At 40.2% G+C, this 72089-nt stretch overlaps 1 protein-coding gene across 2 annotated transcripts; it reads left to right on the top strand.

The window, feature by feature from the left end:
- Positions 1–38494: 38494 nt before the first annotated feature.
- Positions 38495–69453, top strand: sema4c.L (semaphorin 4C L homeolog). 2 transcript variants are annotated; one of them, XM_018250825.2, is made up of 16 exons: positions 38495–38839; positions 40761–40862; positions 57565–57697; positions 59656–59807; positions 60343–60405; positions 61436–61534; positions 62242–62338; positions 62468–62584; positions 62764–62915; positions 63269–63444; positions 63573–63717; positions 64263–64485; positions 65091–65206; positions 65496–65653; positions 65934–66001; positions 67140–69453. In XM_018250825.2, exons 3-16 carry the CDS (start codon positions 57604–57606, stop codon positions 67982–67984), a joined length of 2505 nt encoding a protein of 834 aa, XP_018106314.1. In that variant the 5' UTR covers positions 38495–38839; positions 40761–40862; positions 57565–57603; the 3' UTR covers positions 67985–69453.
- The last annotated feature ends 2636 nt before the right edge of the window (positions 69454–72089 follow it).

The raw sequence follows: 72089 nt of genomic DNA, 5'->3' as shown, positions 1-72089 counted from the left end.
AGATGGTGCCTATAGTAACAGTGGGATAATAGTCTCTGGGAAGGGAGTGTGACTGTGGGATAGCAGGTATAGTAGGGAGAGATGGTGCCTATAGTAACAGTGGGATAATAGTCTCTGGGGAGGGTATAGACATGATGGCTATATCAGCATTTTATGTTTAAAATCATGGCATGTTGTGTCCCTTTGAACACTGGGTATTGGATTTAGAAAACTGCTGATCCTGCATTGTATGTATCGTTTGTTTAAATTAAGCAACAGATCCTGGAAGTGGAATGGGCTTTGGCTTTGAGCCATACTTAGACACTGCCTAAGAAATTGATTGTAAAAGACTGGGAAGGGCACTTGACGATGTGCTCAGTATAATAAAGAAACCTTGCCTCTGTGAACATCAGCATTTATCTTGCTAAAAGGAACTGTTCCTTTCCCCATGCACACAGTTTCATCTATCACTACTACATTTTACCTGAGCACATCAGGTTGAACAAGGACACAGTTCTATCCAAGGGAAACATTCATACTAGCTAATACTAGTGAAATAGTTTTTGTATGGCATTACCCAGCCATTGACAATGCCAGCAGTAGTATAACTAGATTTCTGTGGACCCCACAACAAAATTACTAAATCATTTTACAGTCTTTTAGTTTGATGAACGTTTAACAATTTAAATCAGTTAGGGCACCTTGCTCTCCATACTTTTGCACCCCATACAAAAAAGTAACAACTAACAGGTTCCTAATTTTGGGACTAGTGGGTGCACTTGGGGTTCAGAGAAATACTGCCCTACTGATTTGGCAATTGAAGTTAGTTTATCAGGGGTATATTCTTTGTTGGAATTGGTACGCCCACCTGAGATTGGGGGAATATGTAGATCAGATACAGTATCTCCTACTTACAGTCCTTGGGGCAAATTTACTAAGTGGCGAAAATTTCGCCAGACGAATATTCTCACACACACTGCTAATTCACTAACATGCGAAGTTGCATCCAATGCGCCGAATGCTGGCAAAGTTGTGCTAGCATTAATTTGGCAAGCAGAGCGAAGTTGCACTAGCGTTGGCTAATTTGCATACGGCGGGAAGTTAAAGTTGAATGGATGTATAAGTTGCAGCAAATACATTACACTACTCAAGCCCGGGAAACCTTAATAAAAGAAAATAGAGTAGTTATATTGCCCTACACATGAGCCAGTGTATAGTTTATGTGCCATATGTTAGGAAATGTAGGGGGGAAGCGGGTTGTCCCAAAAAAATTTACACTCTTTTGCAGCCTATCACCCTGCAAAAAGGAAAAGACGCCAGCATTTTTTGGGACTTTTTCAACTAAATTTTGAGGAACTCCTATCTACTCTATTGAACTTCGCCTGGTCTGAGATGACGAAGGCAAGTCTGGCGCAAGAGCTAACGTTCAGTAAAATCCGCATCTTAGTGAATTTGCGCAGTTACATCGGAGCACAACTTCGCCTGGCGATTGAGTGTGAATGAACGCCAGCGTCAGTCTGTTTCTCTATCAAAGTTATGCCTGTGCCCATTAGTAAATTGGCAAAGTACCGAAATTACGTCACACTGGCGAAATTTTCGCCAGTGTTAGTCACTTCGTCCTTTAGTAAATTTGCCCCCTTGGCTTATTGATGGACTGTAACCCAACACCAGCCTTCAGCTACCTTTACAAATGATCATATATTTTAGCTCTACCTTTATAGTTATGACCCAGTCTCTGATGATGATGATGATGAGGGCCAGAACAGTTCCCTTCCTGCTCTATTAAAGAGTAGGGCCTAAAACCATCCTCTCTGGGAGTATTTTTGCTACCTAAGGGCCTGTGTTTGTGAAGGACTGCCCTGAATGCCAAGTCATGGGAATGTATAACAGGTTCAGCCACATCTCTCCACCACTCAGGTTCGTCCAGTCCCAGATACTTCAAAGCAACATACGTGGCCGCCTCCTCCGTCATGAAAATATCAATTATTATCTTTCATTTAAAACAACAAAGGCCCCACACTAAAGATAAAAAAAATCATCTAGATGTAATAAATAACTTGTATTTAGGCTTCTGATTAAAAGCAGCTGACAACCATTAAAATGTGAGATACAAGGATACCACTGTGGTCACATCTGGTCACAACGGTGCCATCCCTGAGCTGATAACGAGACGGAAGATTGGAAAATCTTGTCTGCATGCCCCCCATGTGACCAAATTTGAGCAAAGACCAATTCCTTTGCTATCCTCCCTTAACATAGCAAAGACATGTAATAATAACTATTAATGACAGTTATTTTTATGCATTAAAATTTTTGCATTGTTATTCTGCTTAAAGGAATAGTTCACCTTTGAGGTCACTTTTAGTATGATGTAGAGAGTGATATTCTAAGACAATTTGCAATTGGTTTTCATTTTTTATTATTTTTGGTTTTTGAGTAATTTTGCTTTTTATGCAGCAGCTCTCCAGTTTGCAATTTTAGCAATCAGGTTGCTAGGCTTCAAATTCCCCTAGCAACCATGCATTATTTGAATAAGAGACTGGAATATGAATAGGAGAGGGCCAGAATAAAAAGATGAGTAATAAAGCCTCTGTAGCCTTACAGAGCATTTGTTTTTTTAGATGGTGTCACTGACTCCCATTTGAAAGCTATTTTAAAAAAAAACAAATAAAGACCAATTGAGAGGTTGCTTAGAATTGGCCATTCTATAACATACTAAAAGTTAATTCAAGGGTGAATCACCCCTTTAAAGGAAAACTATACCCCCAAAATTAACGCACAAGCAACAGATAGTTTACATCATATTAAGTTGCATATTAAAGAATCTTACCAAACTGGTGTATACTGTATATATTTAAGTAAATATTGTCCTTTTACATCTCTTGCCTTGAACCACCATTTTGTGATGGTCTGTGTGCTGCGTCAGAGATCACCTGACCAGAAATACTACAGCTCTAACTGTAACAGGAAGAAGTCTGGAAGCAAAAGACACAACTCTGTCTGTTAATTGGCTCATGTGACCTAACATGTATGGTTTGTTTGTGTGCACCATGAATCCTACAATCCCAGGGGGTGGCCCTTATTTTTTTAAAATGGCAATTTTCTATTTATGATTACCCAATGGCACATACTACTAGAAAAGTATATTATTATGAAAATGGTTTGTTTACATGAAGCAGGTTTTTTACATATGAGCTGTTTTATGCAATATCTTTTTATAAAGACCTACATTGTTTGGGGGGTATAGTTTTCCTTTAAGGTATGAAAACACAACAAACCGTCTGCCATCATTCCTCTCAATTGATAACAATGAGATTTGGTAAAAATGCCAATATGTGTGACAGGGGATGGGAGAGACTTCCAATAAGACCATTTTCCTGGGAAAGCTTGTAACATATATACAGTATACTTTTATGGCAGTTGGTGTCCTTTTGGGGTGGTTAGCCTACTTCATTCTCCAACTATGGGTTTCCTATTTCCATGGAAATTGCACTCACCAAGACACCACTACTCACTCCTTGTTGAGGTCAGAGGGAATCACAATAATATATAGGCATGGGGATTTGCACACAAGTGGATTTTCAGGTGACAATTGCATGAAATTTGCAAATGCCAGTGCTATTCCCTTCAGTTACAGTAGTTAGTGGCATTTTGATGCCACATTTTGAAGGTGGAACAGTCCAGCCGGGAAAACTGACCTGTGAATTCTCCCAGTTGTTTCAGGAGTCGTCTGTATTTATTTGTGGTGGAGGTGTAACAGAGCATGGTCGTCCTGTAAGAGGGTGATACAATTATTTCTTTCCCTCGCTCAACTTTTTTTCCATCCTCTCCTTTGCTACGCCATGTTCATGACAACCTTTCTGTAGCAGAATGAAGCACCCAGAATCCCTGGCATGATACCATCCAGGATATCACAGGCAATAATGTCAAACGGTTGGGATGCATAGCCATCTTTTCACATTCCGTGTGCCTTGAGTTTTTTGTATAAATAGCTCTGATATATGTCTTGGATAGTTTCTAACTCAACTGTGTGTTTCCTTTGCAATAAATCTTGATAATTTGAATGTGTAAATGTGAAATGCTTGATATGCTGGGTTAAATGAGATCTGTTACAGTTCTGACAGTGCAGCCTGCTAAATGGTGCCTTGAAGCATATATCATTACCCCAGTTACTTGAATAACAGTCATCCATTCTGTGCCCTTGAAGGCCAGTGAGAGATAAATTGCATTTTAGCTTCCTGTACTTACAAAAAGCTATCTGGCTCTAGATAATTATATATTAGTCACTTCCCCAGAGACAATGATGTCTGTAACTTGGGACACATTAACCAGTGGGCCTTTCGGTCTTATAGATATGTATTAGTCATTGGGGTGTAGGAATTTCACAGAGAAGGGCCACATAGGTCTTTGTATTACACATCAAACATTAAGATTTGTGTAGAAATATAAGAGAATGAGGTTTTGTAATTGGCTAAGAGCAGCCGGGTGACAGTTTGTGGAGACAGACGGCATAAAAGTGCCACAATACACTAACAAATCATTGTATCTCTCTAAATAAGCTATAAACAAACATATGTCTGTATAATTGCAATACCAGTGATTTTCAACCAGCCACACAACCACATCCATTGACTGTTGAACCCCCAACACCCCACTCTTGGCTCCTTGCAAGTTAAAAATAAAAATAAAGGAGAGGAACAGGAGAAATAAAGGAATGTTGTGGCAAGACAGACAGTAAACAATGATCATTTAAGCTTGAAGTTTGAAGACTAGTTCTAAGAGACCCAGTTTACTGGAAATTGTAGCTGAAACATTGTGGCCTCCATATTTATACAACATTATCCTTCAGGCATGTGTTTCATGTTGTAGCTTGGCGACATTTTCACAATACATTGGAGTCTATGGGTGTTTTTTCACTCTGAACCAGGATTGGTACAAATCTCCTTGTTTTTTTAACTGACAGCAGAGTTTTTACCAGGATTCCAGAGTAATAACAACTGGAGCCCTCAAAATCACATGTACCAAAACTTGCCCATGATTTCCAGATTCAGGCACAAATTAGCATTGCTTTTTGTTAATCACTGGGAAAGTTGAGGCTGTGTTCCGTGTGGAGGAGCAGCTCACTGAGGGAATCCTTAAAGTGACACCACCTCAAGGAAGGTGGTAGTTCCATGGTTCCTTTGTCTTTGGGCCCTGTAATTTGCATATGGTATACATATGGTAGACAACCGGATGCAATTTATTAAAAAAGACTGAATTGGAACATTGGTGCAAGGCAAGGCCCCAGGTTCTATTGTCTATGGTGCTAGGCAGGCATTTAAAATAGTACATAAGGGTGCAAGTATCTTTGTGCACAAGACAGCACAATTTTTCAATCTGCACTTTTGTAAAATAGACAAAAAAATATACAAGGGATCATTTGCAATCTCCAAGGCAAAGCCCCTAGGCATCTCTCCACCCATCACCCATCAGACATGTGGGTTAGAGAGCAGCAGAGGCAATGGCCCCTGTCTTTGACAAGCAGTAAGTATAAGGCTGCCTTGCTCCTGCCAGTGCTGCCCCCTGGTCCTTGCTCACAACCCAAAATCTTCTGTTTTCTTGGCCTCTGTTTTGGGAGTCTTATCTGGATCTGCACTGGATCCCCAATTTGAAAAATTAATAGCTTTTCAACAGAAATGAAATATTGGGATATCTGTTGTAATCAGGTTTAAAGTAAGTGTGGGTGGGTGTAACTGGAAAGGAAATTGGCTGGTAGAAGGCAAGCATTAGTGTTAGAGTTGAGATTATGCTAAGAGGTCACAGGTTATATCTCCAGAGAGGAGTCCAGCTGTACTTTCCATCTGTAGCTAGGTCAGACTGGACAGCAAGGATCCAGCATTTCTGGTAATACAGGTCATAAGCATTATGGTGCATCTCCTATATTAGCTCTTGTTATTCTGAAATCATGCCTTTCAGAGACCTTACTGTTTAGGACTCTCTGTCCCAAAGATTCAGGCTATGAAACAATACAATCAGAAATCAATAATAATTTAATAATTTATAAAGTGCTCTTTTGTAATTCTAACCTTTCTTGGTTACATCTCTCTCATCAGATTTTGATTACCCAGATACCTCTTGCCATTTTATTACTGAAATTGATATCTCTGAAGCTGGAGTAAGAGTCTTCCTTTCTCAGAGTTTAGAATTCCGGGGGCCCTACACAAAGAAAGAAAGTATGATACTGGTAAAGAAAACCTGTTGGCATCAAACTTGCCCTTGAAGAATGCCTTTTGCATTTTAAGTTTGGGTATTCATCAAGAATATCAAACGTCACCAACTGTTTCTTACGGTAGAGATTTGTTATATTTGTGATATGTTATTGTTTTCTCCTCCTAAACACTACCTACTACCTACACTACTACTATTAGCAAAATACTGTCTCTTCTTCTGGTATTTGGCTTTCTGCTTTGGATAATGGGCATAAAGAAATTGAGGTTCAAGATATCAAGGATAATCACTGCATCAAATGGAGAGGTTTTGGTTCTGAAGAAGATCTTGGGTTGATGCCAAAGATTTGCATGCTCCTAGCAATGTCATCTGCTGCTACAAACAGCTACTTTCCTCTGAAGCTTTGGAGTATTTAGAAAAAGGGTGCACTGCTACTGTTAATATTGACCACTTGTGCAGATGAGGATGGTACTGCCCACGTTTTTTTTTAGGGGTTCTCCCGTACTCAACAGTGGGACACTCTCCTTTAGACCCATCTGTGCCTGCACTCCTACCTAGCAGCCACCACAGAACTGAACATCAGGCCATATTGGATTTAGAATAGGGTCTGTAATTTCAAGTACACAAATACATAGATTGCCAGTCTGGGCCTTCTTAACTTGAAGGGCTCATTCTAACCATGTAGAACACAGGATACAGAAACAACTTAAAGAGCTGTGCAGTTGTGGAACCGGAAGCAGGTGTGCTTACAGGTTCAGTAGATACAGTCAGGGATGGACTGGGCAGGTGGGACACCAGGAAAAATCTTGGTAGGCCCCAACCCAGACCCACACCTTCTGAAGCCCTAGTTGCAGCCACATGACTTCCTCCAGGACCTGATCGCGGCCACAAAAATAGAGACCAGGGTACACCCTGGGAGAGGGTGGAGGGGGGCCACAATGCTGGAAAGACCTCAATGCTAGGGTCTGGGGGTGCGTGTGTGGGAGCCACTAAGGTGGCAGTAGTTCCGGACCCAGTCCAACACTGGATACAGAAGTTTAAAAAAGAGGATGGATGACTTTTTGGCAAGCATGAAAATGGAATATTTTTCTCCTCCCTTACACCTTGATCTTCACCAGCTAGAAATAAGACAAGGTTTACCTCACCAACATTTTGAACTTAATGGAAATGTGCCCTTTTAAACCTCATCTGATATGCAACGATAAACATTTTACTTATTAGAAAAAAGAAAATAGTTCTTTAGACAGTGAATCACAAGAAGGGCAGTCTAAATCCTAGGACCCATCTGGAGGTCCACAGGGACTCTAGACTGTCAGTCCAAGCCTGAATATGAACTATTCCAAGTCATCATTTGGAGGCCAAAAACAGCTAAAAGCACATCTGTGTGGAAGTGTTGAAATTAATAGGATAGGCCTTGAATGGCAACCAATGATTGAGTGGAGCCCTTTGTAGGCAACACTGTCAGTTCCAAGCTGTGAAGGCCATTTTCTCTCTCAGCTGCACACGCCGTGGGTCATTCACCTATCTGTAGGCTCTGTGGGTTACTTGAAGCCCTTTTGTATTCTCAAGAGCCGCAGAGTGGAGGCCTTTCTTGAAGGAACAATGCCGTGTTATGTCAAACAGCTTCCTGTTCTTAATCAGAAAACTTTGTTCTAATAAACACTGCTAATATTTCCTTGCTGTCCTCTAATATGTTTGATGCCACCATGACCTTCATTTATAAAATATCCGTATTTGTAACTGATTAGAATCTCCCAGCCTGTTTCTCATACTCCCAGCTTCTGGCTTTTCCTTCCTGTTTCAACTTATCGCAGGGGCTTTGGGAAAAGCAATATGATGTTGTGGTTCAGATATCCTGACAAGTTAAGTCAGGACACAGCTGGCTTTCTATGGAGCACTTTCACGTGAACCTCCAGGTCTCTCTACTGTTAGGGCTAAAGCTTGGAACCTACAAAAGATGATGATCATAAAGTGTAGTCATCTAATACAGTCATTTATTATTGACTGAAAGCAGTATGTAATACTATGTAAAATTATTTTTTTTGGGGGGGAAGGGCAGTGGACTAAAACTTGCTTGCATTACGGCATGCCTCTTCTGGTTGCTCATAGTCATATCATGGAATAAAGATGAGCGTTATGAGTACTGTATATATAAAATCTTTATCAAATCAACAAGTTCACAAAATAAATGGTGAGATAAGTGTTCCTATGTCTTAAAGGGGTTGTTCACTTTTGAGATAACTTTTAATATGCTGCAGAGAGCAATATTCTGAGAAAATTTGCAATCGGTATTGATTTTTTTTATTTGTTTTTTTTTTTAGTTATTTAGCTTTCTATTCAGCAGTGATTCAATCATTTTTAAGCAATTTGCTTGCTAGGGTCCAAATTACCTTAGCAACCATGCATCAATCTGAATAAGACACAGGAATATAAATAGGAGAGGGCCTGAATAGAAAGATGAGTAATAAAAATTAGCAATAACGATAAATGTGTAGCCTTACAGAGCATTTGCTTTTTAGATGGGGTCAGTGACCCCCTTTTGAAAGGTGCAAAGAGTCAGAAGAAAAAGGCAAATAACTATAAACCTATTTTTGCATAACAAAATAACCTAGCATTGCCATAGGGCTGGTGGTAAGTACAGGGCCCTTTTACACCCTGTGCCCACAATTGCTCCCTAACTTGCATGACCAGGACCGCCATCGCAGGGCCCCATACGACAAAATTTCCTGGGCCCCTTGGGCTCCACCCACCGCAAGCCCCACCTACAGGTCCGCCCCCCACCACACAGCAAAAAAACAGAAAAAATATTGGTGGCTAGGGTTCCCACATGTTAATAAAAATAAAAAGATATTGGTAGTCAGGACCCCCCATAAAAAAACATTTGTGGCCAGGCCCCCTCCCCATTAAAAATATTGGTGGCTAGGACCCCTTAGAGAAAATTGGTAGCCAGGGCCCCTTAAACGTCCATGCCTTCCCGAAGTCAGCAGCTCTCAGAAAGATGGGGGGCCCGGCTAATCAAGTAAGTGTGGCGTGGCCAGGCCCCCCCTTACCCTCGGGCCCCCTACAACTCTCCCCCCTGTCCCCCCCTGATGGCTGACCTGTGCATGACTACCAGCAGGGCAGGGTGCAAAGTACAAAAAACCTCGTGGCTTGACACTTTACACCCAATGGCATAGTTAAGAGAGTTATGAGACACAGTTAGGGTAGGGGCACACGGCGCGATTTCGCCGCGATTCTGCGCTAAGCGAGTTGTCGCTGCGTTTTTTAAGCCGAAATAGCTTTGCTAACTTTGGCGCTGGCGTCAATGCAAATCGGGACGAAATCGCTGCGCTAATTCACACGCGGCGATTCGTTTTCTATTGTCGTCCGAAGTTGCCTCGCTGGGCGTTTCCGGGCGACAGTAGAAAAAGAATCGCTGCGTGTGAATTAGCGCAGCGATTTCGCCGCGATTTGCATTGACGCCAGCGCCAAAGTTAGCAAAGCTATTTCGGCTTAAAAAACGCAGCGACAACTCGCCCAGCGCAGAATCGCGGCGAAATCGCGCCGTGTGCCCCTAGCCTTAGAATGGCAGCTTCTCTATAGTTACAATGGAACCAAGACAAACAAATGCCTTTGTTTAAATCACTGGGGGAGTGCCAATGGTTAGGCAACCGCTGGTGATTATAACACTTATCTTATACCCTGGGTGAGTGCTCCTGTTAGCAGAAAATCTGCCCAGGGTATTTTTCAGTGAGTAGCAGGGACTTTTCCTCTTCCTCTGCCACTTATTTTAATATTTTAATGAATCAATTCCCTGTACTGGTCACACCTCTGGGCTTCTGGATGCAAGTCCAACAGACCCTTTAGAAGTTTAGAACAGTGGTCCCCAACCAGTGGATCGCGGTTAAGGCACGGCCAGTCCACATAGGTACTACCAAATAGCCACAGCATTATTTGGCACCCCAAGGAATTTTTTCATGCTTATGTTGCTCCCCAACTCTTTTTACATTTGAATGTGGTTCATGGGTAAAAGAGGTTGGGGATCCCTGCTTTAGAACATTTCTATTATGGACTGAAACATTAGTCACTGCTGCAGAAATTGCAGAAAGTGATACTGACACTAAAATTTTCTTTTCAAAATATTAATCTACATTAAAAGTTACATATAGGTCATGTTGACCTTTTTTGGCTGATAGGGCTGCTTTTGTAAGTAATTATTACTTGAAGTTCCTAAACCTGACTGTCCCAACTCAGTCTGTCAGTTAGAGTTTCCAATGCTAACCGACTACTGCTGCACAAATATGGCAGCCCCCTCATACAGGAACATGGGGGCAAGAAAGGTAATGTAAAAAAGCATCGGGCAAATACTTTTATTATATTATAATAATATATTATATTATTATATTTATTATAAATAGCATTCAAAGATAATGTTTTGATAATAAAAAAGTTATTTTCTGCTGTCAGTATTTATTTAAATACACAATTGTATCATGTAATAATGAAAAGTTCCAATTACTAATTCTATATTTTTTTTTTAAGAACTAGCATTTTAAAGAACTAGCACCCTTAGTAAAGTTCTAGGTTTGATTCCAGACAAGGCAAGAAGTTTGTATGTCCTTCCCATGTCTGTGTTGGTTCACTCCAGGTACCCCAGTTTCCTCCCACCCTCCAAATACCCTCCAAATACTAATTACAAAAACTGATCATAGTATTTGTGAATGTAATAGGGACCTTGGATTGTAAGCTGGGGCAGGGTCTGATGGGAATGATGTAAAACACTTATGTGTCAATGATATATTAATAAAGGCTATTAATAATTGTTACATATTGTTGTTCAAATTAAATATCTTACTCATATCTTGAGTAACTAATGACAATGGAGGCAGGGATGGTTCTTCCACAGATTCACTGGCAGTATCACTGGAACAATCATATGACACAGATGCTTTTAGCACTAATTAAATTGAAATTCAAGCTAATCGAATGATTAACAGGAACAGTTCCAAACTAGCAGAAAGCAAATCTATAAGAAGATCTGGATCATCACATAGAACACATTTCCAAGCAGCAAGCAGAATTCAATAGAGCAACTGCCAATAACAGACTGTCAAGGATTCTAAGCATTAGTAATATAGCCGTAGCAACAGGATGGACATATCCGTAATAATATTGTAACATAAACCATTACAAAAAAATATGCAGAGAACAATAATCTTGTATGGCCCACTAACCAAGCCTCAATCTTCGGTGACGGTTTAATATAAATAAATGAAATGAGAAAGGTGTGTATAAACGGTATATTTCCCCTTTAAAGGGGTGGTTCATTTTTAAAAGAACAGTAATACCAAAAAATTTAAAGTGTTTTAAAGGAATGACAATATAAAGCTGTTGCCCTGCACTGGTACAACTGCTGTGTTTTCTTCAGAGACACTACTATAGTTTATATAAACAAGCTGCTGTGTAGTCATGGGGGCAGCCATTTAAACACAGGATACATAATAGATAACAGATACATTCTGAAGAATCCCATTGTATACTACAGAGCGTATCTGTTATCTGCTATAAATCCTGTGCATTTTCTCCTTTTTCGGCTTTGAATGGCTGCCCCCATTGCTACACAGCAGCTGGTTTATATAAACTATAGTAGTCTTTCTGATACAAACACACCAGTTTTACCAGTGCAGGGCAACAGTACATTATATTTTATATTTGATATATTAATTACTTTAATACACTTTAATTTTTTGGTGTTATTGTTCCTTTAAGTTAACGTTGAGTGTGTTATAGAAAGGTCAATTCTTCTCAACCTTTCAATTGGTCCTCATTATTTTATTTATTTATTATAGTTTTTTATTTGCCTTTTTCTTATCTCTCTTTACAGCTTTCAAATGGGGGTCACTGACCCCCCCCTCTAAAAAGACAAATGCTCTGTTAAGCTACAAATGTATTGTTATTGCTACTTTTTATTACTCGTCTTTCTATTCCTATTCAGGTCCTCTCCTATTTGTCAAATCAATGCATGGTTGTTAGGGTAATTTGAACTCTAGCAGCCATATTGCTGAAATTGCAAACTGGAGAGCTGCAGGATAAAAAGCGAAATAGCTCAAAAACCGCAAATAGTAAAAAATGAAAACCAATTGCTAATTGTCTCAGAATATCATTCTCTACATCATACTAAAAGTTGACTCAAAGATAAACAATCCCTTTAAAAGGCCAACTTCTTCAGCATAATGGCTAACATGATCTTTGCAACAATGAGAGGAGTGTGTAGGCTGCGCCTCTGTGTAGGAGAAAGAGGCTGCCAAGCAAGCAGTCTGTCAGCCACAGCACTAATGATCCCTCTAGACATGCACGGGACCGCTTGCTGTTTAATTAATAACACTAATTAGACTATTTCCATTCATTAGTTTTGCTTTCGCTTAGCAGCTCCTTTGTATTGCATCTCTCTGGTGTCTGAGTTGTCAGTGTGCGTGGCAGGTGGTCCCTCGTACGTAACCAAGTCTCTGGCACAGGACTCCCTCGGAGGGGCTACTATGATCTGCAGAGTCACTAACAGTTCTAAGGTTTCATTGAGCAAAACTACTGCAGGGAAAAGGGGAATTATTCTGCTTGGGTTTCCGGATATGGAGCATTAGCTGGAATTGTATTCAGAACGTCTGCAGAGACATGGGCGTTTTATGGAGCAGTATTTTATACAAAATGAGAGTGCTACGGGGGTTCTAGGCAGGAGTAAGGCCCAAAGTACAATTCATGAGAGATGCCCAGTTTCTGAAAGTCAAAATTAGAGTCCCCAACTACAATTTATAAGGCATGGATTCCTACATGTTGTTACCAGTTGTTGGTGGACCCTGCCTACCAGTGTTGGACTGGGGTGTGTGGGGCCTACTGGGGCTGCCACCTTAAGGCCCCCCCACCCATCTCGGGCAACTCTACCCTTCATGAGCCCCCCACCTTTTTTGTGCCCCCCCCACCCCAGACACAAGCTCTGATGAAATCAACCGGTCTCACCTTCCCAAGTGCATGTCTATGAGCTGTTCTGCTTTACCTTGCTGCGTTCAGGAGTGGGGTCCACAATATCCTGCAGGGAGTGGACCTGGGTCAGCAGGCCCCTGAGTGCCAGACCCCATCAGGTTTTTTCCAGGTGTCCCACTGGCCCAGTCCAACCCTACTTCTCACAGCTGAAAGCAGTCAGGAACGGGGGGTACTAGAGCTTGCAATTACAGTTAAGCTGAATATCCCCAGTATAAGTCACCTTGGAATCCTACACCCTGTTAGAAAGACTGAGGCCCTAGACCAACAGGTTATCCAACTTCAAATACAGATACTTGTAAATACTTTTCTTACAGTGACCTGTATAAAGCCACTTGACCTGTTGTCTCAGTGACATCTGACAATGGACCAGGTTCAATTCATTAAGAACAAGGGTTATCATGTGAAAAGTCATGGATGAGATTCAATTTGAGGTGAAATTCATTTCAGAAAAAAAATTATCTTACAGTTTATCATGTGAAAACTCTATTGAAGTAAATGGGGAAAAACTGGAACTGAATTTGGAGAAAAGTTTTTTTCTCCTCGAATTGAATCTTGTCCATGAGTTTTCACGTGATAAACCATGAGTTAACTTTTTTTCTCACTGGATTGAATCTGGCCCAATGTTGGCTGGAAACTATGGTATTCACGTATGTATTTCTTTTGTTATATAAACTCAACAAATTGACTGTCTTATCCTAAAATTGACTGATAAGAAATATTTGGAGTAAAAGCAGATGATCCTCCTATAATTTGTGATGTGTTGCAGGTGGCTGCCATATAAAATGGACATGTTCAACCAGTATGAACTGTCTGTGGGCACCACACTGAACATGGACAAGAGAAAGGAAAGCAGAGATCTGCTTGAAAAGGTGGTAATAAAAATTTTAAGAGAGCACAGAGAGTTTGGGGATAATGTCACGGTAAAGCAAACCCTTTAGATGTGGACTCAAGAACAAAACTGACCAAATATTGTATATATGGTGATGATAGAACCTTAAGAACTTCCAGACACAACAAATTAGAAAGCATAACTGGAAAACTAGGTGCCTTGAGTCTGTGTATGGCATCATGAAATCACAGGGATTACCAAGGTATTTTTGAGCATAGTATTCATCCCAATGTCAGAAAGCTGGATTTCCATCACAGATCATGGGTCTTTAAACAGCCTCCAGACAGGAATGGTCACAAACAAGACCCTTGACTGTTCTGAAGTGGCCACAAATGAGTCCGGATCAATATCCCATTGAGCAATCACGAAGAGATCGGAAAATTGGAGTTGGGAGAAGACATTCTTCAAATGTGGGAGTAGTTTCCAAACTGTCAGCAGACAGAAGCAGAAGAAACACCTGGTTTCAGTTATTCTTTCCAAAGGGTGTGCTACCAATGGTATATATCTATATATATATATATATATATATATATATATATATATATATATATATATATATATATATATATATATATAGATATATATATATATATAGATATATATATATATATATTAAAGTTTTGTATGGAATAACAAAGTTCTGGAATCTTAATAATGAAAGAAGGAATCTGTTTTTGTCATTTTGCTGTAGATCAATCAGATTATTTTAGTGTAATTAGCGGAAAGGTGTCCATATTTTTGGACTTGACATATAAGCACAAGTGGTGCTCCCAGGGGTGTAAATACAAAGGAATCAGACCCTGGGTTTGTGAGGGAAGGGCAGGGGTGTAGAGGTCCCAGTAAGGGTTTAATTAATAAACAATGTGAATATATATTGGTAGAATATGTTCATTTATGAATGTTTTTAGGCCTGAAATTGAGTTTTCTGTGGGGCCCTAAATTCTAGTTACAATATTCAGGGTTCGACTGGGCTTGTAGCCCTTGTCGGCCTTGACGCTCTCCCCATGGAGGGGGTGAAGCGGAAGTGGGTTGCGGCTGGGGCGGGGGGTCCGTGGGGGTGGCTGACAGGGGCGTAGTACTGCAGGCCCAGTGGGCCCAAACCCTCCAGTCCAATTCTGACACCGCTGGCTGCTCCCATGCACATAGGTAAGAAATCACTGGCACTCAAATGGCAGGTGCAAGCAGGGACAATCCCTTGCGTTTATTAGCAGAAAATGCAACATTTCTGGGTCAGGCCCCTTTATCAAGCCTGACCAAGAAACGTTGCATTTTCTGCTAAGAAACGCAAGGGATTGTCCCTGCTTGCACCTGCCCTTTGAGTGCCAGTGATTTCTTACCTACTTGCTGTTGGCGGGTGCCGACCCCTTCGTCACTGTGCAGCGGGCAATCAACACGTAGGCCAGGGAGTGCGAGAGGAGCTTCTATCTGCTCCCATGCACACACACATACGCAGGAACTAAATTTGTTTGCTGAAAAATCATTAATAATATAAACAGAGCCACCAAGAATACAATGAAGAGCAGGAGCAACAGGGCCTGCAGCAATCTCATATAATAAAGCATTGAGCTCACAAGAGACAAGAGATGCTGATTCATAGAGACTCTGCAGCATATGCAGAATATGACCTACATCGATTGCCGCCAGCACTGGGCGCAGGGGATTGCAGTTCATCTGAACATGACAATGCTCTTTTAGCTATTCCTTGCAAGATGGGTGCACAGACAGTAAAGAATGCATTTCATAACAAGGCAGAGTTGCTCTGACTGAAGTGCCAACCTGCAGCTTTGTTGCCCATACGTTCACTCATCTCATCTACCCACAGTTCTGCTGAAGCACATGCAGATATTGCACCTTCTTTTTAAATTACGTTTAAAGAGAACTAAAGTCTAACTAAAGAAGTAGCTAGATATGTTATACATTATGTTTTGGGCTTCTGTACCAGCCCAAGGCAACCACAGCCCTTTAGCAGTAAAGATCTGTGTCTCCAAAGATGCCCCAGTAGCTCCCCATCTTCTTTTCTGCTGATTCACTGCACATGCTCTGTGCTGCTGTCACTTACTGAACTTAGGGACCCACTCACAATATACAGTACACATAGAATAGAAATGTCACAATATAAGGCTGATTAGTAATTAATACAGATAATTACTACATGGCAGCACAGAAACCAGTGCAATTAGCATCAGAATTTAATAATCAGCCCTGTAGCATCAGCTTATATTACAGACCAACCTCATTTTCTGCTTGATAATTAGTGACGACCCCTAAGCTTAGCTTCTCAACAGCTGCTCAGAGCCCACTGAGCATGTGAGTGTCACAGACACTTTCCAAGATGGTGACCCCCTGTAACAGGTTTAAAGTCCTGGATCATTGCTGCTATTGACAAGCTGAAACTTTAGGCTGGTGCAATAAGTTCAGCAAATTAAATATGGCATTTTAATCCACATTCATTTTTGGGGTTTAGTTCTTCTTTCATACAAGCCAAATTGCTGAGCTCTATGGGTCATGGATAAAATTATTGGGCTGACCAAACGCACCAGTATTTGGATTGCCGTACTAGGCCCCGCAGAAAAACATTTTAGGGACCACCACTAGGCAAATTACATTTGTTTGCAGTCAGATACAGAAATTGCTCATTAGGGATGAATGCTCTATTGCTTTTGGCAGGCTTCTGTTCTTACTGGTGATGAGGTTGAATGGAGTACTCCCATAAAATTAGTGAAGGACATGAGACCAACAATGATGTTTGCCAGCCAAAATCATAGATGGGGCACTGTTGGCTAGCAGCGCATGGACAAACTCAGCCTGCTGTACTGCAATTCAGAGCAAGAAATGAAACGGCCAATACCTTACTTCAACTGAAAAAACCTTTCCAATGAAACATCCCATAGCCCTGGCAGCTCTCCGAAAGTTTTCCACCACGTATGTGTAAACTACAAGAATCACTTGGAACAATAACACTGGCACAGTTAACTCTGGAGGCTGCACAAAGCAATTATGAGGTAATGTTAAATAGCATTTTGCTTTTTTCTTCTACTTTTAATTATCTTTTCAGGACAAACTTAAGCAACGATAAAAGCATTGGTTGGTGCCGGCATTACAGCGAGTAACAAATTAACACCGACAAACCTGAATGACCTGAATGTGTCTTGTAAACACCAATTTAAACATCCCAAAAGGAATCCCTTGTAGGGTTTTAGCACAAACAAGTTGGTCCCATTACTTACAGGCATCTCTTTTAATCCCTTTGCCCTTTCCTGCCTTATTGCAGGCTGAAGGTGTATGGCAGCCACTGTTGGCCTATGATAGAACAGAATTTCATTGAGCCCTTAGTAATAAAAAAGGCTCCAACCAATGCAAGAAATGTGATGGAATGGGTCCACCTACTGTAACAGGAAGAGCTTTGCCTCTGTAAGGAAAATGGAAGCTGCTTTTCCCTGGGAGACAAAAAGCCGACGGCAATACAAGAACTTGAAAAAGTGGTGAAGAAATTGGGCAGTCTGCCACTAGTACTTTTAATTTTCATAGTGACAAATTCACCACTACATTTAGGAGGTTATTTACTAAACTCCGGTTGTGCTTTTTTGGGGCAAAACTCAAATTTTTCAGGTGTTTTTTAAAAACTCAAATTTTTCTATATTTATTAAAGCACAATGCAGCAAAAAGCCTGAATCTGAAAATCCACCATTTCAAACCTGCCATTGTATTAGTCAATGGGAGAGGTCCCTATCTTATTTTAAAAGTTTTGTGGTCTGCGCTAAATTAGCCAGAAAATCAGACATTTTCAGCCTTTTTGGCCAATAATCTGAAAAATTCAGGCTTTTCGGGATACAAAAATGGTATGATTCGGGTTTTCCACTCAGTTTTCACTCGGTTTCACTTGATTTACCCAAACCAGTTAAATTGAGCTTTTTTTTAAAATAATAAATAAGGTCAAATTGAGTTTGGTTGTGGTTTTTTTATTTAAAAAATTAGATAAATTCGGATTTTAGTAAATAACCCTCTAACTGTCTAGTACCATGTATGTGGCATTGTATTGAAAGTCCAAACTGAGATCCAAAAAAAGGCCCTGGAAATTCAAGTACACAGTGGCCCAAATGGCCCCTGAAGGCCTAATAAATAATGTCTATGGCATCTAACTGCAGCCCCTCTGACATTTACCAGAATCCACAGATGGACAGTTTGGGCCAAACAGAAGAAAATCAGATGTACTTCAACCCCACTTGCCACGTTCTACTCATTTAAGTATATATTGACCAGAACGCTCTATCCTCCACGTGGCCAATGTGCGTTTCACCTTGAATGGCTGTTTTATTATTACAGAGAAAAAGGAAATCATTTTTAAAAATCTGGATTATTTCAGTATAATGGAGTCTGTGGGAGAAGGCCATTCTGTAATTCGGAGCTTTCTGGGTAACAGGTTTCCGGATAACGGATCCCATACCTGTATAGAGCCATCATACCACCCATGCACGTTTGTTTTTCTGGCACATTGAAGAAAGTGGCTACCTACCCCTGTGCTCTGAAATGGTTCTAGAACTACTAACCTCGAATCTGACAGACAGAGGAGCAATTGCAATAGGTACTGCCAGAATTTAATTGCAAGAGGTACACCATCTAAAGATGTCTGATACATCATACATTATGGGGGTTATTTACTAAACCTCAAATTTATCTGCTCAGGCTTTTTGTTCAAACATTTTTTGAGATTTATTATACCCTGATGCTGCAAAAAATCTAAATCTCAGACCTGTCGAGGTCCTGTATAAGTCAACGAGAGAGGCACCTATCCCAATTTGAAGGTATCATGGTCTGCTCTGGGTTTAGCCCGAAAATCCTACTTTTTCGGGTTTTCAGGGAAAAACTCTAAAAAATCGAGTGATTCTGGAAAGAAGCCTGAAAAATTTGATTGATTCGGGTATTCGCTCCATTTTATCAAGTTTTCAGCAATCCAATTAATTTTGGTTATTTAATTAATAAATAAGGTCAAATCCAGCATGGGAGTTTGGCCGTGGTTTTTAAATAAAATATGAGATAAATTCCGATTTTAGTAAATAACCCTCAAAATGTAGTCAACTAAAGCCGCATAATGGAAATTATTAAGATATTAATCTACCAAAGTGCTGGAATTCTGCTGTATGGCAAACCAAATCCCAGATATCCCCCAGCTCCAAAACCCAACTGAAGTTGGGAACTTACTAATACTGTTCTATAAATCCCAGCGGGTGATTACACATTATCAGAAATTCCAGGAAAATTTAAAACTTTGCAATGCATTGACCATTACTTCCAAAAAGACTACAAGTCATGAATCCAGTTCTGCATACAGTATGTTCTTACATATCATTCTGGAATAATGGTGTATAAAATGCGCTTATATTTAGGGGCAAATGTATCAAGGGTCGAATATCGAGGGTTAATTAATCCTCAATATTCGACTGGGGAATTAGAATTCTTCGACTTCGAATATAGAAGTCAAAGGATTTTGCGCAAATAGTTCGATCGAACAGTACTTCGATTATCGAATGGTCGAATAGTCGATTTTTAGTTCGAATCGTTCGATTCGAAGTTGTAGTCGAAGGTCGAAGAAGCCCATTCGATGGTCGAAGTAGCCAAAAAAACACTTCGAAATTCGAAGTATTTTTTCTTCTATTCCTTCACTTGAACTTAATGAATGGGCCCCTTAATGTTCCTCATGCCGTGACTGTGATGTCCTTCCAGCTTTTCATAGACTGATGAGACATGTCACTTTTACATGTGTTTGCTGAGAGTCAGGCCCCATTTATATTGGTAAATATATTTTATTTGATTTTACATAAACAAGAAAAATTAATATGACAGCATAAATTAGCAGACTTAGAGAGTATGCTGCAAAAAGAAAGTACAGTGGCATTACATTTTCAAAGATTGATAACAACAATAGTAAAATAAAGAAAAATAAAAATATTAACTAAACCAGTGGATGTAAAGACAAATAAAAAGAAAAGAAAGAAAGAAAAATCCCATTGTTTCAGGAGAATAAAATTATACAGTTACCTAATTAGATTTGGAGAAACCTTAAAACTTGGTCTTTGGTATTGGAAGTACACGTCTCAAAATAAGGAGACCATATATGTTTAAAGGATTCTTTAGAGCTTTTACCATTCGATTTTGCTTTTAAAGCTTCTTGCCAACTAAGTTGGTTCATGTAAGAGATGGCATCTGACAAAGAGGGACACTCTTTTTGTAACCAGAAATTTAATAAGGCTTTTTTGGCAGAAGCCAAAAATAAACTTGTCAGAGTCTTTTTTTCATGAGATATAAATTTTTGTTTGGAAGATAAGGAAAGACCATCACTCTCCAAATTTAATAGAGCAAAACACGGAGATAGTTGTAGCTTAATTTTCAATCTATTGTTCATAAAATGAGTGATCTCCCTCCAAAATAATCTAACTTTAGGACAGGACCACAAATTGTGGAAAAGAGAAACATTAGTATCATTACATTTTGGACAAACCGGGACAGGTTTGGAAGAAGTATCTTTAGAAAAAATTTTCCCGTAACCTAAATGTACTAGTTTGAAGTGTTGTAACCGCCAATGTTCTGCCAAAATTAATTTATTATAATTACTGAGAGACTTCACCAAATCAGATGGGGATATTCGGCATTGTAAATACTCGGACCATTTTAAAGAAACTTCTAGTAATGGATGTGGGCCTGACCCATAGTTATTCCAAAATTTTTGAGATATAGAATCGATTGAGATCAATGAACGAAGTTCAATAAATTCAGACAAATCTTCAGCAAGTTTGTGATCCAACAATAATAGATTATTCTTATTCTGTATCAAAGAGAGGCCACAATGAAAGGCACGATAATAATATCTGTCAGATTCAAGGAGACTATATTTTTCTTTGAGATCTAACCATGATAGTGGTGATCTTTTAAGTGGGTTGAATAAATCTTTTATTAAGACTAATTGTTTTTCCTTCATGGAAAATAAAAAGGTATCCTGTTTAAGAAAATCTGAAGGTTTAAGCAAAAGCTTAGCCGGCATAAAAGGAGTTTGGGTATAGCTGTAGCAATGACGAGAAAATAAATGTTTCCACGCAAAAATAGAGTCTCGAAATAGAGGATTCTTTTTAAAATCACAGGGGACATTACACCATTTGCTATGTAGTACAGATAAGATGTCTGAACGGGATTCATGAAAAATTTCAATATCAGGATTAGTAAATTTATTACCCTGGGAGATCCATTCAATAAGATATCTGGTGAGGGCTGATAAATTAAAAGCTCTAAAATTTGGAAGTTTTAGACCACCAAATTTAACTGGAGCTCTCAACTTATGAAGGGCAATCTTTGCTTTTTTGCCATTCCATACAAAATTAATTAAAGCAGAATCGAGCTTTTTAATATCAGAATGTTTAATAAGCAAAGGAAGGTTAATTAATGGATATACCAGCTTAGGGAATATCAAAGACTTAAAGAAAAGCACTCGTCCCTTAAGATTAAGAGGAAAATTAGCCCATTTTGTACACATGGAAAAAACTTTCTGACATGCTGGAGTAATATTCAGTGCATAGAAATTATTAAGATCCAAAGGAATTATTAAACCTAAGTACTTTATCTGAGTTTTTGGGGATTTAAGATGAAATTTCTTAAGTATTGAGTTTGAAAGAGAACCATGTATATTCATTACTTCAGATTTTTCTACATTAACTTTATATCCAGAAAATGACTGGAAGTCCTGTAGCAAATCAAAAACAGTTTTGAGAGAAGACTCTGGATTTTTTAAAATTAGCAACAAGTCATCTGCAAAGGCTAATACTTTAAATTGCTTATTGTTAATAGTGATGCCCTTAATCAACTTAGAGGAATCAAGAAAGCAAATTAGTGGTTCTAAAGCAATATTAAATAAAAGAGGTGATAAAGGACAGCCTTGCCTTGTACCTTTAAATATTTCAAAACTAGATGACTTAGCTCCCCCAAAAATTATTTGGGTTTTTGGACACTTATACAGATATTTAATATACTGGGAGAAAGGGCCAGAAATACCAAATTTACTTAAGCAGAAAAATAGATGTTCCCATGTAATATTATCAAATGCCTTTTCAGCATCAATATTGAATATAGAGCTAGGAATTTTATGTTTTTTGGCATAAAATAAAATATGAATCAAAGCCCTAATATTTTTGATTCCTGATCTATTTTTAATAAACCCATTTTGGGCCCCAGAAATTACAGAAGGAAGAATTAAAGAAAGTCTCTCAGCCAGGGCTTTGGATAGTATCTTAATATCTTGATTTAATAAAGAAATTGGTCTAAAGGAGGAGGGAAGAGATAAATCTTTGTCTTTTTTTGGGATGACTCTAAGGTTTGAGAGTTCACTTGAAGGTAATCTTTTATCAAAAAATAAAATGTCATTAAATAAATTAGTTAGAAAAGGTGATATTTTGTTTATCATAATTTTATAGAAAGAAGGAGTTAAACCATCAGGGCCACCTGCTTTAGAAGTTTTCAGGTTCTTAATAATATTAGACACTTCTTCAATGGAGATTGGACTATTTAGACTTTCCAATTGCTCCTTTGAAATTTGTGGGATTTTACAACTCTCAAAAAATGTTTTCATTTTTTCCAAGTTTATAGTAGGATCAGAGTACAATTCTTTATAATAACTTCTAAAGATATCAACTATTTTATTAGGATCGTTTGTTAGCTGGTTAAGAGAGTCTTTAATCTTGATAAGTTTTGCATGTTTATTTTCTGCCTTACTCAGATTAAAAAGTAAATGATTGGCTTTATTACTTAAATTATTGAGTCTGGCTTGTGAGTAAGATGCAAAAAAGGTTTGTCTAATCTTAATCCAATTTTTAAATTCATCCAAAATTTTCTTATATTTTTGAGCATTATCGAATGAGGGGTTTTGTTTAAATTTAAGATACAAGGCACTCTGTTTTTTACTTAACTCGAGAAAGTTTGTGTGAACTTTTCCAAAATAGTGGGACTTAAATGAAGATATCTCTCCTCTGATTACCGCCTTCCAGGTTTCCCAAATTAAGGATGGGTCATTTAAATGTTCTTTGTTTTCATCAAGAAATAAATCCCATCTGTGATGAATCATCTCAATAAAATCAGGGTTTTCTCTAAGCAAATCAGGAAAGGTCCAAGAAACATAGTTTTTTGGGGTAGGAGACTTGGAAACTAGGATTGATATTGGAGCATGGTCAGATATATCAATGTTTCCAATATCAGTCCCTATTGTTCTATGAAGTAAATTGTTGGAAACTAAAATAAAATCAATTCTCGTTCCTACGTTATGGGCTGATGAAAAAAAGGTGAAATCCTTCTCAGCAGGGTGAAAAAGTCGCCAACATCATTAAGACTTGTGTCTATGCAAAAACTATGGAGAAGATTGGATTTCTTAATCGGGCTGTTTAATTTCCAATCAGATCTATCAAGTGAGCTGATAAAGGATTCATTAAAATCCCCTGCCAGAATAATATTGTTGGAAGGAAACAAAGAAATTTGTTGTTTAAGCCAATTGAAAAAATCTTTTTTAGAACTATTCGGAGCATAAACTGAACATAAGTACCATGTAACATCATTAATAAGTACTTCCGTACATATAAATCTACCAGACTCATCTTTGATCGACTTGATGATTGCAACATTTAATTTGCGATTAAACAAAATAGCAACCCCACATTTTTTGTTAACAGCAGGGGAGAAGGTTAATTCACCTACCCAGCCTTTTTTTAGCCATACGTTTTCTGAGACATTAAGATGAGTCTCTTGTAAAAAGGCAATATCACATTTTGTACTTTTTAATCTTCTAAGTATACTACTTCTCTTGGAGTAATGATTTAAACCATTCACATTCCAAGAAACAAGGGATAATGTTCCAATTTTATGTGAGAATTTCAGCATCAAAAGTGAGTATGTGTAGATTCAGAAAAGACATCATAATAATAATATCATCCACTGGCGTAAACAAAACTATACTAATAATAAACCAGGTTGTTAACATTTAGAAACAGTAAATTATGAAACTACAATAGTAGATCAAATTTAACAAATAAGGAAGACACTTCCTTTTTTCCTTAAAGATGGAGGTCAAATAAACTCTCTCAATGAGAGGAGTTAAACAGAGCACGTATCACCCGCTACAGGGTCATAAAGGATTAAGTGAGATCAAATAACTTTAAATGTCAAGTGTCAGAGATCAAGTCCTCTGCACTGGAATGAGAAAGACTATTAGCTCTAGTAGGACGTGGAGATCTGGATCTGGACCTAGAATTAGCTGGACGTTGTGAAAATTTTGCATCCCTGGCAACCCTAGATTGACGAGTGTTTTCATATCTTCGAATTCTTTGATCCTTAGCAAAAGGACCATCTTTTAAACTGGATGAAGAATCTAAAGCAAAGTTACCATGAGATTTCTTTTCCAGGAGCAAGACAAATGCATATGCTTCTTTTGGATCACTAAAAATTCTGGCTCCAGAAGGCATAAAAATTTTTAGTTTCGCAGGATACATCAGGGAGAAATTAATATGCAAATTTGCTAAAGATTGACATGTTTTGGAGAATTCCTTCCGTTTTTGAGAAAGAAGTATGGAGTAGTCCTGGAAAATCATGACCTTAACACCTTCCACTTCTAGTGTATTCTGTTTTTTGTAAGCTTGAAAAAGTCTATTTTTCTCAGCGTAATCCAAATATTTGACAATCACAGCTCTAGGTCTCAAAGGTTGTAAGCCTTTAAGAGGACCAATTCTATGGAGTCTCTCTATCCTGAAGCTATAGCACTCCTGAGGGAGACCGAGTTGTTGTGGAATTGTTTTTGAGATCAAGATATTTAGAGAGTCATTTTGATAAGATTCTGGAATGTTAATAAATCTAAGATTATTCCTCCTCGACCTGTTTTCCAGATCATCTATCTTCAGCTTTAGCTCTTGAGTTTGTTTCTCTAGAGAATCAATCCTAGATATAGAATCAAGTGTTTCATCCTGGATTTGAGAGACCGTATTTTCTATTTCCCCAAGTTGTTTATCATGAGCAAAAAGTTTGTTTGAGATGTCAGATATCTTGATCTGAAGTTTGCCAATAGCTTTTTCGATTGTAACCTCAATGACTGGATTAATAAGCCTGGCTACTTCAGCTGCAATAAGAGAGAAATCCTCAGAGAGTAGTGGTCTGGAAGAAGCAGATTTATGAGATAACGGAGTACTATTAACATCTGAATCTTGTTGCTTTCCATATTTCCTGTTGCCTTTTTCGTAAGTTTTGCCATTAGCTTTTGATGACATTGTAAAAGAAGGAGGAGAGAATGTGTCCATATACAAAGAAAAACCCGTTGTATTCTCAATGTGATCAATATGCAGAGTGAGGTTGTCACCTTTCAATTACTCTTTTTGTTTACTTGCTTTAATAAAACTGTCGTATTCTTGTCTCTTTTTTTTTTTTTTTTGTGGGGGTTTTTTTATTTTTTAATTTAATGTTTTTTTTTGTTTTTTGTTTTTTTGTTGGTTTTTTTTGTTTTGTTTTTGTTTTTTTTTTGCTTTTGTTTTTATATATTTTTTATTTCTTTTTTCTTCTCCTTCTCCCCTACACTTTATAATCCAAAACTTTCTTGTTCACTTGTGAGGAAAGTAGGATGAGAGGATAATCACACTGTGAAATATTGCGAACAATAGAATCGCTGGATAACAGGGGTATAGAAAGACCCAACCAGGGCCAGAGAACGGGAACTGAAAGGTCTTAGGTTCTATGAGAACCACAGTAAGTCACTTTAGCCAGGTAACATTCAAAATATTTGGTGCCAAAATTCCTGAGCAGTAATGGCGTGGGCTGAAGGAGACGCAGTGTCCCAAGACGTGTAATGCCAATTATTATTAGCCGTTCACCTCTCTCCCCTAGTGAACTCTCGGCAAAACTTTAATTCAGAACAGGAGACAATGACAGAGGCTGTAAAATGGGCTTGAATATAATGGCGCGGCTGAGAGGAACCGTCAGCTCCGTGATAAGCAGCGCAAAAGCACCGCTCGAGTCAAATTGAGCAGAACAGCCGCAAACCTGTTCTCTCACACCCGTCACGGACCTCAGGCAAGCTACAGCACCAGGTGAGAGAACCACAGAATGGTCCGGTTTTTAATCTTATGCGGATTCTTGACCCTAAACCGCAGGCACACTAGCTCTGCCCCTCCATCTTAACAGGCGCCGAAACCGGAAGTCAGGCCCCATTTATAGTGTTACTGATTTAGGAGAATTCTGCAGTGAAATGAATCATGGTGCATTATCTATCTTCATGTGATGTCGAAGAGGTTCAGTCAATCCAGATTTGCCTTGGGGAGAAGCACAATGTCACGTAACGACATTGTACAATCAAGAAAGCAAATTGGGTATTCTGACAACTTCCTTGTAAAACTATACGAATGAATAGAGCAGGATTGTTGGAACAAGCGGCAATAATGTATAAGGACTTCTGCACATCTGCATTTTGTCCTACTGGAAAAAAAAAATCACATGTGAAAAAAACATTCAGCTGACAGTCATATTATTATTATTATTATCCAAAGTGATTGATTCCTATTTTACAAGGTTAATAAGCCCCGAAAAAAGTGCTTCATAAACAATGAAATATAATATATATTCTTTGCCTCGGAAGCAAACCCCTCCTTTCCCCCAGCTGCAGCCACTCATTATACATTGCACTAACTGCTCATCTTAAATGTCAATCCAGGTATGAGATTTTTTTATCCAAAAACCTAGTAACCAGAAAGCTCCGAATTAGGGGAAGGCCATCTCCCGTAGACTCAATAATAATTAATTCAAATAATTAAATCAAATAATTAAATAAAAAAATGATTTCCTTTATGTCTGTAATAATAAAACAGTACAGGGAAGGGATTATCTGGAAACCAGAAAGCTTAAAATTACGGAAAGGCCATCACCCGATTTTTAAACAAATAATCCAAATATTCCTCTGTAGTAATAAAACAGTATATTGTACTTGATCTAAACTAACATATAATGAATTCTTATTGGAAGCAAAACCAGCCTGTTGTGTTTATTTAATGTTTACATTATATTCTAGTAGATCCAAATTATGGAAAGATCCCTTATCCAGAAATCCTTATCCAAAGCATTCTGGATATCAGGTCCCATGCCTGTATGTGGATGAACAATTCCTGCTTTCTTAAGTCGGAGGGCTTTTTTAATTGGCTCTATATACAAAATGTCTTAATATTCAAAATATCTGACTGTATCTCATAAGATCTGCCTTGGGCCTCATTTACACTGACAGGTATACAGGAGGAAGTGCGTAGACACGAAACGCGTCAGATCTCGTACACTTTTACATATATCTAATATTCAAATAAAGCTTATACCTTTTTAACTATAACTCTTGACTTTGGCGGTCTGTTTGTGGGATCCGGAGTGCGCTGTCGCAAAAAGATTGACAGGTATACTGTCACTTTAAACGGATTCTGTCATGATTTTTATGATGTGGTTTTTATTTCTAAATTACACTGTTTACACTGCAAATAATTCACTCTACAATATAAAATGTAATTCCTGAATCAGCAAGTGTATGTATTTGTAGTTGTAATATTGGTGTGTAGGCTCAATCTCAGGTCATTTTGCCTGGTCATGTGCTTTCAGAAAGAGCCAGTGCTGCATTATGGAACTGCTTTCTGGCAGGCTGTTGTTGTTACTGAATGTGTCGCAGTCGGACCTGGATTTTACTATTGAGTGCTGTTCTTCTACCAGGCAGCTGTTATCTTGTGTTAGGGAGCTGTTATCTGGTTACCTTCCCATTGTTCTTTTATTTGGCTGCTGGGGGGGAAAAGGGAGGGTGGTAATATCACTCCAACTTGTAAAGAGTGACTGAAGTTTATCAGAGCACAAGTAACATGACTGGGGGCAGCTGGGAAACTTACAATATGTCTAGCCCCATGTCAGATTTCAAAATTAAATATAAAAAAAATCTGTTTGCTCTTTTGAGAAACAGATTTCAGTGCAGAATTCTGCTGGAGCAACACCATTAACTGATGTGTTTGGACCTGTGTTGGACTGGGACACCAGAGGCCCACCCAAAAACCTTAGACCAGGGGCCCACCATAAATCCTTAGACCAGGGGCCACTCTCAGTACTATTATTCTTCATCTCCTCAATCAACCTCTATTCTCCTAGTCTGTTCTTTACATACTATAATCAATTATTCCATCTATTTAGCCTCTTTTTTCTCATAGAAATAGGCAATAACCATGAAATAGGCCAAAAGTTTAGCAGCATGAGGGCCCACTGACACCTTGGCCCACCCGGAGTTTTCCTGGTATCCTGGTGGGCCAGTCCGACACTGGTTTTGACATTTTTTTCCCCATGAGAGTATCCCTTTAAATTGGAAAGGCTATAGCCTATAGAGCACCATGACATTTTCCAATGATACATACGAAGGTGCATTATATAAATCCAGTCCTTTCCAAGACCCTTCAAGAAGTGTACAGAAGTACTGCTGCCATCCTCAAAAGGTGTAAAACGGAATTAATACTTAACCCCTACATGGTTGTCAGAGGGCTCCCCAAGAAAATCCAGATCATTCTTAACAATAAACACAAGACACACACACACCCTGTGAAATTTCATGACTTGTCTTCCCTTCCAATAATGGAACCTTCCTACACAAGCGACGAAGCCTCCATAGACTAATCACATCTTATCCTTGTGTTCCCTGTGCAAATGCAATCATAATTATTCACAAGTTGTTTACCAGAGGAGAAAGCGTATATAATAGTTTGTTTTCCAGTCCATATAGTAGGCAAGAGCTTAAGCATAGTTTTACACTTTTCCTAACACACACAACGCAAGGGCTAATTGTTGGGAGGAAGACACAGACAAATCTCCACTTAACTATTTTGTTGTAGACAGAGATTCTGCAAATCTCAATTATGATTAAAAAAAACAACAACAACAGTTTTTTGTTGTTGCCAAAGTAGGCACTGTGTTATTTGACACAGCTCCTGCAGGCAGATAGAAAAATGAGCTGGATCACCCTTCTGATGTGGCCATTAGTTGTCCAATAATGGGTTGGTTTAAGAGCTTACCAGTCACTGTTCTGTATAAATCCCCTGAGGTTTTTGCCGCACCCTAGAGCTGCCCATACACCAATTAGCTGCCTGGAAAGTGCAGACAGACTCCCTACACTCTTGATGATGGAACTCCACCAATCACCTTTCTCAATATAGAGATCAAAGATGACCAAAAAAAGAGCAATTTCTCCCACCAAGACAATGGTTTTCTGACAATGGCATAACTAGATGTTACTGGGCCCCACAGCAAAATAATTTGAGGGTCCCCCAAACTTTCCAGAGGTTGTCCTGTTTTACCAATATATATTAATTAATTAGGGCCTCGTGGGGCCCCTATACCTCCTGGGCCCATCTGCAGCTGTATAGTCTACTTGCTCTGTATTTACGCCCTTTTTTCTGACCAACCCAGGCTTGCACCCAGAAAATCAGATGCAACACCGGTTTGAAAATGTCTGCTGTAACTTGCATTAAAACAGAATGCAATTGCGGAGGAATGCTACTTGGAGCATGGTTGCAATTACGGGGAAAATGCTTCATTATGGGTAAAAACATGGTGATTTCCATCTGAAATTGCACTTTGCACACTGTATTTGCAGTCATAATTAAACCCTTTAGTATTTAACTATATATACAGTAGGGATGCATCGAATCCACTATTTTGGATTCGGCTGAACCCCTGAATCCTTCTCAAAAGATTCAGCCGAATACCGAACCGAAGCCGACTCCTAATTTGCATATGCAAATTAGGGGTGGGAAGCGGAAAACATTGACAAAAAGTCATGCAAGTTCCCTCCCCGTCTTTAATTTGCATATGCAAATTAAGATTCAGTTTCGGTTCGGCCGGGCAGAAGGATTCGGCCAATTCCTGGCCGAATCCCGAACTGAATCCTGGATTCGGTGCATCCCTAATATATAGGTCCGAAGTGAGATTATGGGCCCTAGTATTTACAGAGGCCCAAACAGCCCCCACAGGTCACATAAATAGTGACTATAGCATCTTACAGAAGCCAATCTGGCATTTGCCTGAATATATAGCTTGCCAGTCTGGGTGCCTGTATATTATACACTTTCCAGGATGGTCATATACATCAAAGTTGCATTCACTTCAAATTTGTGCTTCCTAATTACTGCAGTGACGTGAGTTCAGGCTTTACATAAACACTTAAAGCACATATTAGAGAATTAAAGTGACTGCACATTCCAGCCCCCTCCCTATCTGTAAGGCTGGCTCTAGCTGGACCACATTTACTTTCAGATTGGGTGAAATTAACAGAATTGTTTCCTTTTTACAATAGCAACTATATTAGGCTCAAAGGAATGACACAAACTCTTTTCAGGGGCAACCCATATTTTTTTTTTTGTTCCTACCGCAGTCATAGACAACCCCTAAATCCTGTTTACAAGAAGAATTTCCCCTGGTGGAAATGTGGCAAAATGCTGTTAAGCTGCAATGACTTTATATTTCCTAATTACTAGGATGAACTGTGTTTAGTTTATACATAAATAGTCAAAGCCCATATTACAGTATTAAAGTGATGCCAAAAAGGCTGGAAATCCCATTTCATTGACCGGCCCTGGAATAATGTTTTGATTAAAATGAGTAAAGTATTTTATTGCAATCTTCTGAGAAACCCTTGCACCATTACATGAAAGCTGTAATTCTCAGAATGTGCTCTGCAGAGGTTGAACTTCAGTTGAGACGGCTGATAACATAATATACCTCATTCACAAAATACACCTTCATTTACAACATGGCTGCACCCCAGGCAGCAGGTATAACCAATCAGATTGAGTAAAGCCCTGCTATGTGACTTGGAAGTGTCTGTTCCCACAAGCCAATGCTATATGACTGTGAAGGACTGACTTTTTCAGGGACCACTTTGGCTTTCAGTTTATCAGTCATTTAACCATAGCTATTGTAGTTAGAATATATATGAAGTCTGGCATCTCAGTAATCCAGATGCAGATTTAGAACAATTTGCTACACTAGAGTGAAGACACAAAGAGCTACGTAGCTCTATGTGTCTTCACCCTTAGTTGATACATTTCTCAGCAGCATCTTGTGGAATATTAGCAACTATTTTATTAATTCTAACAGCTGCCTTCAAAGGGGTTCAAACAACTAGTTGTTTTCAGATAGATCACCAGAAATAAAGACTTTTGCCAATTACTTTCTATTTTCTATGTGTGACTTTTCTAATATTAAAGTGTAAAGTGTCTTTTTTCACCTTCTAAAGCAGCTCTGGGAGGGGAGGGGTCGCTGACCCTGTAAACTGTTCAAAAATGATACATTTTAGTTGATACATTTCTTATCTTTGTCCCTGCTGAACAAAATCATTGATTTTCATTGCAGGCAGCTGTTAGAATTGATACAATAGTTGCTAATACTCCACAGATGCTGCTGAGAAACGTATCGACTAAGGGGGTTATTTTCTAAACTCCGAATGCAAAAATCACAAAAAATGTGTGATTTTTTTTATTTTTTTTTATAAAATCGGACTTTTAAAAGAATCACGAATTTTACGGAATTTATTAAACCCCGAGGATGGGAAAAGTCAGAATCTGATAATCTGGCATCTCAGACCTGTCGAGGTTGCATATAAGTCTATGGGAGAAGTCCCAATGATTTGTTGATGTGCGCTGGGTTTTTGGCAATACCCCAAAGTTTTCAGAGTTTTCGGCCAAAATTCTGAGTTTTCAAGTGAAAAATCCGAAAAAATTTGAAAATCTGATTTTTCATGATTTTTTCCAGCAAACAAAATTTTCGGGAAAGTCTATTAATAAATAAGCCCAAAAAACGTGTGGATTTGGTGGGAGTTATTTTCAGAAAATATTGAGATAAATTCGGACTAAATAACCCCCAGTTTAGAGTCTGCACCTGAATTACTGAGCTGTCAGACTGAAACACAAATATAAGAATTGTATCAAATAAATGTATTAATTTAGAAAAGTTGACAGAGTCGGTGACCCCCACAATCTGCTAAGAAGGTGAAAAACTACAATATTGAATAAAGATCATAAATAGAAAATAGAAAGTAATTGGGAAAAGTCTTTATTCCTGGTGAACTATCTGAAACCAACTGAACTAAAAAAAAAAAGTGTTGGAACATCTTGTAATTGAACTAAACTGTCACGATCCCTACCAGGTATGGGAAACTCGGCTTTCACTCTTGATCTAGATTAGTACATAAAAATACACATCATTGTAGAAGTGTGGTCTAAACAATTATTCAGATAAACGCAGAATGATAAATTCTTCCCCGGAAAACAAATCATCCAGACAACAGCAGTGCCTATTATTTCTATCCAAAGCCACATTGGCACACCATTCTCCCTCCCTTCTATCTCTTTGCCCAGCACCTGCAAATTAAAGATGGCTTGGCAGCAACAGTCTCATTTTATATTAAAAGAGTTTTATCCTGCAGATGTACAGAAAGCCATGAATCACATTTGGCATTCAAGCAGAGGCCATTGTGAGTAGTAAAGACAAAGTAAAAGTGAATGGTAAACATAAACAGAATGAATAACCGCACGTTCTTGTCCCAGACAGAGAGCAAGCAGTATATACTGAATGGGAAAACACAATGGTAGCCTGTCTGTCTGGCATTGGTGGGCACAGTGCAGAGATCTGCGGCAATACATTTGCCCCCTGCCTTCCATGCTATAAATGACCCCTTATAACAGCATAGATATACTAAGTTATATAGTGAATAAAGTACCCCCATTGTAATATAAGGATATTATAAGTCACCGAGGAGCTCCATGACCATATAAAAGCACAAGGCCTAATATCCTCATATTTTCCAATAAGGGGTACTTTATTTATTAGTAAATCATGTGACAAAAATGATATCACTACTCACCGTTTATAAGGATATAATTTACAAGATATTTATGGCTTTTGTGTATCATAAGCATATATGTACAGGTATGGGATCCATTATTCCAACGGCTCTGAATTACTGGAATGGTATCTCCCATAGACTCTATTTTAATCAAATAATTCTGATTTTTTTTAAATTATTTCCTTTTTCTTTGTAATAATGAAATAATATATTAAGCATGTATGTACAGGTATGGGATCATAATCCCAAAAACTCTGAATTTCGGGAATGGCATCTGCCACGGACTCTACTTTCATCAAATGATTCTTATTTTTAAAATATATTTCATTTTTCTTTATAATACTTAAGACATAAGCATATTTGTACAGGTATGGAATCCGTTATCCCAAAGGCTCTAAATTATGGCAATGGCATCTCCTATAGACTCTATTTTGATCAAATAACTCTTATTTTTAAAAATAATTTCCTTTTTCTCTATGATACTAAGATATAGGCATATATGCACAGGTATGGGATGTGCTATCCCAAAGGCTCCGAATTACGGGAATGGCATCTCCACTAGACTCTAGTTTAATAAAATAATGCTGTTTTTTTTTTTAACTGATTTCCTTTTTCTTGTATTAGATCCAAACTAAGAAACCTTATTGGAGGTAAAACAAGCCTATTCAGTTTAATGAATGTTTAAATTATTTTTAATAGATTTAAGGTATGAAAATTCAAATTGTGGAAAGACCTCTTATCTGGAAAACCCCAGCTTCCAAGTGTTCTGGATAACAGGTCCCAAGGTGGACTTACAATCTATTATAGTAATTTATATATTTTGTTTGTTTTTCTTTTTCTCTGTATTTTTACATTTGAATTTGTAAATCATGTTATGGGAGTAAAAATGATCAAATTCCCTGTTTCCTCTGTAACTGCATTTTCCATCAACCCTGTGCATCGTTGATATGGGAAAGAGACGCTGATAAGACACATGTGCACGGGCGTAGCTAGAAATTATTTTAGACACGGTCACAGGATATTTGGTGAGATTATACTGGTGCAGATAGTTTAAGAATTATAAAGAATGATCTCTGCATCACTCAACTTCATCAAAGACATGATGATTCCAAACATGGCCCACTCGTGCTAATACAATCAATAAGGTTTGAATTATAGTCCCGGTAACTAGTGGTTGCTATGGGTTACTGTTCTGGTACAATTTTGCACCTATTAAAATAGATAAGACAGAGGATATACAGAAAGCCAATAAATAAGTGATAGAGGTCCTCGCTCTGCACAAGGCCACCAATCTAGTTGACTGAGGCTTGCCCAGGGCACAGAGAACCATGTATTGTACCACATTTGGCCTCTACGTACTGTAGGTGATTGCTTACAATGCCATGTGCATCAGACTGCCAGCAGCGCTTGTTTCAGAATAAAGATGACAAAAAAATAATAATAAAGGGAATTCTTGTGAACAGCAATATTACAGTATATAAATTTATATAACGAGAGGGGGTGATGCCGCAGTTTCATCTCACAAGATCCTTAAAGAGCTGGTTCATCTCTAAGTACCTTTTAGTATTTTATAGAATGGCCAATTCTGAGCAGCTTCTCAGTTGGTCATCATTATTTATTTTTTATAGTTTTTTTTTAAAAATGATTTTCTCCTTCTTCTTCAGGCCTTTCCTATTCATATTCCAGTCTCTTGTTCAAATCAATGCATGGTTGCTAGGGTAATTTGGACCCTAGCAACTAGATTGCTAACATTGCAAACTGGAGAGCTGCTGAATAAAAAGCTAAATAAGTCAAAAACCACAAATAATTAAAAATGAAAACCAATAGCATATTGTCTCAGAATATCTCTCTACATAAAACGAAAAGTTAACTCAAAGGTGAACAACCCCTTTGAGGTGGCCATACATGGCCCGATAAAAGCTGCCCATTTGATTGTGACAGCAACTTCTTGGCCCATGTATCAGGACATCCAATGGGTCTCCTTGTCTCAGCAGGCAGGTTAAAAAAAACTCTTTGTGGCAAGAAGTTCATTGGCAAGGGCCAGACAATCAGATCAGCCTGACATTGACCACCTTATATTGGTAAAAAGAACTGCTTGTTTCAAGACTTTGCCAAATGAGAAAACTTTTACATGTATGGCTAGTTTTTGAGACGGCCAGCAGAAATGGGACTTCACCCTAACTATCTGTCAGTCATTCAGCTGTATTTTCAAGAATGTCTAGAACAGCAAATTTCATTTATTCATCCCACGTCACCCTAACTTTCAATCTGGGCTTTAAGGTGTATCTAGTATAGAAAATGGCCATTTTCCCCAATTCTCACTTTAACTAGCCTTCAGGTTGAGACCTCCTGCCACTGCTCTAAGTCCCACAGGGGACTTTCTCCACGGTTTCAGAACCACTACTTTGTGTTGGGAATATAAATTGGAGAAAACGTGTTAGTTGGTGCACCGATTCTCCGAAAACAGGAGGGACTTCGGGTGGCAGAATCCTTCACTTCAATTGGAACAAGGTGAAGAAGGGGTTTGAGCCTATAGGGGAGGTGGGGCAATGGCCCCTTTAACAGAGGCAGAATAACAGGGGTTTCTTCTGTGCAGGCAGGTATGTCTGTGTACATAAATCAAACATTTATATTTATTTCCTGAAGTTCATACCGTGTTTTTTCATTTACCTTTTCTACCTAGACCCAACTGAATGAGCCTGTGTCAAAAAGGGGGTATATCTTCAATTTAAAGGGGCTGTTCAACACTTTATTTTTCAGTTAAATCACTTTCCTTTTTTTTACTGTTCCTCCAAAATCGAAGAGTATTAGGAAGTATTGTATCAAGTCTAAAGCTGGCCATAGATGTTGAGATTTTTAATAGATCCGATCGTCATCGTGAGACCACGATTTTCTCGGAACGATCGTACGATCGTACGAATTGACCATAAACTAAAAAGACCAATTTGCCAGGAAAACAAAGGGGAACTGCCTGCTTGGCCCTGCAAACATAGATAGATTGCACTGGGACCGACAAAGATTTTTTAACCTGGCTGATCAATTTCCTGACAGATGTCGGACGAAAAATCGTAAAATGTTCGATCGTTCTAATCCCACTAACTGCACGATAATTTCGAAGGATTGGACGGATTTCGTTAAAATCGGTAGTTCGGCAAGAGAAATCTTTGCGTCTATGGGGACCTTTACAGCTGTCTCAGCGATTTTGCTTAGCAGGGACAAAGATAAGAAATGTATCAACTAAATGTATCAATTTAGAACAGTTTACAGGGTCGGTGACCCTCTCCCCACCCAGAGCTGATTCAAAAAGACATAAGAAGGTGAAAAATGAAAAACGGTAAATGAAAAAAGAAAAACGGTAAATGAAAAAAGTACAGTTTGTTTGACAGGAATTAAACATATTTATAACCGGTAACAAGAAATAAAGTTAAATGAAGTTTGTGAGTGTGATAGTAATGTTGGGAAATATATAAACGTGGGCAGCATTCCGGTAAGATACAGATCATAGAATTTTCCTTATAAATTGCTGCCACAGCACCAACGTAGCCTCAGGGAGAATGACTCTTCCATCATGGTGCCTTTGTCTTATTAGTTTTGGCAACAGCGATCAGGAGCCAAATGTCTGGAAATAACATTGTGCCAAGACAGACAGACCTAAAAAAAAACCTTCCAAGCATTATCTGCAACCAAATGGAAAATGGTTAATTGTTGGACATGTCCTAAGGGTCCTTCCCTGCAGGACTGTAGGATGTGGGGAATAGACTACAGCTCTGCCTTTATAAAGGGAAATATTACATGCAGTTCGTTCTTGCATTGTGGGAAATAGAATCTGGAAAACAATTTGACTTTTCGAGGAGAAAACTTCATATTTCCATTTAATGTACAAAAAATTTACTTTTTAAAGAGGTTGTTCACCTTTAAATTAACTTTTAGTATGATGTAGAGAGTGACATCCTGAGACAATCTGCAATTGGTTTTCATTTTTTATTATTTGTGGTTTTCGAGTTATTTCGCTTTTTATTCAGCAGCAAAAACAATACAGGTGTAGCCTTACAGAGCATTTGTTTTTAGATGGCGTCAGTGACCCCCTTTTGAGAGATGGAAAGAGTCAGAAGAAGGCAAATACTTAAAATAAATAGAAAAAATGAAGGCCAATTGAAACATTACATAGAATTTGTTCAATCTATGACATACCAAAAGATAACTTAAAGGTGAACTACTCCTTTAAGAAACAAGTTGAAAAGCAAGGGACCTAGTACAGAGCCCTGCGGTTCTCCACTAACAACACTGGTCCAATTAGAAAATGTTCCATTTACCACCACTCTTTGTAGTCTATCTTTTAGCCAGTTCTCTATCCAGGTACAAATACTATGTTCCAGGCCAACATTCCTTAATTTAACCAGTAACCTTCTGTGTGGCACTGTATCAAATGCTTTAGCAAAGTCTAAGTAAATCACATCCACTGCCATTCCAGACCCTAAGAGGCAGATTTATCAAGGGTCGAATTTCAAAGTACAAAAAACTTCGAAATTCGACCATTGAATTAAAAAACTTCGAATTTGAATATCAGCAGGTTTAATTTGGCGAAGTATTGAAGTCAAAGTTTTTTTTAAAGAGACAGTACTTCGATTATCGAATGGTCGAATATTCGAACGATTTTTACTTCGAATCGAAGTCAAAGTCAATTCGAAGTCGTAGTATCCTATTCGATGGTCGAAGTATACAAAAAATTACTTTGAATTTCGAATTTTTTTACTTCGGAAATTCCCTCAAATTCACTTTGACCCTTGATAAATCTGCCCCTAGGTGTCTGCTCACCTCCTCATGTTAACTTTCCAACAGATGGCAGCAACTACCACATTCTAATAAGTTAGGTGTTCTGCGGGTTGGGTTGCAGGTCTCATCCAGATTTCTTATCTTATGTAATATTGTCTATATTTTACTTCTTTCAAAGTTTTACAAAACTTTTTTCTGTCCCCGCCCATGGGATGATGTCACTTCCAGTTTGCAGCGCCGTCACTTCCTGTTTGATGGTGGGGATCGGCGGTTTGCGGATAAGGCAGTTGCGTGTCAGGCAGGAATCAAAGTGGGAAAATTTGTTGGCTGTGGGTTCGGGTCGGGTCCGGGTTGTAGAAATTGGTTGCGCGCAGGTCTCTAGTTTCACGTATTTATTCGGTGGCGGCGAAATGCGGAAATTTGCAGCAAATTCGCGCCTGGCGAATTTATTTGCCCATCACTAATCCCCTATACTGGGCTCATCACAAGGCAATGCATATAATGATATAAAGGGAAGATAAATAAAGTATAATAATAATATGCATTAGTGTAACTGCAGCTGAAGAAGGAACAGCAACACGTGCCCCCGCTGGGTCTATAGGCTCTGCCCTGTGCCTGCAGCTCATCTGGGACAATGGAAGCTTTAATGAAATCCGAGCCCTTTAAGGATTCCCCACTCCCTCCCGCCGCCAGTGACGTCACAGTGTGGTGAGGGTTAGAGTCGGGCAGGAGAGGCGGGGACTGGAGAGTAACTAGTGTGTGTTGTAGCGAGAGGCTCACATAGAAGACAAGCGCTTCTCACAGTATTTGGGGATAGTGCAGAGCGCCTCTAGCGCAAAGGAATCTACCGTCGCTGCTCTGCTTCTTTTTTTGTTTCCTGCGCCAGGGGATTTACTCGTAGCGCCCGGGGGACGGTGCTTATGGAGCTATAGAGACAACCCGCTGCTCACGGTGGGATCACCCCCGGCGCTTGTGCGGATTACTGGGACACATTGCCGCTGGATATAATAGGGAAGGTGACGTTGAAAGATCGGCAGAGCCAAAGACTGGGATCCCTGGGGCAGGTGAGGCAGCTGCTGTGTATGACTGTGTGACTATAACCTGACATGGGATTCTTTGCGCTCAACTGATTTTCTATGGCAGGTTCTCTCTCTGCTGGAGAATTAAAGGAAGATAATACCGTAACTACTCTGTTGTTCCAATTTGCTGCTGCTGTGCATTAACCAGGAGGGAGTGTGCAGCAGCAGTACTAGAGTGTGCAGCAGCAGTACTAGAGTGTGCAGCAGCAGTACTAGAGTGTGCAGCAGCAGTGCTAGAGTGTGCAGCAGCAGTGCTAGAATGTGCAGCAGCAGTGCTAGAATGTGCAGCAGCAGTGCTAGAATGTGCAGCAGCAGTGCTAGAATGTGCAGCAGCAGCAGTGCTAGAATGTGCAGCAGCAGCAGTGCTAGAGTGTGCAGCAGCAGCAGTGCTAGAGTGTGCAGCAGCAGCAGTGCTAGAGTGTGCAGCAGCAGCAGTGCTAGAGTGTGCAGCAGCAGCAGTGCTAGAGTGTGCAGCAGCAGCAGTGCTAGAGTGTGCAGCAGCAGCAGTGCTAGAGTGTGCAGCAGCAGCAGTGCTAGAGTGTGCAGCAGCAGCAGTGCTAGAGTGTGCAGCAGCAGCAGTGCTAGAGTGTGCAGCAGCAGCAGTGCTAGAGTGTGCAGCAGCAGCAGTGCTAGAGTGTGCAGCAGCAGCAGTGCTAGAGTGTGCAGCAGCAGCAGTGCTAGAGTGTGCAGCAGCAGTGCTAGAGTGTGCAGCAGCAGTGCTAGAGTGTGCAGCAGCAGCAGCAGCAGTGCTAGAGTGTGCAGCAGCAGCAGCAGTGCTAGAGTTTGCAGCAGCAGTGCTAGAGTGTGCAGCAGCAGCAGCAGTGCTAGAGTGTGCAGCAGCAGCAGCAGTGCTAGAGTGTGCAGCAGCAGCAGCAGTGCTAGAGTGTGCAGCAGCAGTGCTAGAGTGTGCAGCAGCATCAGCAGTGCTAGAGTGTGCAGCAGCAGCAGCAGCAGTGCTAGAGTGTGCAGCAGCAGCAGTGCTAGAGTGTGCAGCAGCAGCAGCAGCAGTGCTAGAGTGTGCAGCAGCAGCAGTGCTAGAGTGTGCAGCAGCAGCAGCAGCAGTGCTAGAGTGTGCAGCAGCAGCAGTGCTAGAGTGTGCAGCAGCAGTGCTAGAGTGTGCAGCAGCAGCAGCAGTGCTAGAGTGTGCAGCAGCAGCAGCAGTGCTAGAGTGTGCAGCAGCAGCAGCAGTGCTAGAGTGTGCAGCAGCAGCAGCAGTGCTAGAGTGTGCAGCAGCAGCAGCAGTGCTAGAGTGTGCAGCAGCAGTGCTAGAGTGTGCAGCAGCAGCAGCAGTACTAGAGACTAGTTTGGGGGGCAGGGATTTTTTTGCTGACTGCTAGAGGTCTGGATAGTATAAAGGGGAGGGAGAGGTTTGTATAAGTGTGCAAGGGGGGAGGCTTTAGTTTGTGTGCTGGAATAACTTGCACGTGTGTGTGTTGGGGAGGGGGGTGCAAAGACCAGATGTATTTACTCTACTGTGGAATTGGGCAGTCTGTATACACCAAGGAAAATGTGCAGCCAATCTTGGAAGGGACACAACATTTAATTGCATGGCTATGCTTGTAGGGTTGCCACCTGGCCAGTATTTTACCAGCATGGCCGGTAAAAATTCTAATTGATCCCAATGTTATTAATAGATAAAAGATACATATATAGGAAGGCCGGTATTTCTTCCAGAAAAGGTGGCAACCCTACCTGCTTGCCCTTTGCAAACTGTTACCCAGTACCCCTAGCTGTTGGTGAACTACAGCACCCAGCATGCCTCAACCCTTTATGATGTTAGAGGATGCTGGGAGTTGGCTGCAGAACATCAATACGTACGTTCCTTATTAATTCAGGGCTTGAGGTTAATAAGCGGTACAATTACTCCCTACCCAAGGTGTGCTTCATTTTATTGTGATTTTTACAGCCTTTCCAAACTGCCATTGTCCATCAGTTAAGCTACAACCTCGCCAGTGTCCCCTGATATCCAGAGTGCTGAGAATTGTAGTTGAACAGAAAGGCCCTGCAGGTAGGACATCGGTCCTTGAACAGACCAGATTAAAGTTAATGTTTTTGGCTTAGGGATAGGAGTATAGGGTGCAAGTTCCCAGTTATAACAGGCTTTACTTGTGGGCTCTACCATGGCTGCCTTCCTTCTCCAAGCTCCGAGAGCAGCAAAAGCACAGAGCAAAACCCTAGGGTGCTGGTTACTTGATGTGCCTATTTACCTATGATCTGACCCACAAGCCAGTCAGGCTAGTTTTTCATATTGTCCAGTAAAAATATAGTGCAATTGCACCTAAGGCTGATTTAACAAACTGACCATTGGTGGGGGGACCAAAAATGTAACATATTGTATATAAAGTGTATGCATTTATGGACACCTCCAGCCTTGCTATTTTGGGGGCCAGATATACTCCGTTATAATGAGCCTCACAGCAACCCCATGCCTTAATACAAAATCCATAGCACTTACAATCCTTGCCTTTAGTTTTCCTTATCAATGTTTCATCCATGTTTGCAACATATATTGCACGTTATACCATTCCCCTTATATTTTTCTTGCAAGTGCCATCAACCTCCATATATATTCCTCTGTACAGTTAACGCCCTCTGCCTTGAATTATCCGTGAATGAAATCCGTGCAATGCTAGTGAATAGCAAGGGAGTCTGTGGGAATAACATCTCAGGGGAATAGCAGGGCTGGGCAAGTATCAGTACCAGTGGACTGTAAAATGTCACTCCTTCCCTTTATTTATTTATTTATATATATATATATATATATATATATATATATATATATATATATATATATATATATATATATATATATAATATCAAAACAGGGGGGTTGTGGGAGCACTCTAAAGGCTTTAAAGTATATATAAGTATAATAAATGCTATTGCATATGTACCCAAAACAGGGGTTATTTTGTTACAAAGTTATGATCATAAAATTGATAAGCCACCATACCACGTCAAGGTAAACCCCGAATGGCGGTCCCTAACTTGTTTTATATTTTATGTGCATTTTAGCATTACCTGTAATCAATGTCCGTTGAACGCTGTTTTTTCACTAAGGGCTAAATCCTCCCCAGCCAGCAATCAGGCTTTTAAAGGAGAGATATTCCCAAAACAAACGCCCAATTTTAAAAGCATAGGATCACCACTAGTTTAAAGGGGGGGTATGGGGTGCTACAACCACTGAAGCTATGCCCTTAGTGAAAAAACAGCGTTCAACGGACATTGATTACAGGTAATGCTAAAATGCACATAAAATATAAAACAAGTTAGGGACCGCCATTCGGGGTTTACCTTGACGTGGTATGGTGGCTTATCAATTTTATGATCATAACTTTGTAACAAAATAACCCCTGTTTTGGGTACATATGCAATAGCATTTATTATACTTATATATACTTTAAAGCCTTTAGAGTGCTCCCACAACCCCCCTGTTTTGATATATATATATATATATATATATATATATATATATTTGAAAAAAATAAAGAAATATATATATATATATACAATATCAAAACAGGGGGGTTGTGGGAGCACTCTAAAGGCTTTAAAGTATATATAAGTATAATAAATGCTATTGCATATGTACCCAAAACAGGGGTTATTTTGTTACAAAGTTATGATCATAAAATTGATAAGTACCTATGCTCGGCAGCTGTCCGCCATTCGGGGTTTACCTTGACGTGGTATGGTGGCTTATCAATTTTATGATCATAACTTTGTAACAAAATAACCCCTGTTTTGGGTACATATGCAATAGCATTTATTATACATACACACACACACACACACACACACACACACACACACACACACACACACACACACACACACACACACACACACACACACACACACACACACACACACACACACACACACACACACACACCCCCCCCCCCCCCCCCCCCCCCACTGGTTTCTGCATTCTGTGCCCTGTACAATGTCAAGACATCAACTATATCTTCAAGTCATCAGTGAGAAAATCCTGTATTCCCGTTGTTGCCATTGCCAAGGACTAATGGAGTGACTAATAGAATCTTAAGAGAGTGGTCTTAAGAAGGAGGGATGTTAAAAGCAATAATTAACTTTTCCGATATGCATCCATTAAACATTCTCAGTGGTATAAAAAGTTCTCTGTAAATGTAATTGCTGTTGAAAGCAGGGCCTGTCTGTCTCTTGCTATTACCTTGCACTGGCGGTTCTGACTTCTAAAACAGCGTATGTGGAAACCAGTTATGTCTGGAGGAAGCGTACTTCTTCCACGGCCCCACGACATGTCAAACAGATGCTGCTTGCAATCGCAAATACATTCGCAAATAACTGCGAAAGCCCCTGACGATGTGTAATTAGGGTATAGCAGGAAATTGCTTAAAATTGTGCTTAAAAAGTGTTTGTATCCCCTTTATATGTCTGGTCTGTTTTATATCTTTGATGACATGTGGACGGTTGATACTTATTCAGCGATGACACAGTAGTTTCCTGTTGCATTTCATGTGCGTCATGTGTATAGTAGTAGATTTTTAATAGGAACACTTCCGTGTCGGTTACATAAATATGACTTTTTCCATGGATATCTGCATGGGAGGGGGGGAGAAAACGGAAACTCTTCTTTGCTCACAATGCACTATTGGTTTCTTGTGCTGTTTCCCTGGGTTCTGGTAACCCTGTTTTAATTACCACCAGAAGCATCGGCAATTCCAAAGCGGGAGGCCATTCCATGAATTCACAGGCTCTTTAGTAGAAATAAAACTTCGGCTCATTGTTACAGAGGCTTTTCTGTATCTGGCTTGGGAAGCATGAATTCTTCTGGCACGGTTGTTGCTCACAGAGAAGGAGCACCACTGTGCCGTGGTTTCTCAAGGCTCCACTATGATCTCAAAATAACAAATCCCTGTAGCCACAGCAGGAAAAATGGCAGGTGCTTTTTTTTTAGTTTAGAGCTGTGTTGTATTGTATAGTCATTTAATTTTACAAACAGGCATAGCAGAAGTAGACGTGGCATTAGCAAGCTCTTCAGCATGAGTAGGACCATGAAGCACCTTGTTTCCGGCCTCTTAGGTTGGCTACCATAAAGCAGGGTCCCCATCATTTTTTACCCATGAGCCACATTCAGATGTAAAAAGAGTTGTGGAGTAATAAAAGCATGAAAATAGTGGGTGGGTGCCAAATAAGTGCTATGATTGGTTATTTGGTAGCCCTATGTGGACTGGCAGCCTACAGGAGGCTCTATGTATCAGTACATCTGGTTTTAATGCAACTAAAACTTGTCTCCAAACCTGGAATTGGACAATAGAATATGGAGAAGCCGCACACCACACACTCCCAAAGGTTCTTATCCTGGTGCCCAGTGATAGAGGAATCGGCAGCCTCACAACAAGGGTAAGAAGCATTTCACCGGCACACAGGAATTGTAGTAGCAGGGCAAGCCCTTGCAATTTTATTATGCAGTAGTGCAACGTTTCGGGGTCACGCCCCTTTGTCAAGCATCCAAACCTGGAATTGGAGACAAGTAAGGAAATAAGCACCTGCTTTGAGGGAGCAACATCCAAGGGGTTGGTGAGCAACATGTTGCTCATGAGCCACTGGTTGGGTTTGACTTTTGGCCTTGCTTGCTAGCAAGAATGTTATTGGCTCGGCCAATGTTTTAGAAATGAATGCTGGCTGTACTTGCTTAGTTTTGGGTGGGCATTTTGGCCAATTTCGATCATACTGCTCAAACATCTGTATAGCCTGTTGTGGGGCCCCAGAGACCTGTAATCCTGATGGATCGAGGATTATTGTTCCTAGGGTAGCCACCTTTTCTGGAAAAAAACACCGGCCTATATATTTATTATATATGTTTTTTTTTTCCCTATTAATAACATTGGGATCAACCATCATTTTTACAAGCCAGGCCGAGAAATAGCAGCTAGGCGGCAGCCCTAATTGTTCCTTATGGAAAATTTGTACCAGGGAGAAAGGACATGAAGAGGAGCCATATCTCTGCAGCTCCTCCTCACTTTCTGATGTTATGATTGTTTGGCCTGCGGGCCAGTCAGTCGGATACTGCATGGATTGGGCCGTGCATGGCCTTAAAAGGAACTGTAACGCCAAAAATTTAAAGTGTTTTAAAGTATTGACAATATAATGTACTGTCGCTCTGCACTGGTAAAACTGGTGGGTTTGATTCAGAAACACAACTTTAGTTTATATAAACAATCTGCTGTTTAGACATGGGGGCAGCCATTCAAGCACAGGATACACAGTAGATGGATTCTGAAGAATCCCATTGTATACTACAGAGCTTATTTGTTATCTACTGTGTGTCCTGTGCCTTTTCTCCTTTTTCAGCTTTGAATGGCTGACCCCATGGCTACACAGCAGCTCGTTTATATAAACTATAGTTGTGTTTCTGACGCAAATGCAACAGTTTTACCAGTACAGTTCATTATATTTTCATTACTTTTAACACTTCCGTTTTTTGGTGTTATTGTTCCTTTAAATAAAAGGAGGACAATCTAGAAAACCAGCTTTCTTTGCTTGTTTTTCTAGCTGGTTTCTAATAGAGATTGGCTGGCCCTGTGAGTGATGAAGCGCTGAGCAACCAGTCTCACAAATACCGTCAAATCCTTGTGGACCTGTTGGCAACCTTCTGCTTGTTAATAATAATCACAAAACACAAAATAGATGTGCTTGTGTGAGATGGTGAATATTTTGGGAATATTTTTTCACAGCACAGGTGGATTGGTCAAATATCCCATGTTCATTGTTTTTTTCCTCTTTCTTTTCAGAGCTCTTTTATTACTCCCACTTTATTGGCTAAAGGAATTCTCTCAAATTACTTCCCATGCGCAGTGGCCTTTAAAGCCCCTTGAGACTGAAGTTTGCAAATGTCAACAATGGAAACCTTCAGCCTTTCAGTGAAAGGATTATTGATCTGGCCAGGAGTGTTGTTAAGCCTACCCAGATTTGGTCAGGCTTTTTTTTTTCTGTTATTTCCATGAAATGGCTATTGGCCAAATCTGGTAAAACTAATAACATTCTAGATTAGTTTCTCTGTGTGATTTGTGTGCTAGAGTCATAAGAGGAGAAGATTGTTCTTGACATTTCCAAAGCATCAGTCTCATCTAACATATGCCGTGCCGTTTTGGTATCCAGTGCCTTAAATAGGGTATTTAAAAAAATAAAGTACAAAGAGGAGCAGCTAAACTGTAAAGGGAATAAAAGCTCTATGAGTAGAGGCTGGTCAATTTGGAATTGTTTACAATCATAGAAGAGGCGGATAATCGGGAATATGATAACTGTGTTTAAATAGATAAGGCTCATACATTTGATCTGCTGAAAAAAAAAGGACAGAGAAACAGAAATGGGGAAAATACGCCATGCGATGGGATTAGAAAGGAGGTTTTGTTTTAGGCTAATGCTATACAGGGCTGATTCTCTGCCTGCGGATATGGCTTTTGGCACCAGTAAGCATGTTGATAGATATACTGCCCCTTTAAGTGGAATATATGAAGGTAATAGTTGAGTAGATGGATGTACTATAAATATATATTTAATATATATGTTTTTTTTTTTAACTTTGACATCTATTTAATTATGGGAACTGTTTTTCTTTCTTTAAGAAGATTATATAAGCCCTCCTGAAATTATCCATCATAAGAGAACATGATGTATTATGTTTTATTTGTCTACAATGCCTTTAATGTGCAACGGTAACATTTCCATTCAGTTTTCCCGCACAAATAAATAAATAAAAAGCCTGTTATGTAGACGACTTGGTTTTTACAATAGCGTGGAGATTCTCACACACACATCTCTGTGTTGCAACATGCTTTTCTCTTCTAAAATTAATTTGTATTTTAGCATTCGTGTCCCAACAGATGGTTTGTTCCCGGTGCAAGTGCTGCTATGGTCTATCATCTTTAAAAAAAAACAAAGGCGCCATACACATACCTGCATATAGTGATTTACTCGCTCCAGGGTTTGTTAGGCAGGTGTGTGCAGCAAATTGTAGTTGACCTACCCCCAATGCACAAATACACCTCTACTGTATAATTAGATCTGACAAGGTTCTTTTTGACGTCTAATAGAAGCAGATCCCTGCCCCACCCAGTCAAAACTTACAGCTGGGGGAGGTGTGCTGCTTTACCTGCACTGGAGGTAATGGAAAATAAGGTACTTTCTGTTTATTGCACTTAAAGGGCAACTCCACAAAAACATAACTAAAAAAGTTAACATAATTTCAAGCAACTTTGCAATATACATCAATTAAAAAATATGCAGACTTTTCATGATTTTTAATGGTTTCTGACAGTTCCCTAAGCTCCTGCTGATCGGTCTGACTACTTTGCTGAGCTGGCTGACTACTGTTACTTTGTTTCAACAGCCAGCTGTCCCCAACCTGCATCCTCCAAACCCCACAATTCCCTGCACACGTGATAGGAAAGGAACATCACAGTGCAATGCATTATGGGTTATGTAGTTCCTGCATGCTGTTTGTAAACTGTGAAGTTGTTACAATTTGTAACATCAGTGTTTAGTCCCTCCTTGCCTGCCAGGATTTCAAATGATGGATTTCAGCATAGAAAATGGCATTTATTCATACTTTTTGAAGAAACCGCTAACTGTGATGGGTATATTAGGGTTTTTGTATTATGTGGGCTTTTTATCAAATTTTGGTTTGGAAGCCGGAGTTCCCCTTTAAAGGGATTTTGTCAGGATTTTTATGGTGTTTTTATTTCTCAATTACACTGTTTGCACTGCAAATAATTCACTCTACCATATAAAATTTCATTCCTGAACCAATAAGTGTATTTTTTTTAGTTGTAATATTGGTGTGTAGGCGCCATCTTAGGTCATGTTGCCTGGTCATGTGCTTTCAGAAAGAGCCAGCACTTTAGGATGGAACTGCTTTCTGGCAGGCTGTTGTTTCTCCTACTCAATGTAACTGAATGTGTTGCAGTGGGAAATGGATTTTACTGTTGATTGTAGTTCTTATATCTACCAGGGATTTGTTATCTTGACACAAAAGCATTAACAGAACATATGGTCAATATTAATATATATATGTATATTCGGCAATCACGGTGTATTTCTGGCTATGTTTTTGATCCCAATTGAAGTGAATGGGCGGCAGCAGGCAACAGTTTGGGGTGCTTCTCAGATGTTCCCCTGCTTATTTTCAGCAGGCGCCAGTGCCCATTGTCTTAGTTTATCCATAATGATCTTTAGCGTTTTCTTCTGCATCAAGTGGTGGGCCATACCATTCAGCGTCTCGGGTAGACGCTCAGATCCCATGAGAACCTGTTGGTCTTGTGCCACATCTACTGTCCTCTTCTGAGCCTGCCCAGTTAATATCTGAAGAATCCCAATATAGGGCTGCCATGTGTGTGAGTGACGGGGAGAGTGTTGGTTTCGATTTAAAGATTTAAATAACGTAGAATAGAAAAGCAAAAATTAAAACATGTATAAATGACAGAATAAAAGCATAATTGCCTGTCCAGGAGAAGCTAAAAAGTAATGATTAATAAGCAACCGTTGCTCCCAAAGCTCCTGCCTTGGCTACTGAATTGCAGAAAAGCTGGTTGCTAGCAGGTGATTGCCTCTGGCTGGCCGTCTGTTCAATATTATTCCAGATATGAGACGGTTAACATATGTCTGGCAAGCTGATGTCACTGCTGTGCATCTTCTCTGTATAAGACAGTCTTGCAACACTGAGCTTTATGGATTTGTGCTCTGCCTTCAAGACCTTCCTGCATCATCATCATCAGAGTTCCTGGCAGCAGGATGATGGGGGAAGGCAAGTGTTTAACTTAACTCTTCGCTGTACTTGCTGTTTTACTCTCCATCCTTTGCAGTACAGCTAGAGGCCCTCACTCTGATTGAGGCCCTCCCTCGGTGGCTTGTGGGTTAACAGCTTTGTGTCCAGTAAGGAAGATTTTAGACACGGTTATTGGTGGTCTGTTTGACATCTCAGCCCTGGGAGGGGGTGGAGCCAGGTAGAGCCCTTTGGAGAGGTAGAGGCATTTTTAAAAGACAGTTGGAGAAGGATGGAGGGAGGAGATGCGGAAGAGGTTGAATTACTCATTTCAAATAGTCCCATTTACTTGCAGCAAACCACAGCCCAGTCCTTACTTATGAATACGCTACGCCAGGAAAGCCTGCTTAAATCCCTGAAAATTACTTCCAGGCCAAATATACAATGCAGGACAGATTCTCCATCATTCTTATGTCATTTTTCCTTTTAGATTGTGAGCCTTATTGAGCCAGACCCCATTTTACCAACTGCAGCTGTCAATACTGTTCCGTATATATGTATGTATGCAGCACTGTAGAATATGCTAATAATAACAATAATAATAATAATAATAATAATTGACTACATGTTTCAACAATTTGCTTTTGATTTAAAGGAGAGGCAATCAGTACACTGCCAGTCTGCCTAGGTGTGACATGTATACACTTCAACTATGTTTGACCCTTGCCGTGTTCAAATAAGCAGACATGAATATAAAAGGCTTCAAAAATATGCATGCACAGAGCAATTCTGTCTTCTATTTTAACATTATGGCCACGATGGACCAATTCATTGGAGTCTTAAGATCTGTTTTCCAGCAATAAAGGAGCTTGACAGCTAATAAAGCCATTACCTGGAACCCTTTGAATATTGTTGGGGGTTCCAGCATCTCTCTAACTGCTGAAGGTAGCCTTCTGTTACATGTCCGAGCTATACTGTTGGACGTTACTTGCTACCACCGCATGCCTACAAAATAATATTGAGGGGGGGGGGGTACAGCACCAGAACGTTTGGCATTGTATCCTAATGTAGGCACATCATCATCATCACACACCTTAAAACCCAGTAAACTTTGAGTAGGACATGGTCGCTCACTGGAACATACTGCCGACCTGAGAGCCTGCACCATCGGCTTACAAGCCACTAGAGATCCTGAAACAGGCAGTTGACAAACCACTATAGGACCTGTTATGAGGACCCACTGGAGGTATGTGAAAGCCTTTCAACTGCAGCATAGAACCCACTGGAGATATGTAAACTCCTGCTGAGAGAAGTGTACAGCCTACTAGGTCAGTGATCCCCAACTACTGGCTTGAGAGCAACGTTGCTCACCAACCCACTGGATGTTGCTTCCAGTGGCCTCAAAGCAGGTGCTTACTTTTGAATTCCTGGTTTGATTGCGTAAAAACCAAGTGTACTGCTAAACAGAACCTACTATCTAGGCTACCAGTCCACATAGGAGCTTCCAATAGTCAATTACAGCCCATATCTGGCATCCCCTGGAACCTTCTTCATGCAAGCTCTTTTTATATTTAAAAAAAGATTGAGGAACCCCATACTAGTGTTATGTGAAGGCATGGCAGTGGTTGCTTTCAACTCACTTAAGTACCACAAATGCCTGACACTGAAACCCCACAATATCATAATAACCGGCCTCTGGGAGTTTTCAGTTCCATTGTGCATATAAAAAGCCTTCAAGCAGGAACTTGCATCTTATTGGAAAGCCTGATACTTGGAGCTTCCAACTTGGAGTAAAGATAGGCCGACTGCTAGTAGCTTATAGCTTAGTAGAGGTTCTGCCATGAGTTGAAGGGGTAGCAAGATCTTGGGTCTGATTTTGTGTCAAGTACATACAGGGCATGTGGATGTCCAAGATTCCTGGAGCTTACAGCTTACCCATACATAGAGGAATCATATGAGACCAAAGTGCTTTGTCATTAGAACTTGGCCATTATGTGACCCTAGAGAAATGCCTGTGCATCCGTGCTGCTGTGCATAGCCATCACATTGGTCACGGTAATATAGCCCATGTATAGAATATCCTTTATTCAGTTGTTGCTAGTGGTATAAAGGGAGACGGTGAACCAATAAATCTGTGATGGAGGATTTACTGGTAACCTTACAAGTCTCATCTGTATCTCTAGGATTTGTGGTTTCAGGCCATTCTTTGTGTTCCTCAGTTCTATAATTATAGTATTGAGTATCATATACTATATAATAGGTAATATTCTTCTAATATTAAGTCATAATGAACTTATTGCGTGCTTATGAATCTGCACAACTGGATCTATGGAAAGACACCTGCCTGGGGCTTCAACTGCTTTAAGAATGGGTGAGGGCACAATTCCTGAAAAATCACATTATATGAGCATATCATCATTAGACCAGCTCTTTGTCTCTCTTCTGGTCCAGTTGGCTTTCCCAGGCAAGGGTAATGGTGTGGGAAAGTAGGGGGCACCGATATTTGCCTTGGGCGCCATTGGTCCGGTCGGTCGGACCCTTAAATACACACAAAACAGAACTAAAATGTAGCCTGTGTCTGTATTAAATCCAGGGTTTCAGCCTTCTCCTCTAGGGGCTCGATGTAGTGTTTGACATCATGATCATTAGACATGGTTATGGTTTATTTGAAAGTTCTTACTGGATGTGACTTTTTTCCTTGGCAGGCATTATCTGCTTCTTTTGCTCAAAGAACACAAGGTTTGTCAAAAGTGTGCCTGCCCCCCTCTCCAAAAAAAAGTTTGCTCACAAGTGGTTGAGTCTCTGTTGCACTTTGGTGCTACAAATAAAGCACAGCCAGACGTCTACACCATTAGACCAAATTCCAGTGCAGCCTATTTTTCCCCCTAATAGTATGCTTTTTAAGGATAGAAGAGTATAGAGAGCATATAGCAGAGGCAAGTTCAGTCCTGCTGGTGGTGAAAGTGGGATTGATAAGGGTATTTAGGGTCAGGAGAAATGCTGGGCTGTCCCCTGTTCTAATGACTGCCTCTGTGCTTTGGCTGCTGTAGATCTGACAGCTGCCTCTCCCTTTCATAAAGGCTTTTGTGTTTTTATAAGGGCTCTATAAAATGAGGGTTTTACAGACATGATTTCATATTTATGCCGTTTGCTTCTTGTGCAAGTGTGTTTGTAGAAACTTGTCCAACTGGGCCTCACATGAAGGAGGGCAGGGAGCTGTTGCTGCTACATATCATTAACTTGTTTACAGTTGGATGAGAGGGTACACCCTATAACTGGATAGGAGATTTTAAACACATTGTTGGACTGGGTCTCCCAGGGCCCACTAGAGAACCTGACCTGGTATAAGCCAGTGGTGGGAACAAGATGGAGTTGATGGGGCCTTTCCATGGCTGGGGTCCATAGGGAGATCCCTGGTACTAAGGCCTGTCTGACCGTGGTTGTATGGTAAAGAACCATTTGTTGCCCTTCAGTCAATTTTATTAGGGGATTCCACTCCGCTTATTGAAATATTTTGCTATGACCAAAGCCGGGGGCCTCTGTTTTGGCCGAAGTCACATTTTATACTGATAACTGGGTTTTGCAGATGGCTTTCTTATTTGGCAGCTGCTTTGTTTGTTGCTGCTGTGTTAACGACATTCTGAAAATGACAGCCTCTCCCAAATCTTGTGTTCTTTGAAGGGCACAGCTCTATTGATTGCATTGTCAGGCCCTCTGTGTGCATTTAATTATGCACAGGGCTTAAATAAAAGACTCTGCCGCAGATTACACCATCATATTTAGCATTGAATTGTCCCAGAGTGAAACTGTGCTGACATGATACAGGGATGGAGATTGTGGGAGTTGTTGTTTTGGTAAGGACTGGATTGCCTATCCCAAAATGACCTTGTGTCCCTGCTACATGCCAGGTTCTAGAGTGCTTTTGAATGAGAGAGCCTGAAATTCTTGTCCCACTGAATATCTGTGAAGAATGAAATGAAAGGTCAGACGTGGGACCGTGAAAAAATAAAAATTTGAATTGAGCAGAAATCCAGAAAATGTTGAGTGAATTCTCCCCTCCAGCTTTGCAATACATATTCATGCCAATGTGTAGGGGCACATGTCAGCACAGCAGAGACAATAGCTGCCTTTGTGCAGGGTGGGGAATGTCAAATGTGTATCCCTACTGTTAGAAACGTGCACCATCAACTCAACATGCCGAAAAGAATTCCCATTTTTTTTAAAAAAAAAATATATATATTTTTCTCTGTAATAATAAATAAATACCTTGTACTTGATCCCAACTAAGATTGAATTAATCCTTAATGGAGGCAAAACAATCCTATTGGGTTTATTTAATGTTTAAATTAATTCTTTTTAGTAGACAAAGTGTGATGATCCAAATTAAGGAAAGACCCTTTTTTCCAGAAAACTCCTGAGCATTCTGGATAACTGGTCCCATACCTCTATATACATGCACACACCAGGCATATCCAGTCAATTGATTTTGCAGCCTGTGGGTGATCCATAAAGTCTAAATTCTAACTAAATATCCTGAGGTTTCAGTTCATTTCCCATTAAGAGGTGCAGTGGAAATACAGCCGAGGCCTTTTAAATCTGCGCACTGTTGTTTATAGCAGCAGGCTATTGTTCCCCCCTCCTCTCTGTGCTGATATTAGTCAGACCTGCTCTCCTTACAGTAAGATCCCAGTGGGGAGGAGGTAAGAGTGGCTTTGTTGGCTGGAGGAAATGTGCGAAACGAAATCCCCAGGAAGTGTATCCTGTTTAATACCCTCCCCCCCTTTCTGACTCTCACACTTCCTCGCTCCCTGAGCTCTCCTCTCAACTGCAAAAGCAAATTCTTTTATGGGGCTTACATCCCCCTTCCTGCCTTAGTGCCTATTTTTTCTTTCTTTAGATGCTGATGTTGGTGATTTTTGGTTATTTATATTCAAGTGCAACCAAATCAATAAATGCACCCCAAGCCTGAATATGATGCATAGGGAGCATCTGTGTCAAGTGCCACTAAATTTTCTGGTGGTTGTTACCACCTGGCTGAGGATGCTGGAAACAGTAGTTCACAGCTGAAATTTGAAGGAGGAGGAGGTTGTCGGCATCAGGTCTGACATTACAACATGCAGCTGTACTTGAGACACCAATGTGATATGTGACATAAAAGAGGGAAAACCCAAGGAGAGCTACTATTTGTTAACAAAGGGCAGAGTATTCCATCCCCCCTGGCCGTGAGCCATGTAATAGGAGAGGTAGTATGTAAAAGCCAGACCTAGCCAGTTGGAATAATAGACGTGAGAGCTGATCTTCCGGTCTGGGATAAGATCCTTGTGAAGTATATTTACCTGGCAGGGTTGGAGAAGGGGTGTATGTGGTTTCCTTCAAGTCAATTGTCCTAGTTGCAGAGTTTGCTCTTCTTTCACTGTGTACTAGCCAATTAACCAATGAAAAGGTTGGCTGGCAAGCCTCTAGTTGGCTAAGCAAAGATCTGTGAATTGAAGGTCCACAAGACAGATGTTACACCTCACTTATCCTGCACCTAAGATGATTCTTGGAAGTCTCTGTAACATGACATCCTTAACCTGGTCTAAATGGACCAGTTCCCTGAGATATGTGAATTTTGCCCAAGTTATTGATTATTCGGCACAGTTGGTTGCAGTGAAGCACTGTTGGATAATTTAATTTTAAAAAGAATTGGATTAAACTATCTGTATAAGTCATACTGAAGAACAGGCCCTCATCGCAGACTCCTACAGTGCAGACCAGCCGTCCCCAACCTTTTTTTTTTTTTTTTTTTTACCAGTGAGCCACATTCTAATGTAAACAGAGTTGGGGAGCATCACAAGAATGAAAATTCTTCCTGAGGTCCCAAATAAGGGCTGTGATTGGCTATTTGGCAGCTCCTATGTGGACTGGCAGGCTATAGGAGGCTCGGTTTGGCAGTACATTTTTTTTTATGTTTTTTATGCAACCAAAACTTGCCTCCAAGCCTGGAATTCAAAAATAATCTCCCCACTGGGAGCAACATCCAAGGGGTTGGTGAGCAACATGTTGCTCCCAAGCCACTGGTTGGGGGATCACTGGTGTAGAGGCTGCAGGTTGCACATCTCTGTCAGATACATTAACTTGGAGTGTAGGTGCATTGCTGCCTGTGAAGCATGACACTTCTCCTGAGAGTCTCGTGGAAGAGCACGTAGCTGGCCTATACGATTATTTTGTGTTGCAGCGTTGCTAGGTCTCCGTCCAACGTTACCCCATAACACACTGCTTTTGAAGTGCAAGAGACCTATTGCTATATAGCTATTGATTCTTCTGCACTTGTTAAACCACCTTCCCAGTGTGATTGGCATGAAAGCCGGCCAAGAAACCAGTATTCCTAAAGTTCTCATTTCATAGAACCGCAAGCCCATTGTAAGAAATAAAATCATTTATTACACAATCGTTTCAGCCAAGGGCACGACCCGGAGCAATGTGGAAAATCCCTGTTGCAACACGGATGCACAGGTACTTGTAGCGAGCCCAAGATGCTTTGTTTATTGCTTGGTGAGCCAGGAGGAAACCATTTTTTCCTTTGTAATAATTACTTCCTGGCCAGGAAAAACAGTGGTATTTCCACCCCTGTATATTACTATTTTTATATTGTTTTTATTACTATTTTTATCTTGTTGCTATTTTCTCATTTCCTCTGTTCCTTGACAGGTAGTAGTCATTTTCCAAGGAAGTCTAAACGGTTGCATTTGATGCTCAATGTGGTTCTGTTTGAGTTCTCCGCTAAATTTATAGATGAGTGTTCTGTAAATTCTTATTGGCTACAGGTGTCATTTGACTACAATAGATCTGCGTACGCTAATGATTATTAATAAGAATTATGCAATATGTTTTCTTGTAGTTCCCTTAAGGATGTATTTACTCCTCTTGCTATAAATAATTACAAGTGTTTTATGAACGTAGATAAGTCTGAGGCTGCCTTAAAGTGGTTTGACCTGTTTGGCAGGGTTAAAGGAACAGTAACACCAAAATGAAGTGTTTTAAAGTAATGCAAATATAATGTACTGTTTTCCTGCGCTGGTACAAGTGGTGTGTTTGCTTTGGAAAGACTACTATAAAAGCTGCTGTGTAGTCATGGGGCAGCCATTCAAGGCTCAGGTTACATAGCAGATAATAGATGCACTATGTAAAATACTATTGTATGCTATAACAGATCTGCTATGTTAAGGCCCCCATACATGGGCCGATAAAAGCTGCCGACAGACAGAGTCGGCATCTTACTGGCCCGTGTGTGGGGCCTTCTGATGGGCTTCCCCGATCGATATCTGACTGAAAGTCGGGCAGATGCCGATCGGGCAGGGTAAAAACAGCAGTACCTCTAAATATGCACCATCTCCCTTGCCAGAAATGAATGATTGTAGGCTTTTGGGAGCATGGATATATCAGGACCAGCCTTATATATTCTGGACAGGTGAGGGCTTTCCCACCAGCCTTCCACAACAAGTGTCCTTATGGTTCCACAGATCCTTGGAAATCTCTATATACAAAGATATCAGACAGCCCCTATAGAGTTATATTGCTAAATATACCTTGCAAAAAAATATTGGCTGAGCGAGATAATAATAAACACGTTAGTTGCTGGGTTCTATAAAACAACTGGCTTCCCTGGATCTTTTCCTCTATTTTCACTATAACATCCTGCAGAGTGACTGTTGGGGGCTTTCATCAATTGCAATTGCACTGAATGACCAATAATGTTTTCCTTTATACATTGCATATTCTGAGGCACTCTACAGGCATTATGCATCTCTCGCGTCAGTCCTCTGGTGCAGGGTAAATTAAATGAATAATAAAGAAGAAATGACAAGCAACACCGAGTCCTTTGGTGAAAAATTCAAAAGTGTATTAAAAATACATGTGTACACACACACACACACACACACACTCTCACTCACACACTCACACACTCACTCACACACAATCACACAAACACACAATCCAGAAGGCTTCGAATTACGGAAAGGCCGTCTCCCATAGACTCCATTTTAATCAAATAATCTAAATTTTAAAAAAAAAAAAATTCCTTTTTCTCTTTAATAATAAAAGAGTACTTGTACTTGATCTCAATTAAGATCTAATTAATCCTTACTGTAAGCAAAACCAGCCTATTGGGTTTATTTAATGTTTACATGATTTTCTAGTAGATTTAAGGTATGAGGATCCAAATTACGGAAAGATCCTTTATCTGGAAAACTATATATATATATATATATATATATATATATATATATATATATATATATATATATATATATATATATATATATATAGTCCCACAGTACCAGCACTCAGACAGATGTTGCCAGTGGTGCATGATCAATAAATCATATATGTTCTTACGAAGGATCAGCACACACTGTTCTGTAGTGAAGTAATAGTGTTTATTTTCAAACAAAACACATTTTTATCCCTTCTAGGATAAAAATGTGCGGATCCTTCATAAGTACATATATATATACACACACACACACATAATTATTATTACTATTTATTTTTTTTTGTATGGGACCTGTTATCTAGAATGCTCTGGACGATAACGGATCTTTCCATAATTTGGGTCTTCATACCTTAAGTCTACTAGAAAATCATTAAAACATTAAATAAACTCAATAGGCTGGTTTTGCTTCCAATAAGGATTAATTAGATCTTAGTTGTGATCAAGTGCAAAATAGAGTCTATGGGAGACAGCCTTTCCGTAATTCAGAACTTTCTGGAAAACAGGTTTCCTGATAACGGATTCGATACCTGTATATATAATATAGCTATTCTTGTGTGAATTCTGCATAGGAACAGATTTGATTGCATGAGGAGGAGAGAGTGAGGGCCCTGTTCGTGAGAGTGTTTAGAATGAGCAGAAAATCTGCGCTATTAAGTTTCACGTGAGTCATTGTGCCCTGAAGTAATAATTTTCTCTTTTTCTCTGCAGACTTCCAAAGGCAGAGGTTGTGCTTTGAACGTCGTGGCAATGTTTCCCAGCTGCTTCTTTGTTCTGGCACTGCTGCTCAGAGCTGAGGCCTGGGAATGGGGCCTGACACCGAGGAAAACCGTGCGCTACCATGGTGAGTGACCTATGGGTGCTAACTTTGCACTTGCCGCTGGAACCGCCAAACTCGGCCCATTCTTTAAGCATTTTCCTAACAATTGATCCAGGTTGTGCCTGATGTCACCTGTTTGTGTTCCTCTCGGACTCCATAGGGGACTGATGTCATTCAGTAATTATAACTCCTGCCCCTTGCGATATGGCGTGTCATGTGACCAATTGCTGGCTTGGCTAGGAGCGGTCTGTGGGGAGAAATACTGCTAAATCTTTAAAGGACCAGTAAAAATTTAACATTCATTCGTATACAACCCAAAAAAAAAAAACCACAAAGACAAATGAAACTTTGAAATGGCTCATACTTTATTAAGAAATAACTTACCGAAACTCCGCTTGCGCTCCTCTTCAGAAAAGGTGACAGGGCGACAATCCATTGTGCGGCGCTCAATTTCTCCTCCTATAAGAAAGGCAGGGAGAAGAAATCGAGCGCCACACGATGGATCGCCTTTTCTGAAGAGGAGCACAAGCAGAGTTTCGGTAAGTTATTTCTTAATAAAGACTTATAGCTTTCAAAGTTTAATTTGTCTTTGTGGTTTTTTTTTTGTTGTATACTAACTGAATTTTTTTTGATATTATTGGTCCTTTAACTATGTGTGTTACTTGTGGAGTTCTGTCACCTCAAGGGTGCTGTCCCGCCTGGGGGGCTTAAAGAAAAGGTTAAAACTAAGTAAGCTTTATCAGAAAGGTCTATATAAATACACCAGTAAACCCTCAAAGTAATGCTGCTCTGAGTCCTCTGTCAAAAGAACCATCACATTTCTTTCCTTCTATTGTGTACTCATGGGCTTCTGTATCAGACTTACTGTTTTCAGCATAAACCTCCAGGGCAAGGGCTTGAGCATTCTCAGTTTGTCCACTCTCCATCCTTTCTTCCCTCCCTACTGTAATCTTAGCTCAGAACTATAAGTGAGCAGGGAGAGACTCGGGCAGGCAGGGCCGGCCTTAGGCCAATTGGACCAATTGGGCCCCGCACCTCTGGGGGCCCCGCACTGCCCCTTTCCTTTCTATTTTGTGCCTGTATGCCCTTATTTTCCTAAATACTTGCTGTGTCAGTAGCCAGCAACACTTTGTCTAGGGGCCCCGCCAACATGGTCCCAATTGGGCCCCACATTTGATAGGACCAGCCCTGCGGGCAGGAAGTGATGTCACAGCAAGCTAATATGGCAACTGCTAGCCTAAACAAACAGAGACAGTGTCTAGAGCTACGTACTCAGGTATGGAAAAGCATTCTAAAGAAAACTGTTGTGGCTAATCTATTGGCAATAAACGGCCCTGGTAGCTTTCCTTCTCCTTTAAAGCCTGGGCCTAAAGGAGGCATATAACATGTATTAAACCCCCAAATTTTGTAGGCAGTAATGTATACTATCTGGTGCTGGTTGTACTTTTGGCCAAAAAAATTATATTTTCTTAAAAAAGGCCCCTTTACTGGAGCTCCCTATAGATCTGCTACAGTCCCTGTCTGAGTTTCAAATGAAGAGTGGGCGTGTCCCAACAGTCCCTGCCAGAAGCCCAGTAGGAGGGGGACAGCCAATCACAGCCCTGCATCACACAAGCAAAGACAGGCTTCAGTTCCCTATCAGGTCAGCCTAGCTGCTGATTGGTTCCTATAGAGCAGCGTGCCGAGTGCCGCCAGATCCCCTGCACAGCCAGGGAAAGGAGTCGGCAGCAAGCAGGACTAGTAGGAATTTGCATACATTTTTACATAATATGTCTCTTTTAAAGATCAAAGTAAAATTTGGGAGTGACCCCTAGATATTTTTCAAAATAATGGTCTGTTTCAGTCGGATTCTTCTACATTAATAAGTGAAGGGAAACCCTGCATGTATACTGGAAAACCTCCAAAAATGACTGTGCTAGGCTGTATGTGCATTTATATGTTAATAGGCAGCATCCAATATATTCTCTTAATATGACTTCTAGGAGTATCAGAGGTGCGACAGTCCTGGCACAGCGGCGTCTCCCAAGTCATGACATTGACGTTGGATGAGAATCGGGGGGCTCTGTATGTGGGCGCAAGAGAAGTCATATTTAGCCTAGACCTCAATAATATCGGGAAAGAGCTGAGGCCTCCAGTGAGTATTTGTAAAAAGACTGTGTTCCTCAGTGTGATAATGTTTGGGTTTAGAAACACACACAGAAGAAAATCCAGAGTGTGGGAATTTTAGGTATGTTTTTCTGGTTTTTAAGCAACTACTGGAATTGTTTTTTTATTCCTGTCTGTGCAGCTGGATTCAAGAAACAGCCTGTAGCCAATTAGTGTCCCAGATTACCAGTCCTGACTGCTCAACCATATTAGAATATGCAACAAAACACCTGTTTAAAAAAGAAGGGTGCCTCTTAACTCTTAAAGGGCCATAGACTGTAATATTTACAACCCAGACACTGGAGGTAGAGTCCCAGTTTAGTAGCTTTTACTTGTGATTCATTGCTGGGATAACTTATGATCGTGTAACTGGATCCAATATGGCGGTTACAGATTCTTTTCATGAAGCCAAAGTTGGAGATAAGAGTATTTTAATGATAGAGAACGATTGGTGTCTATGACTTTCTTTGTGATTTAATACTTTTTAAGTTGCAATTGTAAATGGACTTTATTTTCATTGTTAGATTATATGGGAAGCTCCAGCAGACAAGAAGTTGGAATGTGCCCAAAAGGGAAAAAGCAATCAGGTAGGTGAAAAGTTCCCACCTAGAGTGGTTTATCTTTATATCAGTGTCCTGACAGCCAATAATGAAGCACATCTCGCCCGGCAGCTATGATAATACACGAGGGAACAGCTTTGTGCTGGAATCTTATCAAGAGATCTCTCTTTAATCACTAGTGGAAAAGAGTAAGAAAAGGTGAAGAAAGGGCCACTGAGCATACAGTTTCAGCTAGACAAAGAGAAGAGGCCAAGATTTCGGCATAGGACTAATATCACAGATAAAGCTGGACAACACAGATAAAAGGGCTACCGTCATTTATTTTCCCTTTGTGTTTATGGGTAAGGGCACATGCTGCTATTTCTGGAGATTAGTCTTCGGGCGACTAATCTCCCAAAACTGCCTTCCCGCTGGCTAGAATCTAAATCACCAGTGGGATAGCACTCAGAGTGCTTCGTTTTCCGAAGTTGCCGCACAAGGAAACTTGGGGCGAATCGATCCGACTGCCATCCCGGCGGTGATTTACATTCTAGCCAACGGGAAGGCAGTTCGGGGAGATTAGTCGCCCAACGAAGAATCGATTTTGTCGCTGGGCGACTAACCTCCAATAATAGCAGTGTGTGCCCTGGCCCTAAGGGAAATCTTAATTTGAACATACTTTTATTTTAAGTCTTTCATCCCAGTTGTCCTGTGCGCCTCACCTATGCAGCCACTGGCTGGCCACAAGCTCCCCTTCTCCTGCCATAGCTCCCCTATTTTTTTTATAGAAGGGGGCATGCTCTAGGAGCCAGGTTGTGGTATGAAGCAATGTGAGCTAGGGCAAGCCAAACAGGCCATTAAAGGGAAAATAAATATATATATATATATATATATATATATATATATATATATATATATATATATATATATATATATATATATATATATATATATATAGAGAGAGAACATTAAATTATAAATCATGACTGGACTTCTGCCACTAACCACTAACCAGGAGGATGTACGAAAATGAAAAAGCTAGACACTAATAGCCACACTTTATACTGTTCCATTGCAGACTGAATGTTTTAACTACATCCGCTTTCTGGAACAGTTCAATCAGACGCATCTTGTCACTTGTGGGACCTATGCCTTCCAGCCCAAGTGTGCTTACATTGTGAGTAGACCTCTTATACATGCTGCTTAACCAAACTATAAGCTCTGTTGGTATATCCATTAAGTCAACATGTAATATATTTTAAGGCGGGGGCCATACTTCCAGGTTGATCTATATACGGCTCTGGTTATGAGTTGCAGTAGCTGAACTATAGAGTGATGATTGCTATTGACTGCTGGGTGGTTAGGACAGATGGGAAGTCTTCAAAACACTAACTGTGACATCCTGGTGATGTTTATTATGAGCCATGTCTGTGACTCTGGCCATACACCAGCAATGCACACAGGGACCTGGCAGAAAACCAAGGATCACTGGGGAATAGTTGACTTTAGTTTATATCCAGTATGTGTTTGCTTGTGTGACTGCAGGCACTTTCTTAGGGTGTTCAAATACCTAGGGATATAGGAAGAGAAAGACTTGCATTTATACTTGCCCGTGCATATCACTGTACGCTGTTTAATATGATAATTCCATGCATATATTTTTAACTGCTGACCTGTAATGGTGGAACACCTACACCCCTATAGATATAGTCTGGTACACACTTTGCACCATAGGAAGAATACATGACCGTGTAAACTGGGCCAACTCCATGCTACAGTTCTAAAGGATTTATCCACATTGTTCATAATAGAGTATGTGGATGGTTTATTCTGTTACCATGTACACGATTGTAAGCTCTACTGACAAGTCTTGTTCTTGTGTAGGAGCTGTCTGACTTCACACTGGATGCAGAGAACTTGGAGGAAGGGAAGGGGAAGGTTCCATATGATCCAGCCAAGGGCCACACTGGTCTTATTTTAGGTGAGTTAATCTTCCTCCTTTCCGGGGAGTGGATTTAACATTCACATTTTCACCATTGTTTCTAAATACTTAATGTCAACCCAAAAAATCTGCACAAGACCTAATCTTCAGATTTATAATGTTCTTCAGACGGTGCCTTGTACTCTGCCACCATGAACAACTTTCTTGGAACGGAGCCTGTGATTCAGCGCATTGTGGGGCAGCATAATCTAATGAAGACGGAGTATTTGGCTTCGTGGCTAAATGGTGAGTTTTGGAGGTTATATGGCAAGCTTAAGTATTTGGATTTTTCTAGACCAGTTTTAGCAAACCTCAGATTAACTGCTATAGATGAGAGAAGCATAGCAACCCTTTCCCATGTTATTGTTCCATCCCACTCCATATTTTACCTGAACTGCTTCACCAGATTTCATTGTTCCTTGCAGAACCAAACTTTGTGAGTTCGGCGCACATACCAGAGAGTGTGGGCAGTGAAATTGGGGACGATGATAAGATATACTTCTTTTTCACCGAACGGGCGCTAGAATATGACTGCCAAAGCGAACAAGTGGTGTCCAGGGTGGCGCGTATCTGCAAGGTGAGATGTCTAGCAAGAGTCCACGGGCAGAGGATGTCTTCTTTCAACCATATATGCCTATAATAGTCTTTCTCAAGTTTGCTTTAATACCGAACAATCTTGGCTAAGTCACTTGTTCCATGTATTCTATTTCCTTGCCCTACAACAAGGTGGTATTGTCAAAAAGATCTTCCACCCTTTGTGTGAACTAAAACTTCCTTCCAATCCCCATGATCCTGGCACCCACTAGCATCAAAGTGTTAACTTTCCTTCCACTTCTTCCCTTTTTAAAAAAGGCTTCCTTCCTTGCTTTGAATTCCACTGTGCTTATCTTTAGGCTAATTGGGGGAATATCTCTATATTTTGTCTTGTAGGGGGATTTAGGAGGGGCTCGTACTCTGCAGAGGAAATGGACTAGTTTCCTGAAAGCCCGGCTTCTCTGCTCCATCCCAGAGCTTCAGCTGAATTTTAACCTTTTAAAATCTGTATTTAAGCTAGAGGCCAAAGAGTGGCGCTCCACTCATTTCTATGCTGCCTTCCAGGCTCGCTGGTAAGTGATATCACTAGGGCTGAGCTTTGCAGCAGTAGTGCTTGTGGGAATATACAAAGGTGTAAATGTTTTGGATGCAGCGCCAAGGCTTTTAGGAGAGCACTGCTAAGAATGTTCTTCTGTCTTAGGGGTGATTCTCCAGTGTCCGCTATCTGTCAGTATTCCATCCAGGACATCCAGAAGGTCTTTGATGGACCGTACAAGGAGTATCGTGAGCAGTCCCAGAAGTGGGGTCGATACTCAGACTCTGTGCCAAGTCCCCGACCTGGATCAGTAAGTACTATTTATTGTTATAAAACCCAGGATAGGTTTAGGTTTGGGATCCGTTATCCAGAAAGTTCAGAACTGCGGAAAGGCCGACTCCCATAGACACAATTTAATCCAAATAATCAAGATTTTTAAAAATGATTTCCTTTTTCTCTCTAATGGTAAGACCGCAGGGTCGGACTGGGCCCGACCTGAACCCCACCGGCACCCACCGGCACCCACCGGCATGTATGTGTGTTAATTGGGCTTTTATGAAAAAGATAACATTTGGACAGTGTAATAAAAATACAAACAATATAGGGCAAACTAATAACTCAAAAATCACAAATAATATATATTTAAACAGGATATTGTCTCGGAATATCACTCTCTACGTCATACTAAAAGTTTATTTAAAGGTGAACTACCCCTTTAAAGGTTCAGTTGTCTTTTGTGCAGCTGTTTGGTCCCAACAAGAACCGCACTGTAGGGAAACATTTTGCTTGTTTTCTGAACTGAGAGAGTTGGGTCTTATATGGTCATATAATGGCTTTTTTTCCTCCTCTCTACAGTGTGTCACCAACTGGCACAGAAATCATGGAGTATACAGCTCCCTGGAGCTTCCAGACAACACCCTGAACTTTGTCAAGAAGCATCCGCTTATGGACGACTCTGTTATGTCTACCCACATGCGCCCATTGCTGGTCAGAAGGGGAGCAAACTTCACAACCATCGCTGTGCAGAGGACCTTGGGTTTGGATAGAGAACCTTACGATATCCTCTTCATTGGAACTGGTAAGTGCATAAAATATGGCACACTTGTATAAATATGGCCCAGTATCAGATCTTTACCTGTAGGCTAATGACACACTGGGCAATTTCTAGCAATGTCGCCCATGTCACCAGACAGGACCCAACACATTCTGTTCTCTTTTCCCCCCCCCCCCCCCTTAGAGTGAACATAAAATTCATATAATAAAAAAAACAAAAAGGTTGTTATATTGGGACTTATTTGACCCTACTAACAAGCTCCGTTCATTTGGACTGCTACATTTATATTTGTAGTTTGGAACTCATTTTAAAATGATTGTTTACAATTGTGGTGTGTTTGTAGTCAGTTATATGTTCCTGCATATCCTTAATAATATCTTTCTTGTTCAACCTTCAAGATTAGCTGAGCATTATTAGGTTAATATGTTTTGTTTTACTTTAGTTTTCTTACTTAGGTCTAATAACAGCTTAGGTGTATTCTCCATCATCAAATGGCTAATTATCATTCTTCTAGGACAAAAATTGCCCAGTCTGCCATTACCTTTACTCTTATTCATAGGTAGCCATCTGCCATCTTTTCTTTGGGGGGTCATCACACTCACTATTATATTGGTTCCCTTTTATTTCAGAGAATGGTTGGGTAAATAAAGCTGTAAGTTTTGGATCAACGGTGCACATAATTGAGGAGCTGCAAGTGTTTGACAAATCCTATCCTGTGCACAGCTTGGCTCTTTCTGCCCGCAAGGTCAGTCTGCGTCTCTTTCTAGGATGCCACCCCTTGTACTTTGACCACCTGTTGTGTATATTGTGATCTCCTTTAATCCCATGTCCCGACTTAACTTCTAGACTTCCGATCCTTTAGTCCAGTGAAACCCTTCCTCTCCCATATGTTATGTTCAACGTTTTGTCTAGACTGGCATTGTATTCATTGTCCCTGCCTTTTCATTTTATCATTCGCATTCTATCCGCTGCTCTTATCATTCTGGATTTTTTTCTTAAAATTTTAACCCTTTTTTAATTTTCCCCCTTTCCAGTCTCTTCTGTTTGTGGGTTCACAATCTGGGCTGGTGCAGCTTCCCTTTGCAGACTGCAGTAAATACCGCTCCTGTGCTGACTGTATACTCGCTCGTGATCCCTACTGCGCCTGGAATATTAACATCACCCGCTGTGTGCGTGCAGATCAACGATACAGGTATATCAGTTTGTCCAACCGCTTACGATCTATTTGATCTGGAATAACATAGGAAAGAAATGTTTTTCATTAGTGCATCCCAGATATGATGTGTGATTGCGTGTGTCAATAGTAGCAACATGTGGTTCTTAATATTTGGTTGAACTTCAATCCCCACCATACCACAAACAGCTGAAGTGAGGTGCTGGCGTTGTCATTTAACAACATACAGATAGCCTAAAGTTGCCCAATCCTGGTTTATAGACTTTTGTGTTAAAACTTATCTTTTTCTACTTTCCAGGCCTATACTCCTTCAGGATATTAAGGATTCCGACACGTCCGTGTGTGAGGTGCAGAGCCAGAAAGCAGGTGAGCTTTCAGAATGAGTTCCACTCTCCCATCTTCCTCTTTGACTCTGCTAATAGAAAACCCACAAGGTGTTGGTTTCTGTAAGACAGCGTGGACCAAAAAAAACCCATCTTGGAATTTAGATTAATTAAAGTCTATAAATATACAAAGTCCATATTAAACACAACACCTGTTATTGTGTAATTACATAACTATACAATAACAAGTAACAATGGCATATAATCTTTACTGACCTTTAAACATTAGTAAAGAATACTTTGGATATGATTTTTTTTTTTTTATTTGTGGACCCTCTTCAGAAGTGGAGATCTATACAATTAAAATAAATTTGATAGCTGATGTCAGCTGTTGGCTTGCCAAGAGGTTTTGTGTGCCGGAATGCTTGACCTTATTTTTTAAAGGTTTTTGTTAAAGCTGAAGACGTGATTATTTATATAACAGTGGTTATATAACCGTGTTAATGCATATAATATCCTTAAATTGTACTTAAAAGAGAGAGGCTAATTGCTCTTAAGAGCTGAACTAACCATTCAATGCCAAACAGAATAAACCTGCGAGACCGTGTGCATGGTTGTGTCATGCACACAGGGGTGTGTTTCCAAAAGGCCATGTAATTCTTAGATTTCGTAGTGTGCCTTTGATAGTGTGCCTTGTCTATTGGACCCTCTTCAGAAGTGGAGATCTACAGTATATAGTTAAAATAAATTGGAGAGGGTTGATGTTGGCTTGCCAAGAGGTTTTGTGGAATTGTGGAATTGCTTGCCTTTATTTATTTTTTTTACGTTTTTGTTAAAGCTGAATATGAAGGTTTTTTTTTTGTTATATAACAGTGTTAATCTATATAATATCCTTAAATTTTACTAAAAAGAGAGAGACAGAGTAATTGCTCTTAATAGCTGAACTGACCATTCTATGCCAAATAGAATATACGTGCGAGGCATTGGTTTCTATAGGTAACTGCCCATGGGCGAATTTGGCCGGTGTTGATAAATGAGCCCCCGTATGTGTGATGGACACAGGGGTGTGTTTCCAAGAGACCATGTAATTCTTAGATTTCTTGGTGTGCCTTTGATATTGTGACTTATAATTGCTTTCACCGCTGTCATTTACTAACATTTATTTTTCTTTTGTCCTGCAGTGAAACCATTTGTGAAGAACATTACTGTTGGCATTGGCACAAACGTGGTCCTTCCTTGCCAGTTATCATCTAACCTGGCACAACCCATCTGGACATTCAATGGGCAAGACCTGGAAAGTGACCAGGATGACTCTGTGCTATTTGACACTACTCTGCAGGCACTGGTGATCCTTGGGGTGGGTACACATCATTCTGGTTGCTACGTCTGTTACTCAGAAGAGCAGGGAACCCAGCTGACTGCAGAGAGCTACCAGCTAACTGTGGTGGCCTCTCCTTCCCTTATTCTTGAATCCCGTGCTCCTTTGGATGGGCTGGGCCTGGTGTGGATGATGGTGATTGCACTGGGGGCAGTTTGCCTAGCCCTGTTCCTGGCTGTTGTCTACCTGCGCAGGAAGTTAAAGGATGAGCTGGAAAAAGGTTCCAAATCCATGGAGAACACGTTGGTGTATCCTATCAAACTGCCCTCCCAACCCAAGACTCCTAAATGCCTGCCTAGTGCAGACTCCGATGAAAAACTGTGGGACCCTTCCTCTTTCTACTATTCTGATGGTTCTCTAAAAATTGTACCCGGTCATGCACTGTGCCAGAACAGCACTGGCTCCTCCTCACCATCTGGAAATGGTATCCCAGGGCAGCCCCTTCCTTCACCTCCCCTGCATTCACCCAACCACATGCTTTTGGCAGGGGTTCGGGGCTCAAGTAGTAATGGTTATATCCGGCTGACGCTCGGAGGGGGTGTGACTGAGGAGCACCCTCAGCTGGGGGACCTTAATGAGGAGCTTCGGTGGAAACTTAAGCAGAGGCAAGCGTTACCAGACTCTAATCCAGAAGAATCATCTGTTTGACACTGTTTTTGTGCCTCTTGCACAGTTTGCACTGGTATAACTTTTATTATATTATTTTTGTTTTCAACTACCTCAGGGACTAGAGTTGTAGTGAAGGGACAAAGCCAAAAGGAAAAGCCCCTGTCCAACTATGGACTGAAAATATTGATAATGAAGAAGGACCAAGTTCTCCCGTTGCCTTGGAAAAGCCCCCTCTCCTATAGTTTGAGGCTTGTTCAGTTCAGTATTTCTAAATGTACCTAACGTAAGTCTAATAAGAGAAGAGTGTGCTGAGAAGATAGTTAATCCTTTACCTTGCTTCTTTAGTGAGTAGAATGAAACCAGGCAACATCCTTCTTCCTGGAGGTTCAGGGTCACAGCAGCAATAATGCATGAGAGACTCCAGACGCTTTATATACATTATCGGACCATGTTTGCAATGGAAGGGTTACAAAAATCATTCTCACCTTGCGGCAGTTCGGTAAAAAAAATCTGCAATATATCACCGTTTGTGTATACTGTTTACATATGTACAGATGAGGCTTATTCAGAATGACGTCAAATGTGACCAAAACCACCATCCATGCTGCTGCCTCAGGATCTCTATGTAGGAGGAAGGTCAGTGCTCATTTAAAAAAAGAAGAGGAAAAACAAAATTGCAGGGACCTGTTTGAACCATTTGTACTGTAGTATTTCGTCACTTCCAAAGTCCTCTCCACTGATTTATTTACCCCCTCGTCTTATTGAGAAGGACCAATCACTCCTGTATGTACAACAACACAGACCTGCTCAACTGTCTGTCGCTTTGTATTGGGTCACACGTTAAATGACTGCCTCAATCACGTATTTTTGATGCAGCCGGTCTGCGGTTGCCGAGTGTTCGTGTAAATGTGTTTTTGAAGCATGACACGCAGATGTGAGTTTTGGATAAATAGATCTTTTTTTTAATTTTTGTTTTTTTATTCCTGTTTTAACTGTATTGCTCTGTAACCGTTAAGGAAACTCAGCCTGTTCATTTTTCCCCCAGTTCATAACGGCTGGGTGAGACTAAATGAATTCTTTTAGGGCCAAATATTCGGACGTTAATTTATGGGCTAGAATTTACAAAAGGAATGGGAGTCCTACAGATGAACACTCTCTGCCAAATGTCCCACGCTCCCTCATGTATCTGTGTATGGGGGGGACGGGCAGCTGAGTGTCCTCCATGATTTTTGGAGATGTTGCTATTTCCATAAACGTCTGGAGGGCCACAGGTTGTCTGGCATTTCAGTATGCGATTGGATATTGGATGATGATGGTGACATGCTGTAAATAATTTGAGTCATCAGCACTATAAGAGAAAATCTTGTATGTACTGTAAATATATTCATTTTTTTGTTTGTTTTTCCTGCTCTTAAAATTTCACATGTTGGTAATTTATTTACGTTATATATTTATTTCTGTAAATACGTATTTTTATATTAAAGAAATAAAAGCAATTGTTTAAAGAAGGATGGATACTGTGCTTATTTTTTTTCTCCCTTCCCGCTTATGGTTGGCTTTGAGTGTCACCCTGAAGCTGTGACACCCATGAATGTTGTTTGGCTTGTAAGCACCTATATAAGAGGAATGTTATCTCCTAGTCCTCCAGCTTTTGTATTTTATCTCCCAAAATCCACTTCCACCTGGCCTCTTAAAGGAGAAGGAAAGGTTAAAACTAAGTAAGCCTTATCAGAAAGGTCCATCTAAATATACCAGTAAACGCCCAAAGTAGTGCTGCTCTGAGTCCCCTGTCAAAAGAAACATTGCATTTCTTTCCTTCTATTGTGTACACATGGGCTTCTGTATCAGACTTCCTGTTTTCATCTTAAACCTCATTGCCCTGGGCAAGAGCATGCTCAGTTTGCTCCTCTTCCCCCACCCCTCCCTTCTCTACTGTAATCTGAGCCCAGAGCAGGGAGAGACTCAGGCAGGAAGTGATGTCACACCACATTAATTCTGAAGCTCCTATTCTAAACAAACAGAGTTTCTAGAGCTTTTTACTCAGGTATGGTAAAACATTCTACAGAATAAATATAGCATTCTAGCTTGCACTATTGCATCTAATCTATTGGCAATAAAATGCCTCCGTAGCTTTCCTTCTCCTTTAAGAACTGGTTTGATTTATTGGACAACCATACAATTACCTATTATTCTACTCCTGCTTTTCTAAAAGATAATATGATCTCATTCCCTTCTTTATTGTAATGATGTCAGTTTTTGCATTTGTCACCATTAGTTCAAACCCTTAAAATTAAGCCTTGTGCTCTTGCCTTGATGTCATAAGATGCCTCATTCTCTGGAGTAAGTGAATCAAAGCTTCCTCGTCTACCCCTGTATACAATTCTGATCCTGTTCTGATGAAGGTCCGATAGTCAAGTGGTATCACAGTAGAATGAAGGGAAAATAGTTGAGAAAATCTGAACTTCCTGAAATGAATATAAAGGTTTTTGTACACAGACATACCTGATTTCTGCCTGTGTTTCAGGACCATTCCTACATCACATAGTGATTCAGCCAATCCCTCATCTTGTTTCATTGTAAAGTGATGGGTTTTGGGACTTGACGTCCCTCTGCTTTCCAGAGAATCAGTGCACCGCCTTCTATGGAAAGAAAAAGGGACTTCAAGTCCAGAATCCATCACTTTACAATAGAACAAGGTAAGGGAGGGGGTTGCATTCCACTGTGAGCCTGTGGATTGGGAAATGGTTCTTACGAGTAAAGCTCCCCATAGACACAACGATTCTTCTTGCCGAACGACCGATTTTAGGGAAGTCCGACCAATCCTTCGAAATTATCGTGCAGTTAGTGGGATTCGAACGATCGAACATCTTACGATTTTTTGGCCGACATCTGTCAGGAAATTGATCGGCCAGGTCAATAAATCTTTGTCGGTCCCAGTGCAATCTATCTATGTTTGCTGGGACAAGCAGGCAGCTCCCCTTTGTTTTCCTGGCAAATTGGTCTTTTTAGTTGATGGTCAATTCGTACGATCGTTCCGAGAAAATCGTGGTCTCACGATGAGGATCGGATCTTTTAAAAATCTATGGCCATCTTAAAATGGCCTTTCAATCTGTGGGATCGGGTATATATGTAAAAAATACATTTATATCTGGAAGTTCATATAGTGTTTATGCATCGTCACTACGAAACTACACCTTAATATGCTCATGTCAGAAAAGGTGGTAGGGTATATTTTCCATTCAGTTTGTAAAGGCCATTTCCCAAACTCTCACCTCCGCCCCTCCCAGTCTTGGAATAGAGTCAGAGAGGGCTCAGGCTGAAGGACAGTTATGGTAAGATTTGGAGAATCTATACTCTTAGATACACCTAAAAGCCCAACTTGATAGGATGTTAGGGTAACATTTGTAGTCAGAACATTTGTTTACTTAGATATTCCTGGAACTATGACTGAATGATGTACAAAAAAAAAATCGTTCCTACCAGTGGCATAACTAGATATTACTGGGCCTCACAGCAAACCTTTTTTTTTTTAGGCCCCCAAAATGGCTAGAGGTTGACCTGTTTTAGCAATATTTATTGACATTTTTATGAATTAGGGCCTCATGGGGCCCCTATACCTCCAGGTCCCCCCGTGCAGCCACAGGGTCTGCTTCCTCTGTAGTTCTATTTCAGACAGGGAATGACTATAAAAGTGTGTAATATTACAGAACAGCCCTATATTGACCAACAAAAGGTCTTTATTATACAGTAAGTGCATCTTTTTGGTGAAAATGGTGCGACTATGACCAGGGAAGAAGGGTGTGAATGATGAGGCTCTGTCGCTACAGATTGTATAACCATTTGGTGATAACCAAATTACAAAAGCGCTAGGGTACATGTTTGTATGTGTTCTCTACTTTTTTAATCTGAGATCAGTTTGAAATGACTTTTTTTTTATAGTTAACTTTTTTTTAAAAAAAGTAACAGGGGTGGGACAGAAGACACAAAGGGGGAGAGGGGGTACAGCAGTATCCAATCAGAATATCAGATTGACATGGTCAGTTGTACAACAATGAAAATGTTTCACAGTATCAAGGTAATACTAACAAATGCACATCTAGCCAGGGGTTCCACATGTTACCAAATTTGTCGGGGCAACCACAAG

The sequence above is a fragment of the Xenopus laevis genome, chromosome 3L (genome assembly GCF_017654675.1).
Source record: "Xenopus laevis strain J_2021 chromosome 3L, Xenopus_laevis_v10.1, whole genome shotgun sequence".
NCBI classification, from domain to species: Eukaryota; Metazoa; Chordata; class Amphibia; order Anura; family Pipidae; genus Xenopus; species Xenopus laevis.
Note: the sequence above shows the minus strand (reverse complement) of the source record. Positions and strands in the feature narration are given on the sequence as shown.

Bases quoted from the DNA above. Each gene is read 5' to 3' on its own strand.
- sema4c.L (XM_018250825.2), top strand. From the start codon at position 57,604: ATGTTTCCCAGCTGCTTCTTTGTTCTGGCACTGCTGCTCAGAGCTGAG. The intron at 64,486-65,090 runs GTAAGTGCATAA...CTTTTATTTCAG, and splicing joins TATCCTCTTCATTGGAACTG to AGAATGGTTGGGTAAATAAA. The intron at 65,654-65,933 runs GTATATCAGTTT...TCTACTTTCCAG, and splicing joins CGTGCAGATCAACGATACAG to GCCTATACTCCTTCAGGATA.